This window comes from Lissotriton vulgaris, chromosome 9, assembly GCF_964263255.1.
Source record: "Lissotriton vulgaris chromosome 9, aLisVul1.2, whole genome shotgun sequence".
Classification (NCBI taxonomy): Eukaryota; Metazoa; Chordata; class Amphibia; order Caudata; family Salamandridae; genus Lissotriton; species Lissotriton vulgaris.
Genome location: NC_141697.1, coordinates 934,346,652 through 934,418,740, shown reverse-complemented (window position 1 = coordinate 934,418,740; position 72,089 = coordinate 934,346,652). Strand labels below are relative to the sequence as shown.

General features: G+C 48.6%; 1 pseudogene; it reads right to left on the bottom strand.

The window, feature by feature from the left end:
• Positions 1-28,914: 28,914 nt before the first annotated feature.
• Positions 28,915-30,722, bottom strand: LOC147692557 (uncharacterized; annotated as a pseudogene).
• Positions 30,723-72,089: the final 41,367 nt, after the last annotated feature.

Here is a 72,089-nt window from a genome sequence, read left to right as displayed (position 1 = left end):
TAACAAAGTAGAAAAAAACACAAAATATAGATGTACAAAAATAGAGCGATAGATGAGTAAAAAAGATTTTTAAAAAGTTCAAACAAACAAAGGATTACAAAGATTGAAGCAGGATAGAAAAGGCATGCCCAGAACCAAAGCAATGAATGAAAAACAAGATGGCCGCGCCCATTGCAACCACGTGGGTAAGTTTGCGCGATATTTTCCCCGCGAGCACGCAAAAACGGACACGAACACGCAATTGCGCCCCGCAACTGGAAATGCACAACGCCAGCATGGAACTAGCGCCCGGAAATGGAAATACGCAACGCGAACAGTGAAAACAGGATGGCCGCGCCCATATACGACCGCATGGGTAACTTCGCGGTAGCCGCGGTGAAAAAAAATCCAGCGAACTCGCAAAAATAAAAACATCCGCAATCTCGCGAAAGTTTGCGAATTTTGCAAACTGTGATTATGCTTTCACGCGAATTCGCGTACCGCAAATTCACAAAATTCGCCCATACCTAAAAGGTATCTAGCATCTATGCTACGTTTGCCTCGCGACCTGTAAATGACAATAGCACTCATTCTTCACAATCTGATGCAGAGATAGCAGAATTAAAGGACCCCAATGTTCTCCTAGTTTCCGATTTTCCTCAACTTTTAGATTTTCCATCTGTAGTTTATGAGCATGTCGCTAAACTTCTCCCGGTCACCAAAACCGGATTGCCACTGGATCCGTGTCCTCCTGAAATAGTGCACACAGTAGCGGAGACAGTTGCACGTCAACTCACAGATATATTCAATCTAGCCATTAAAACGGAGACAGGCAACTATCGTCCAATCTCCCGCCTGCCTTTACCAGCAAAACTTTTTGAAAATACATGAACCAAGAACTATCTACTTTCATTAACAATAACCACGTCCTTGACTCAATGCAGTATGACTTCCAGAGTGAGCACAGTACAGAGCTTGCATGGGTCACTGCGACAGAAGAAATTAGGGGTTCAGTAGATAATAGAGGCATGGCTGCCCTGATACGGCTGGATCTTTTGTCTGCGTTTGATACGGTAGATCATAGCCTCCTGATAAATCGTCTCCAAGAAATATGTATAGCAGGTGCAGCCCTCTCACTTTTCAAATCCTTCCTGACAAATTGTGAACAATTTTTCGAAGTGGACGGCTTTTGGTCCCATAGCTTGAAGCTCCTATGCGGGGTCCCACAGGGCTCGTCTTTGAGCCCAACCCTTTTTAATGTGTATGTGAGAAGTTGGCCTGATATATGATGCTCACTAGTTCTAGTGTTCACCTTGTATCAGTCCAAACAACCCTTATGGTGATTGGTTGTAAAGTCAACCTTATAGACCAGCTATCCTAATGGTAGCATGGACAAAGCAGTCTTAGGCTAAACTCTTTTGGCATGTGAAGCCAGCTGTTTTACCACATATAACCCCTTGAATACCAAGTGAAAGGACACCACACAGGTTGTTATGAAAAGAAACAATATATTTATTAACTAACATACACCTCTGAACTCTTTATGAGATCAGAGGGCTAAGCACATGACAATCTCTTAGGAAAAATACGTTTAAGTTGCACAAATTACAACGGTGCCCTAGGGGCACGACAAACCATATACTAAGTAAGTGGAATGTGAAAGTCGATAAAAGGAATGGCGCTGTCCAGAGGCTGTAGTATCGCTGGGACCACGCTACACTAACTCTAGGTAAGTAATAGGAGGCCTACGGAACGTGTGTGCAGAGTGTGAACTCACACGCGAGATGCGTAACAGTGTCTATGGACAGTACAGTTCAAGTAAAAGGTGAGTACGGACAATCCTGACTATGTAGGACTAAAACGACTGTGGAACTGGACACTATGAGAGTCAATGTACCCTTGAGCACCGAAATGCTTGTGTTACCTCACCCACAGGCTGCGGGTGCATAGGTGCGAAGTCGTGTCGGGTTCCGGCGTTGAAGTCTATGGAGCCTGGAAGAAAAGATACTGCAGGCGATCAGGAGGAAGATGTCCGGTGTGATCCAAGGGTGGATCAGTGAAGAGGAGAACCTGAAAGCAGAGGGGACTATGTTCAAAGTCACTAGCCAGTGACTGGAGTGGAACCAGGAGTGGAACCAGATGTCGTTGTCGCGATCAGGTGAGAGCGGACGCTTGTCTCTGCAGCCACGTGGACCAGGTGGTGTCTTCGACGACCAGGATGGAGGCACGAGCTGTCCCACGCAGGCTCTCGCTGTCGGCGGTGTCGGATCCGGATTTGGAGTCAACAGGCCTTGACAAAGGCAACCCACGCGGTGAGCAGAAACGGCGTCTGGAGTGGACCAGGAGGGTCCGGGGTGCTCCTCTTTTGGAAGGGAGCAAGAGCCAGTCTGGAGCAACCAGACCAGCAGTGAAGATTTCAAGGTTCGTCGTCTAGGAGGTCACTAGCCAGCCGGCAAGTGACCAGACAACGCATCGAGCAGCAAACAGGCAGAAGGGCCCCACGCAGATCTCGTGGATGCTGGAGTGCTGGTCTTCGGTGCAGGAGCTGCTCGGGGCTTCTCAGTCCCCAAAGCCCTTGGACGAGGTTACCTCAGAAGTCGTGCTGGAGCGAAGTGCTGCTTCTTTCAAGATGGCCGGTCCCACGTGTCTTGTTGCATCCACGGATCTCAGCTGTGCTGCTGATGTAGGTAGAGGTCGGAGAGGTCTGGGAATCCGGGTCTCGTCGGGCTCTGAAGTCTGGATCCTCGGGGGAAGACGACAAAGGGAAGCCGCTGGACGCTGATGGTGCCTGCTTGTGCAGGGTGGACACTCCTTGCCCACAAGGGAGATTTCTTCAGTCTTCTGTGGAGCAGAACGTCGAAGTCCAGAGTTTCTTCTTGTAAAGTTGTTCAGGATAATCTAATTTGGAATGGGACCAGCTCCTACCTTTATCCGGCTAAAGGGGGCTGTACTACGACTAGGTCCCTCCTCTGGGTGGGACCAGGAAGGGGGGTGTTACACCCCCTATCCTTTGTCCGGTCTTGCGCCAGAGCTGGGGCTGGAGAGCCCCAGGAACTGGTTTAGACCGGTGTATGCACAGGGACACCTTGTGTGCCCCAAGCATCTCTCATTCCTTTCAGCCCTGTCCTACCTAATACACAAAATCCTGTCTGGGGTGGTGCTAGCACCTCCCAAGGCAGGAAACCCTTTGTCCAAGCCTCCCTCGCTGGAAGGACTCCCAGCAGCAGGAGGTCAGACTTGTGTCTGTGGTGGCAGCATCCATTTTGTGATGCTGAGGCTCGAGTTAACTTTATCCGGGGTTCACAGTTACATACATGTCGTGTCCCTCTAGAAGGATTGTTAAGACCTGCCATAGGAGTGACTTATAGGAGTATATGTGTCCATTTTAGGGTTAGATATAGAGATACTATATCTAAAGCAAAGGGTGATTACACCACCTTGCCCCAGCTGATTGATCAGCCAGTTGTGTCAGATTTGGATGGCCAGCCAGGGGTGGCATAGTACATGCTGCAACCCCTGGTAGCGCCCTGGGTGCACCTATGCCCTGGGTACCTAAGGTACACTGTACAGGGGCTGATAAGGTGACTCAGTATCCAATTAGATATGTACCTAGAGTACATGGAATCCATTTTACAGAGAGAGCAGTGGGCCTGGGCTCCTGAATAGCAGGGCCCCAGGTCAACTAAGTCGAAAAACTAGCTAAACACCAGGCAAAAAGTTGGGGGCAACCATAGTCAGATAGCCACCTTCCTACAGTGTACGCTGCCCCTCTAGCCAGATTGATTAAATCCTATGGTTTTGCTATGGTATCATATGCGTACGATACTCAGATTGTCTCCATTTCAAATATTCAGGACACAGCCTACAACTTTCACGCCTGCTTGAGACATGCGATTAGATGGATGTCAGAGAACTGCCTCAAGTTAAACTCTAATAAGACAGTGTGATGCGGCGTCCTCGCATGCCCGTCTTGGTCCACGTTACTGCAGTCCTTCGCGTAAGACAGAGATCCCAGCCAGAGCGTCCATAGTAACAGCCCAACCCACCAAATGTCCAACCCTCTGTCCTCTGTTCCAGGACCGAATCCGGAATGGCGAACACTCGGAAGCACTACCTCCCGACCCCGGAAGTACCTCCCCCTCACGTGATCCGGACACTAGAAAGGCCGGAACCAGGAAACAGTCCAACGTCGGATTGAGCTTGTGGCAGGAGACCCCGACCGGAGCGACGAAGGAGAAGACGACCGAAGAGGAAGAAGACTGGTCCGAAGATTGGTGGAGTCCACCGGAGGTTGCTGGGGAGCGGCCGCAACTCAACTTGGAGAGTTGCGGCGGAGCGGGTGAGTGAAACGGAACCACCCTTGTAGCACGTTAGGTGCAGTGTAAATAACCCCTTCTGTATAGTTCAACCCCTTTAGGCCCACGTCGTCACCCGTAGCACTGTGTAAATATTGTGAAGCACTCATCCACTTTGTAAATAAACCCTCGAACCCTCACGTCCCACCACCCAACACCCCTACTACTTCTCGATACCCAGCTTGTGTCTGTACCTACCCCGACCCTACCGTCCCCTCCTCACTTTCGTCTTCATACCCCTCACAATCCCAGGTGCTGGTAACAGGGATCCGACGAGAGAAGTCCGGCAGGACTAACGGCTCCTTTCTTTTCTTTGTTTCCCCTCCCGGTACCTCCGAGGACATCCCCAAGACTTGAAGACCCGGAGAGCCCGCTGAAAACGTTACCGAACCCGGACCCTTCTTCCACCCGAGGAGCTGTGCCTTTATTTTGTGGAACATTGAAGCTCGATAAACACCCTGTTGTGACCAGAAGTATAGAAATAAATCAAACATTGCCCACTATATACGGCCTCCGCGCTTGGTATTCCGGTCCGCCACACCCCCACGCACACAGACAGAAATTCTACTTTTTGGCAGAGATCTGTCCTCGCCCACCGACTGGTGGCCTGTGGAACTGAGTCCCCCTCCCATTCCAGCCGCTAAGGCAAAAAACCTGGGCATCATCTTCAACGCAACCCTGTCTTTTTCGCATCACGTGAAGGCGCTCACATCATCTACTTTTTACACATTGAAAATTCTGAGAAAATGTTTTCCTTCCATATCTCCAGAACTACAAAAACAGTGGTCTCTGCACTAGTTTTGTCCAAGTTGGACTACTGTAACACCCTTCTGGTTGGTATAAACAAGGGACTCCTTGTTAAACTGCAGGTTCTCCAAAACTCTGCGGCTCGGCTGCTTTTTGACATTCCTAAACACTCTTCTCCCAATGCTGGCCCTTAATGCTTTACACCCTGCTACCCGTGGAAAAACGGATCAATTTCAAGGCCCTATGCATTGCCTTCAAGACCTTGCATAAACATGGCCCAGACTATTTAATTGTTTCCGCTAGTACACCCCATCCAGAAATCTTCTATCTTCTTCACACAAGTTTGTGTAGGTCTCCACACCTCGACTCTCGAACTGGGGTGGTAAGAGCTTCGTAAACATCACGGCCAGACTGTGGAATCGTCTGCCTATAAAGCTTAAAAACTCGCCCGACCTGCTTACCTTTAGGAAGGTTTGAAGACTTGGTTATTTACCTTATAGTTTTTTCATATTCAGACCAGAACCTTCAACGGAATCTCAGCCATGTCATGTGGTTGGATGCCAAGCGCCTAGACGCCTAAGGGTATGAGGTGCGCTATACAAATAAATAGAAATTGTCTTATTTTTCTCTGTCCTAGCTCTCACAGCACCTGAAAGTATTGAGCGCTGACCATTGAAAAGCTATTATAGGGGCACTTTTGGTAAGATTCTACCCTCTCTAATCCCCTTGTCTATTCTCAAACATGGTTACTTCTCATGCATTTACATTCTGCACTCTACCTTTGTGTACATGATGTCCTCTTTCAACAGTGCTGTTACGTTGACCAACTTGCCGGAACTTTCTGCGGCAAGCCGAGCATTAAAGGCAACAGTACAACACAGTACGGAAGTTACACATTGAAGCAGCACTGGGTACTGATACTTCATGAACCACAAGTCACAGGTGCAGGAGTAATTCAGATATGGTTGTTGATGCTGTGATGAAGACTCCAGGCGCCATCTTGCACCCTGCTATCCTCGGGCTCTGTGCGGTGCTACCAGTGAAGAGATCGGACTCTCCTGCAGTGTAGCCTGGCTAGTGTCCACTGCCATCTAAAATGTGCCCAACTCCATTACCACCTCCAAAGTTTAATCAAGACAACTGACTGCCCAGGAGCACAGAAGTGCTGGACCCAGAAATGTATGGACATCAGGACAGAGAAACCTGGCCCGTGTCCACTTCCATTTACAAGATGTTCTACTCCTCTGCCACCTCCAAAGTGCAAGCAAGAAGACTGCTCAGAGGAATAGAAGTGCTACACCCTATTGTGCAGTCAGGGATGCATAAACGTCAAGTGGGTATCCCCTCACAGCCTGAATCCAGCCTCACATGAAGCCCGTGCTCTACTGCTGGCACCAGAAGGGTTGGGGTTCCACGTCTTTACGTTCTTAGTTTGTATTGTGGACATTCCTGGGATATCGAGGCTGGCTCTACATTAATCACCACTTTCACTGCTTCATAACTAGCAACTCTGAAGGGATAATGCTTCATTTAGTATCAAATATGATCAATTGGCTCTCTGTATCAAATATATGTTGCAAACCTTTGAGGATAATTGCTACCTTTTATTCAAATACTCACTATTATTGATGACATATTATTAAATTCTATACAATCCTTATTCAAAATCAGGTTTTTTTTCAAATCAAGAAAAGTTCACTTTCTAGTGTCTTGTTTCCTTCTGAATATATGACTGAATGTAGGAGCTAAGCCTTTATGTAAGTGTCCACAGTCAAATAAATAGGATGAATATAAATATGGATCTTAAATAAATCTCCTAAAAGATACAAATGAACGTTGCTATTATTTGGGACCTGGCTCTGACACTCAAATGTTCGCTTGACCTTCGAGGGCCAGATGTATCAAAGGGTTTTGCCTATTCTGTGTCTATGGGGAAATGTGATGATACATATGGCCCTTACTTCTTTATCTTGGAATTTTTCTGTGTTAATGATAAACATTAGAATGTCTCCATGAATAGTCAAGAACATCTGTAAATGTGTGCATTTTCATGTTTAAAAAATATATATTTGTGGAGAATATGTGTCCGTAGATGGCAACTGTGAGGAAAGTGATTTATTATTTGGTGTGTTTGTGCAACCTTACAGTGTAACAAAGGCACAATTTAGTATATGGCCAGCCAGGTTGATTAGTAGAACCTTAGCTCAGTCCTGGGTAGCTTTAGTAGTGGCTTAGAGCAGTCAGGCTTTATCAAAAGAACAAGTGTAAAGCATTAAGAACTACTAACATAGTTGAATAGGAAGAAAACGCAACACAATAAAAATCAGACACCAATTTATAAAAATAGGTTGTATTTTTCTTTACTTAGACGCCTCAAATAAAAAAATACACCAGAGGGTTCCGGTGATAAGGATTTTTAAATAAACAATAAATCTCTGTTTTTCACTTGTCACAACAAATCATTGTAATCTACAAGAATCGCAGTTTAGGATTAGCCATTACAAGTAACTTGAAAATGGCTATATAGACTCTCTTGTGGCGACCAGCTCCTGCAAAGGAGCAAGTCGATTAAAATAATTTTTCATCTACAGAGTGGTCCTGATGCAAGCGATGCAGGAAGTTAAAGATGTTCAAGGAAGCTGAGCAGGTGTCTGGTCTTACTGGGGCCACCCCTTGGAGCACATACACAGTGGACTGACTTTGGCCACAAGGGTTGATGTCCCTCGAAGCCCATCTAAAAACCCATTTGGTACTGGTCTCCGGTTACACCTAAACCAGTGGTTCCCTTCAACTTGCAGTAACTTCTTGCTCGGCAACCAAACTGCACTCAGATGAATCTCCCAGGGCCAGTAGGCTTGGTTGCAACTTTTGAGGGTTGGACTCATTCTTCCAGGCTGCACTTCGGTGGTCAGGCTTTCTTGGCTACTGGCTTACGAAGGCAGGCTTTTTTAGCTTAAATGTCCCTGTAGCTGCAACAGGGAGTCAGCCATCGGACTCTCAGAGCCACCTTCCCTGTCTGGGGTGACTTTTCCTCGAGTGGAACACCACAGGCACAGTAATCTCTTAGCTTGCCCAAGGTGCAGTCCAGTCTTTGGTGTAGCTTCTCTTTGCTGGTTCCAGCAGGGAAGTCATCCTTCGGTCCTCTTTCCAGTAGAGGCTTGATCGCAAGTCTGGGTGCCACTTTTATGCCAACTTCTTGCCTCCACCCAGATGATGTGGTAACTACTAATTAATGGGCTACCAGTTCCCCTCTTCCCAAGTGATGACTGGAAGAGTGGCATCTTGCTAGTCCAGGATGCACCATTCTGGCCACTCCCAGTATGGCAGAACCCATCTCTTGCTGTGTGGAGCTCCAGTTACCCCATAGAAAAACTGGTTTGACCTCAGAGCGCATGGACACTCTCCCCATGTGGTCGGAACACTGTCTGGTAGTAGCAGGCTTGCTCAGGCCAGTCAGTTACCACACAAGAGATTAGTAGGTTTCGGGGGGCGTGGCTTGGTAAAATGGCCGACTAGACGTGTCCCAGAGTAGCTCCTGCCCCGAACGGTAAAAATCCTCCATAATCCTGGCGTTACGGAAGCCCTAAATGTGTGTACAGGCAGCTGAACCCCCCACCTGACCTGGCAAGCCATGGTGGTGGCAGACTGCTGAAGCGGACTTGTGCTACAGGCAGAGGTGTTCCCAGGAGAGTCCTAGTCCCAGTAATGGTGGCCGCCATTATCCTGTAAAGACGGGGAGAAATTTGCGGGCAGCAGCAAAGGAGCCTGTGGAATCTCCACCCAGTGACCAGTACAGCGGGCGGACCCGGAGGGGGGCTACCCGCTGGGCGACAGAGAGGGCCGGATCGGCTGATTTGGAGGGTCTCCACGGACTAGGGGTGAGCCCTAGGAGAGATTGCGGTGGCGAGGGCCTACTCCGGGGCCTGAGGCGGTGACGGCCCAGGTGGAGACCCGATCCTGGAGAAGGTGATCAGCCGGTGGTGCAGAGAGGCAGCAATCGGGGGTTTGCAGTGGCGTCCCGTGTCCCCGGAGAGTCAGGCCGCACAGACACATCAGGGGTATGGCCTTGAGAGAGGCGATTCGGACAGGGAGTGAGAAGTGGCGGCTGGCGGGCCCACGCAGGCCGGTGGCAGCAACTGCGCGAGGTCAAGGCGTTGCGGCCTGCTCCCATTCCAGTGGGCCATGCTGGAATCTGGAGAACAAATTACCTGGGGACATAAACGTGAGCCTGATCGTGGGGGGGCGCTTCCAGGCCCGGTGGTAGTGGCGAGCGGCCATATGCACCCAATGCATGAATTTCTCTCTGGCCTCTGGAAATGTAGGAGTCTGGAGGCCGCAGATTGACGGAACTGGCAGTTGGAGGGGCAAGGAGAGACCGACTACTCCCCGGCGAGTAGGTCAGGAGACCGAGACTGGGCGAAGGCCTGGGGGTGTTCCAGAAGGACGCAGTGCCGGGGGTAGCAACCCAGTTGACGAGGTGAGAGGGCCCCCCCCTGATTGGCGTGGCCCCCCTCGTGAGCGGGAAATGGGCCGGAGGTGTTCACCCCACGAGGGGGTGGCAGACCAGGCGCACAAGGATAAGAGTGGCGGAGGCCAGACAATTCCCAAGAAGTGACGAGTGGCCGGGTTCGAGGGGGCAGCACATGGTGACGGTCTGGTGCGACTGGTGGGGAGTGTAAAGAAGGACAGGTACCAACAAAGAGTGTCGGCCGCTAGGCCAGCCGGCTAAGAACACGGCTGCAACCCCCAAGGGGGGGGGGGGGGGGTGGACTGCTAAACGAAAACACTCCCTGAAAATTTTGAGGCACTACTGATTGTTGGTCGGGGGCCCGCCGGGGAGCAGCCTGGGATGACCGCGCTGAGTATGGGGAGAGACCGACCCCTGAGATGTGCCCATTCGTATAAAATAGTGCAATACACGGTCCCGGGGCCGACAGCAGCGGACCCCTCACATACAGATATGGAGCAATGAACTCATCAGGACACGGCTGCTCGGGACAAGGCAAATATCTTGGCCGCGATCCGAGAATCCAGGGTGGCTTTAGAGACCAATATGGATGGGATGGCCATGGACATTAACTATCTGCGACTGGACCTCAGGAAGGTGGCAGGCAGGGTCACAGTCATGGAAGGAGACATGAGTGCGCTGCAGACGGAGGTCAGGCTGCTGCGGGAGATGGTGAAGATGCTTCAGGATTGTACGGCTTGGCTGGAGGAAAGGACGGAAGACGCGGAGGGCCGCTCTCGAAGAAACAATCTCCGCTTTTTGGGATTTCCCGAGAAAGTGGAGGGGCCAGCAGCGGATCTATTTCTGGAGGAATAGATCAGCAGAGTGTTCCCCAACCTCAGGCTCTCCAAAATGTTTGCGGTGGAAAGGGCAAATAGATCCTTGGGGCCACCGCCGAGACCCGGATCCCCACCTAGAGCCTTGATTGCCCGGATGTTTAACTTCAGGGATCGGGACATGATCCTGCAACACATCCGTGCCAAATGCTCGCCCAGATATGAGAACCGCAACATTTCCAGCGGAGGCAGTAGACTGGATGGATGCACTGGGCCTGGCCGGCCCAGATCAATCAGGGATGGAAGGAGCAGCGGCGCCGTGGCAATCGGCAGAAGAGCCAACAACGTTGCATGGACGGCCAACGGGGGCGGGAACGAGAGCGGATCGACGGAGGACGTGTCTTGGTGGGACCGGATAGCACTCTTCGGGCGGAAGTAGAGATCATCCCGACAGAGAACCAGTTTTCTCCACTTTGTCTGATGCAGGAAACACAGTCTGACGGGGACGGGGCACGAGCCCGGCTGTAGAGAGCTCTGGAAACGAGTGAGTGAGGGCCCGGATGATGTGACTGGGGGGCTCATACCCATGGACACTGTAGGTACCAAGTTTGGCCCACAGGGCGTGAGACTTTCCATGTGACTCATATGTATGGGCTTAAGCCTATTGGACTTGAGGGAGGAGGGCTTGGCAAATGATTAATGTTAGAGGAGGGTATTCCATTGTCACGGGAAGGACAGGCGGGAGGAAGAACCTGTGAGAAGTTGGCCTGATATGTGATGTCCACTATTCTAGTGGGCACCCTGTATCAGTCCAAACAACCCTTATGGTGATGGTTGTAAAGTCAACCCTAGAGACCAGCTATCCTAGTGGTAGCATGAACAAAGCAGTCTTAGGCTAAAACTTCAGAGAGCATGAGAAGCCAGCTGTTTTACCATATGTAACCCCTTGAATACCAAATGAAAGGACACCACACAGGTTATATATAAAATATATATGTATTTATTACTAACACAACCCCTCTGAACTCTATGAGGTCAGAGGCACAAGCACATAGCAAGATACTTAATTATCATACAATAAGTTGCACAAAATACAGTCGAGCCCTAGGGGCGTTGCAAACCATATAATAAAATAATGGTATAAGAACCACGTCACGAACAAGGAATAGGCCTAGGGAATCGCTGGGACTACACTGAACTACCACAGGTTAGGAAGCAGGAGACCCACGGGAAGCATGTGCAGTGTCTAAACACACACGCGGGTTCTCATAGGAATACAATGGGAACGAAAGAATTAGAAACTAGTTGATTTAGGACATTTCCGGATGGACTAGGAGAAAGCTACTGAAAACTAGGACACTAGGATAGTCAATACCCACAGGAGCACCGGAGTACTCGCAGGCAGTGTCTCATTTCATTCAGTCCTCCCTGCCCCAAAACACTTTGGCCTGTCTGGGGTGGTGCTAGCACCTCCCAAGACAGGAAACCTATTGTCAAAGCCTCCCTCACTGGAAGGACTCCCAGCAGCAGGAGGTCAGACTTGTGCCAAACCAAAGTTAGCATTCAACCGCGAGGATGATAATGCACTTAAGAGTATATGGTATGGCTATATCATAGAACAGCTATAAGGGCATGGTTCCGAAAGCTGCAGACAGGCTCAGCTCATGCTAGAGCCTCATCTCACATAAAACCAAGCACTCTGCCTCCAGGATTGTTAAGGCCTGCTATAGGAGTGACTTATAGGTATATATGTGTCTATATGTAATGGTAGGTATAGGGATACTATACCTAAGCAAGGGGTGATTACACGACCTTGCCCCAGCTGAGTGATCAGCCAGTTGTGTCAATGTGGATGGCCAGCCAGGGGTGGCATAATACATGCTGCAGCCCCTGCTAGGCCTTGGATGCACCTATGCCCTGGGTACCTATGGTGCACTATACAGGGGCTCATAAGGTGACCCAATGTCCAATTGGAGATGTACCTAAAGTACATGGAGTCTATTTTACAGTGAGAGCAGATAGCCTGGGGCCCTGATTAGCAGGATCCCAGGCCAACTAAGTCAGAAACCAGCTAAACACTAGGCAAAAAGTTGGGGTAACCATATAGTCAGATATCCACCTTCCTACACAACCCCCCCGAACAAAAGGAGATAAGGCCTTGACCAGGTAAGCCTATATTGCCTACGTGGCCATATAAGGAAGTACCTGCACTAGCATGGTTACCCCCTGTCTCACGGTCCACTTAGCAACCCCTTACCCTAAGGGTATCATAGGGTTTCCCCCATAGGGAATCTCTACCTGTGGTGTGTTTTGGCAAAGTAAAAGGCTGGTGTTGAGATCGAGTACTGAAGTGAGGCTCCTCTAATGTAGGGCTCCGCTTCCTCCAATCATCTTCCACCATGTATGCCTTTCTTTCCAGGACTGAGTTGCTCTGTGCTCTCAGGGTCAACCTCTGGCTGCCTATAGCTGGAGGCTGGGTCCCTTTTGTTGGCTCACTTGAGGAACAGGTCAGGTTTGGGGCCCCTAGGTCCCAGGTTTGGCTGTGCCCAACAGAGTCCATCCGGGGGAGGTTGTCTAACTAAGAGTAAGGAAGATTCCTCTGGAGTTTTCGAAATGTTCACCTTGCTAGGGCTGCTAGCTTTGGCGCCCCTAATCTGCTGATGGGGGGGAGGTTCCTGTGGACAGGGGGCTCTTTGGGGTCCACTGGACTCCCTGACCTCTACAGCCCTGGGCTGACTGAGGCAGGGTAGAGAGGGACAGGTTACCTGCTCCAGACTGGGTCCCACCTTGGAAGGGTCCACTGACATCAGAGGCTCTGTCAGGCTAGGCCTCACTACCTCTGGGACGTGTTAGGGTCAGTTCCCTGAGGAGGCTGACTCTCACCTAATGTCTGGTGGGAGGGAGACTTTTCTTCCTCCCCAATACTCTCTGTCTGAATGGAGGGATCCATAGTTTCAGGCTTCACAACACTAAAATCTGTTTGAGTTTGGGCTGTGACCATCACAGCCCTACCAACCTTTTCAGGAAGGAACTCTGTTTGTGTGTGGGCTGTGACCATCACAGCCCTGCCAACCTTTTCAGGGCAGTCTGCTTGAGCTTGGGCTGTGACCATCACAGCCCTTCCAACCTCTTTAGGAAGGAATTCTGCTTGAGCCGGGACTGTGACCATCACAGCCCTTCTAACCTTTTCTGAAGGCCTACCGTTTTGGAATGGCTTACTTGTTCTACCCCAGCCCAGGCTGAGATCTCTAGATCATTTCCCAGTAGACAATCTACAGGCAAGTTTGTAGACACTGCCACTCTCTTGGGGCCAGTGACACCTCCCCAGCTGAGACTTACTACTCCCATGGGATGATTTGTCTGCACTCCATCAATGTTGACCACCTGATAGGTGACCCCAAGTAAAAGTTGTCCTGAGGGGACTAGACTGCTAGTCACCATAGTTATGCTAGCCCCTGTGTCTCTATAGCAGGGGTCTCCAACCTTTTGTGTAGTGAGAGCTACTTCTGGTCAGTGAAAATCGTCGTGAGCTACTGAACCCCAAGCAACTCGCGCATTTTTCCGAGAGACCTCCCCCGCCCAGTTTCATTGACGTCAAGCCTATTTCTTCAAAGCCCATACTGTGGTTTGAACACGATAACACTGAAAGAAAAGACTATGCATGTGTGCTGTTGGCAAACAGGTATACGACCTTTTAAATAATAATAGCTTCAAAATCAGGACCGTAAGGTGTCAGAACACTTTACATGACACAGAGACAATCAGTGAAATGTTACATAAGACAGAGGACAAGAAGGTATAGGAATCACAAGTCATCCATACTGGTAGGCAGGATAGTTTAAGAGTGCTTGGTCAGGAGAGACAGAAACATACAATGTTTTAAACCCCCCCTAACTTCTAACAACATGGTTGGGGGATTCTAATAGGAATTGATTTCTACCCAAATTAACCTATTTTGCAACAACTGGGGTAAAACATAATGGTTCAGCCCAGGCCTGCCAGCCTATACTTTGCAGTTTTTATGCAGCTCTTTGATAAGTTACTTGTCTACATTAGGATTTTTACTCAAAGAGCTAGCTAGCAACAATATGCATCTTCTTTGCAGCAGGCATATTGACCCTCTGTGCTACCTTACTGTGAGTAAAAACTTCCTTTGTATTGTAAGTTTACAAATTATGCACAGATCTCTCTCTGTTTCCAAGAAGTACATTCATCACCCAGTTTGACATTTTTATTGTTGGCAGAAACTTGTTGGAGGCCAGGAAAGCAGTAGCAGGTGTTTTCTATATTTATATTGGCGCCCCCACATGAAGTCAGCCTTAGAACCCGGTGGCATAGGTCGCGCTGCAGCACAGTACATGCAAGGACTTTTAATTTGAATGTCAGCTGCCACTGTGCTTTATCACTGTTAAGGCAAATGTTAAATCACGGTGCCAGCCGATGTTAAAATCAAAGGTCCTTGCATGCTCTGAACTGCGTTCACAGTCATGTAAAGACAAATATATAGCGCAGTGTAGTAATCAATGAAATCCTTTCAGTGATTACTTCACTGCGCTATATATTTGCATTTGCTTGACTGTGAAAGCAGTTCAGTGCAGGCAAGCACCTTGGATTTTTTGTTTTGGCTGTCACCGAAGATTTAAAGAGCGGTAGCAGCTCAGTGCATGCAAGGACTTTGAATTTCTACGTCGGTGCCACTGTGCTTTATTCCTGTGGGTTAAGGCAAATGTAAGCATGGTGGCAGCTGATGTTGATCAAAGGTCCGTGCATGCTAACTAGGCCTGCTAACAGCTGTCACAGTCATGCAAAGGCAAATATATAGCGCGGTGTAGTAATCAGTGAAAGGCTTTCACTGATTTCTACACTGCGCTATATATTTGCCTTTGCATGAATTTGAAGGTGTCCAGTGCAGGCGAGCACTTAAGTTGGCTGCCACAGTGGTAGCTTGCCTGCAAGGACCTTTGATGTTAACGTTGGCTGCCATATGTAAAGCACGGTGGCAGCCAATGTTTAAATCAAAGGTACTTGCATGCGCTTTCACAGAATAATCTGCTTTCACTGACTACTACGCAAAGGCAAATGAAAGCGTGGTAAAGTCAGTGAAAGCGGATTAATGCAGACACGAATCTTACACTTTTAACATCGACTCCCACCGCGATATCGGCCCAGTGCCTGAAAGGACTTTTCATTTTAACGTTGCCTGCCACTGCTCTTTATTACTGAAGGAGGCACGTCTAATTCTGAAGTGCCGTGGCAGACAATGCTAAAATCAAAAGGCCTTGCAAGTACTGAGTGTTTTTTTGCCAGCAACTCGGCTCATTCACCCTCAGAGCTACTCCGGGAGGCCCAAAAATGGAAGATGATCCGAAGGGCGGTGCCAGCCTGGAAAATGCAGGTGGCGCCTGACTGCGAGGAAAAACACTTTCTTCAGGCAACAAGAACCTTACATTTTATTAACACATCCTCTGCCACCGCAATATCGGCCCGGCCCCAGTGCCTGAAAGGACTTTTAATTTTAACATTGCCTGCCACTGCACTTTATTACTGAAGGCAGATCTAAAGTGCAGTGGCAGACAAAGCTAAAATCAAAAACCTTGAAAGCACGGAGTGCTTTTTAGCTGGCGACTCGGCTCATTCAGGGTCAGGGGCCCCTCTTACCTCAGAGCTGCTCCGGGAGGCCCAAGAGAATGGAAGACGATCCGAACTCGGTGCCAGCCTGGAAAAGGCAGGTGGCGCGTGACTACAAGGAGGAAAGACGTCACGTTCTTCAGCCCGCCCGCCCCAGCTAAGCTTACCACAGCCAATCAGAGCAGCTGGTTTGTGTGAGGGCGGGCAAGGGCAGATTAGTTGTGAAAAAGGGCTGATAGTACTTAAAGAAAACGACGGGAAACAAAATGAAATTGTAAATGACGTCGCAATAATTAAATAGCAGCGCGAGCTACTATCAGAGGGTCGGCAAGCTACCGGTAGCTCGCAATCGACCTGTTGGAGACCCCTGCTCTATAGGCTTCAACTTTCTGGCCATTGATGAGGGGCTCCTGTATGTACATTCACAAAGTGTGAAGTTGGAAAACCCCATGCCATTTTCACAGACAAGAGTAGCTATGGTAGGGGACCTGGTTAGGCCAGAGTCCACATGAGTTCCCAAAGTAAACCCAGCCAAATTCTTGGGGGCACTCCCACCACCTGGGGGATTACTGCTAATAGTAACAGGAGGTCTGAGAGTATTGCTTGGGGGAACATTTTCCTTATTGTTGGCTTTTGGGCAACTGCTGTCAGTTTTCTAGTGGCCAGGCTGTCTACAGACAGGGCAATAAGGTTTCTTAGGGTTTAAAGGAAGTGTTTTGGGACCCACACCCACCATTGGAGTTTTTGGGGCCCTGTAGGGGACTTGTCCTTGGATTTATCCCCACCTTTCTCTTAAGGCTTGGTAGAATCTTTCTTCTGGTCACCACCCTGATTTTTAGGCCTAATCCTGGTTCTGACCCATTTGTCTACCCTTTCACCCAATTCTTGTGGAGAGGTCAGATCAGAGTCCACCAGGTGCTGGTGTGGAAGCTGGTTTTGACAATTACTAAGGATCTGCTCCCTCATAATCAAATTATACAATCCTGTATAGTTGTGTACTTTGCTGCCCAATAACCACCCCTCCAGAGCCTTAGTAGCACAATCTAAAAAATCAGTCCAGTCCGAGTCTGTGTCTTCTGGGTATCCCTGAACAACAACCTATATTGCTCAGTGGTTAAGCCAAACCCATTAATCAGAGCACTCTTCAGGACTTTGTAGTTATTAGCATCATCATCACTAACCGTGAGGAGCTTATCTCTACCTTTTTCTGAAAGGGAGAGCCATAAGATTGCTGCCCACTGACTTTGGGGTACCTGCTGTACTTTGCAAGCCCTCTCCAAAGCAGTTATCCATTTGTGGATATCATCCCCATCTTTGTAGGGTGGGACAATCTTGCTTAGGTGTCTATTATCATAGGACCTATCTTTATCCTTAGGGATATTGCTACCACCAGTGGGTTCTGGCCCACTCAACTTCTGCTCTCTAGCAAAAGCAAGTCTCACTTTGCGAGGGCAAGTTCTTCCCTCTCAATCCTCAGATTGACTTCTTTCATCCTGGCCTGATGCTCTCTTCTCTGAAGAGAAGTCATTCCCCTCTGAGCAGAGGCATTATAGCGATGTGAAGCATTAAAGTGGAGAGATTCCCTAGAGTGGGATCATCGCCTCCTATGCCTCTGGTTAATTCCACTTAGGGATCTGTATGGGGCTATCCCATGCTCTGCCCCATGTAGGCTTAGGGTAGCCTTGCTAAGTCTCCTAACTAAAACCTGGCTGTCTACCTCTTCCACAGAATCTTCCTACTCCACCTCTTCCTCATCTTCTATGACAGTAGGGTCAGGGGCATCATCTGTAGAGGGTAGGCCCTCATCTGCATTACCTGAGGGGCCTGGGTTAGAGGCTTTCTGAGCATCATATTCCTCCATGAGCTCTATCAGGTGCTTGAGGGTAGGATTGGAATCCTGTTTTAACTTTCTAGTAGTGCACAAGTGCCTTAAATCATGGAAAGTTAGAGTATCATATCTGGAAGGTATCCTTAAAGGATCTACCTCCACTGGGAAAGAACCACTTGGTTCTACTCTCAGACACATGATCTAATGAGGTGTAGTGTGTGCACCTACCTACACTAAGTGTTACCTACTAAACCTCTCTAGGAGTTGTAGTCAGAGTGTGCTAAGCCTTTTAATCTACAACAGCTAAGTTCAGTAGAACTTAAGTATTATACGACTTGTTATATGTACCTATAGGTACCTAATGTGATCTTTCAAATGATATATTTAAGATTACAATTGGTAAAACAACAGCAAGCTCTTATCCCACAGCTGCCACCAATGTGAGAAGTTGGCCTGATATGTGATGTCCACTATTCTAGTGGGCACCCTGTATCCGTCCAAACAACCCTTATGGTGATGGTTGTAAAGTCAACCTTATAGACTAGCTATCCTAGTGGTAGCATTGACAAAGCAGTCTTAGGCTAAAACTTCAGAGAGAATGAGAAACCAGCTGTTTTACCATATGTAACCCCTTGAATACCAAATGAAAGGACACCACATAGGTTATATATCAAATATATATGTATTTATTACTAACATAACCCCTCTGAACTCTTTATGAGGTCAGAGGCACAAGCACATGACAAGATACATAATTATCATACAATAAGTTGCACAAAATACGGTTGAGCCCTAGGGGCGTTGCAAACCATATATTAAAATAGTGGTATAAGAACCATGTCACGAACAAGGAATAGGCCTAGGGCCTAGGGAATCGCTGGGACTACAATGAACTACCACAGGTTAGGAAGCAGGAGGCCCACGGGAAGCGTGTGCAGTGTCTAAACACACACGGGTTCTCGTAGGAATACAATGGGAACAAAAGAATTAGAAACTAGTTGATTTAGGACACTTCCGGATGGACTAGGAGAAAGCTATTGAAAACTAGGACACTAGGATAGTCAATACCCACAGGAGCACCGGAGTACTCGCGTTACCTCACCCACAGGAGCCGGGTGCATACGTGTCAAAGTGTGTCGGGTTTCGTCGCTGAATCCCATGGAGACCTGTGAAAAGATGCTGCAGGCGACCAGGAGAGAAGTATCCGGTTGGATCCAAGGGCGGATCGAGGATGAAGAGTACCTGTAAGCAGAGGGGACAGAGTCTGGGTCACTAGCCAGTGACCAGGAAGGAACCAGGCGATGTCGTGAAGCAATCAGGTGATGTCGTGAAGCTGGTCTCTGCAGCCACGTGGACCAGGGGATGTCGACGATGACCAGGAGCTGGATACGGACTGTCCCACGAAGGATCTAGCTGTTAGCGGTGTCGGCTTCCGGATTGGAGTCAACAAGCCTTGGCTAAGGCAACCCACGCAGGAATCGAAGATGGCTTCTGTTGCAGACCAGCAAGGTCTGGGGGGCTTTTGCTTTTCAGGGAAGCAGGGGCCAGCCTGGAGCACCAGGCCAGTGGTGTAGATTTAAAGGTTTGTCGTCAGAAAGGCCACTAGCCAACAGGCAAGTGACCGGACAGACGCGTCGAGAACAAAAACACATGCAGGCCCCACGTGGCACTCCTCGATTGTGGAGGGCTGTGCATCTGTGTAGAAGGTGCTCGGGGCTGGGGCTTCTCAATCCCCAATGCACAACTTCGAGGGTGCCTCAGTAGCTGCACAAGTAGCAATGAGCAGGTTTTTCAAGATGGCCGGTCCCATATCTCTCGTCGCCTCCACGGTTCTCAGCTTTGCTGTGGCTGTGGATCGGGCTCAAGGAAGTCTGGAAGTCTGGTTCTTGTTGGGCTCTGTGCTCGGGCTCCGGCGGGAGCGTCGACAAAGCAAACCGCAGATCGCTGGATGGTGCCTGTTTGCACAGGGTGGTCACTCCTTGACCACAAGGGAGATTCTTCAGTCTTCTAGTTGCAGTAGAATGTCGAAGGTCCAGAGTTTTGTTTCAAGTTTCTGTTCAGGATAAATCTAAAGTCTCTTGACTCAGCTCCTACCTATATACTAATCTAAGGGGCTGGATTACCTGCTAGGTCCCTCCTAAGGGTGGGACCAGGGAAGGGGGTGGTTACACCTTTTTCCCTTTGTCCAGTTTCGCGCCAGAGCTGGGGCTGGAGTGCCCCAGCAACTGGTTTCAACCGGACTATGCATGGAGCACCTTGTGTGCCCCAGGCAGTGTCTCATTTCATTCAGCCCTCCCTGCCCCAATACACTATGGCCTGTCTGGGGTGGTGCTAGCACCTCCCAAGACAGGAAACCTATTGTCCAAGCCTCCCTCGCTGGAAGGACTCCCAGCAGCAGGAGGTCAGACTTGTGTCTGTGGCAGCAGCATCCATTTTGTGATACTGAGGCTCTGGTTAACTTTAACCAGGATTAACAGGAACAACATGTCTTCTCCCTCTAGAAGGGTGGAATGCTACCCCCGTCGCCAGAACTGGTGAGGGGGTAGTATTCCAAAGCGTATGACAACTTACATGACCTGTTTTGATAAAGCCAAACCAAAGTTAGCATTCAACCGCGAGGATGATAATGCACTTAAGAGTATATGGTATGGCTATATCATAGAACAGCTATAAGGGCATGGTTCCGAAAGCTGCAGACAGGCTCAGCTCATGCTAGAGCCTTATCTCACATAAAACCAAGCACTCTGCCTCCAGGATTGTTAAGGCCTGCCATAGGAGTGACTTATAGGTATATATGTGTCTATATGTAATGGTAGGTATAGGGATACTATACCTAAGCAAGGGGTGATTACATGACCTTGCCCTAGCTGAGTGATCAGCCAGTTGTATCAATGTGGATGGCCAGCCAGGGGTGGCATAATACATGCTGCAGCCCCTGGTAGGCCTTGGATGCACCTATGCCCTGGGTACCTATGGTACACTATACAGGGGCTCATAAGGTTACCCAATGTCCAATTGGAGATGTACCTAAAATAAATGGAGTCCATTTTACAGTGAGAGCAGATAGCCTGGGGCCCTGATTAGCAGGATCCCAGGCCAACTAAGTCGAAAACCAGCTAAACACTAGGCAAAAGGTTGGGGTAACCATATAGTCCGATATCCACCTTCCTACAGAAACCTCCCCCTCTTGCGAATGGTGGGTCGCTGATTCTGCCTCCCCTCCTTCCCTCCAGAGGGACTGGACTTCGTATCCCTTGACAACCATGCCGGAGGAAGAATGCGATGAAGGCGCCTTTAACTGGGCCTTTGCCGAGGATGAAACCATGCCCCCACATGACGTCAGGACCACCGGATTGGTGAAAATCCAGGAAGACCAGAAGTCGGCGTGTGACGACACCCCGGAGGAGTTTGGCGAAGGAGTGTGGCGGACAGGAGAGGGAGACGGTGACGGGAGCGGAGTGCGGAATAGTGAGAGAAACGAGAAGGAAGCTGAGCCAGGAGGCCATCAACCCTGCGGAGCGCCGTGCCACACCCCAGAGGGAGGAGTGTGGCTGAAACAGGTACAGCAGCGATTTGCAGGCTGGGTGGGGAGGCGGGGAGACTCTCCTCCATAGCGCTGCAAACGCCTGACTACCGCCCTGTACATTTTCTGTAAATATACCCACCCGTTCCCCATACACCTTCTCCTCACTAGTGTCCTCCCCATAGCCCCCATATTGTATAAAGCACTTATCAGCGGTGACCCTTTCACTACCTGGTTCCTCTTGGGTGACTCAGTAGAGACCTTGAGCCCTGACGGCCTCTCCTCTGTTTGTTTGTTTTGCATACCCGACCGGTGGGGAGCCAACCTAGACCCAAGATGGAAAGAAGGCCCAAAGGAAACGGGAAACGAACACACCAGAAAACCCTGGGAGGGAAACCGCTACCACGGAGCCTGCCGACTTTGCCCGTGAGAGACTAACGTCATGCCAAAGAAAGACTTTGTCCAAAATAAAACCTTATTTAACCAGAAAGAGTCTCCGGTCCCTTCATACACCCACGTCAAATCCTTTTTGCCCAAAGGCGGGTTAGGTTCGCCGGCTGTGGAGTGCCGAGGCAGCCTGGCTAGATCTTGGTCAGGCGGGGCTGTGTGGTGCCAGGCAGTCGGCTGATTCATTGAGTCTAAGTGGGGAGGGAGATTTACACGGACCTGGGAGGGTCAGGTTGGTTGTAATAGTTCTTTTGTTACACTGAGAGGGGTATTCTAGGGGGGGTGCTTTGGGGCAGGGTTCAGAGTCCTCGGGCCAGTTGGTTGTGGGAATGAAGGGCTACTGCCTGTGGGTGGGGGGAGTTGGGGGTTCTAGTTGTGGGGTTGTTGGAGTTGCTGCCGGGTCTGGTCTATGTTGGTATGTTGTAAGCAAGCCTCAGCTAGGCCTACTTAGTGCAAGGGTTCGCCCTTCTCTGCACAGAGTCCTCGGACCTTAGGAAGAAGTTGGCAATGAAACTGGAAATACAAAGACAAAGTTTATTAAACCTCTAAAGGTGGCACTACAGTCCACACAACACTCTTCAGTATTGTATCGAGTAGTACAAAGAACTGAAGCACATGGCCCCTTTTATACACAATAAGGGGGCTCAAGAAAAGGCGGTACAAAAGAACAAGAGTAGATTTATGACCATACAAGGACATTTTAGAAGGCACAATTGATAAATGGGCGGAGCTAATAGTCTCCGGTCACATTCCTGTCTGGAACCAATTAAGTAATGGTCACTAATTCTACTGCGCATGTCTGGACATGTTGGAAACTAAGACTACTAAAAAATAGCCTGTTGCCGGGCAGACTCCAGGCACAATGAACAAGGCGGTAGGACCAAACGCATGGCGAGCACATGGTAATGTATGGCATACAAAATGGCCGCTACAAATTCAAGATGGAGTCGGTACATTTGCTACGATAATGGTTAAACGAAACATTTGAAACATATCTTCTGCTAATGCTTAACCTAATCGCTGTTAATTTACAACAGACGACCCTTTCAGCATTAGCTGAAGACATTCGATTTCCCAGGAAAGGCCAGATATTCATCTCTTATATCAATAGCCATCATACTAGCTATCTCCTTTTTCAGATCATTCTGCATTTTGATTTCCGTAATATTACTCTTCGTCGGTAAACAAACATTGACACACATAGAACAAATCATTGGGCTACATTGAATGCAAACACAACAAGAAAAAATTATCACAATAATTATACATAGGACTGTTAATACTTTCCAGCCCCAAGCAGAGATCAAAGTCCAAAACCACCCTGTAAAGGTCCATGTACCATTTTCTGTGTGAATTTCTGCAGCGATTTTATGAGGTTTATTAATCGCTTTATACACTGATGGGGTGTGGTCAGGAATAAACATGCAGCAACTACTACCAATGACACGGTATGCACCACCTCTATCTTCTAACATAACGTCCAGAACCATCCGGTTCTGCAAAGCTACAATTCTAGCAATTTGAAGTTCTTCAGTAATGTTTCCTAAGGCGGCAGCTGTCTGAATAGTAACAGCCTCTACTACTCTAGTCAATCGTCGTATTTTCCTGCTATTTAATGCAGCGCCTACGAAAAAGAACAATCCTAAATTGAAATCTACATATTGCTGTAGGCTAGTGTCAGTTTGATCAACATCATCAGTATTCAATGTCCTTTTATATCTGTTTACAGTAATATTATTGAACAATTTAAGATTTCGGTGATACATTGGAGGAGCCAGGAACACAGGAGGCAACAGAAAAGAGACATAACAAATTCCAGTCCAACCGGCTGGCAATCGATAATATCCTCTATTTCCGCACACAAAATACGTATTATGCGAAGCTAAAAAAGAACTATTATTCAAACCATCTATATTTAATACTGTAATACATTCGCTGATCCCTACAGGGATATGTCCGATACTCTGTACACAAAGTTCTGCTTGCGTTTGGGTGACAGAAATGACAAAACGTTCAGCCTCGAATGAGTCTCTTGTATTGGTGAAGATATATGGTGTTGAAACATTGTCCGGTCGATATTCTTCCCACTCCCATATAGTTCCATCGCCTGAGGAGACCCATCTTTGTCCTGATGACACTCTTTATTCAACCCGAAAAGTAGTCTGCCCACTGTAGGCTTCCTAGTTGCAAAGAGCAAAGTATACCAGGCTTGACAAGAACCATTGTGCGAAAAAGGGAGAGGAATAAACGGTGAACCACCTTTCTTTTGGTGTGCAGGCATCATCCCACAAATCCAACAGTTTGTCGCATTAGTAGCAATGTGGGTATGATGCAACATTTGAACAAATGTATTATTCAAGTAAGATTGTCGATGTTTCAATTCCTGATATGGGAGCGTAAAGAAATAATGCTCCTCTGGTGCAGGTGTAGTGACAACAAACAACTCACGACCAGGAGTCGTTTCCTCAACAGACCATGTTATTGCTGCCATCATTACCAAGGCAACAACAAACCCCACAACACAAAACATCTTCCTCTTCTTCTCCATTCTCAGTCTTGAATCAAAACAAATGTTCCTGAAACTAAAGTAGTCGTCAGAGCTCTTACCCCTTGGGCAGTCGTTGATTTCTTCACCATGGGCCAAGACGGGTGTCGCTACTCTAATGCAGGGCTGATCCCCTCCCTTGCCACATCGGCTCTCCGTTTCACTGACCCAGGGAATGCTCCGACAACTTTCACAATGCTGCAGATTTTTCTCTCTACCTCAAATTATATCTGGTTGCTCCAGGGACTGTCTGGTCCGGGAAGAACTCCTCAGATCCGTCAGGTGTCATAGCACAACCTCTTTCCGCAGTCAGAACCTCTCGGTGGTCGGTCAATACAGCAGGCTCCACAAAAGTCGGGAGTACTCGGCGACAATGGGTCCCATGAACCCAGTTCTTCCGATTCGTGACTCAAACTGCTGTGCTTGTAGCAAGTAGCACTTGCTCCGGCCCACGCCACCTCGGTTCCAAACTGCTCGACCTCTCAAAGGATTTTAGAAGGACGAAATCCCCAGGCCGGAGGTTGTGACCTTCTCCTTCGGATCTGTCAGGAAGTGCTTCTTGAACCTGTTGATGAATAGAAACCAAGTTATCAGTTAATTGTGCCAAATAGTTATTCATTAAGACACAAGGTACATCATACACAGAACTCGGTTTAGGAATTCCCCAGATATTCATGGGACAGCCAAAAAGAATCTCATAAGGTGTAAGGCCCGTCCGAGAATGAGGTACGGATCTAATTGACAACAATGCCAGTGGTAACGCATCTGGCCAAGTCAGAGAAGTAGAAACCTGTATTTTAGTTAATTTCAGTTTCAGTGTTGCGTTGTATCTTTCCACTAGACCTGCTGATTGTGGGTGGAATACTGCATGAAACTTTTGTTTAATCCCCAATCCTTTCAGGACATACTTTATAACGTCCCCTACAAAATGAGGTCCGTTATCGCTCCACAAAAATCTACAAACTCCATACCGAGGGAAAAATTCCTTCAAAAGCACCTTTGCTGTAGTAATTGCAGTGTTGTCTTTTGTGGGGTACGCCTCAAACCATTTGCTGAAGGCACATATCACCACCAAGACATACTTCAGATTATTGCAGCGTTCAGGCTGAATATAATCCATCTGCAAAACTTCAAACGGTGCAGTTGGTGTAACAAACCCTCCTGCTGGAGTTTGTGTCCCTTTTCCAGGGTTAAATCGTAAGCAAATCATACAGGACTGTACTATTCTCTTAGCTGTGCTAGCAATCTCTGGATGCTCCCAAACCTGCTGTTGTCGTGGGGTAGCGGCGGACCGGAATAACAGGCGTGGAGGCCGTATATAGTGAGCGATGTCTATTTATTAGGGGTGGTGCACAAAGTCAAAAGGTAGACCAGAGTCTGGGAGGGGTTGTCCACGTTGTGGAAGGTCTTTAGTCACAGGTCCCACAGATAGCTCCTGGCGGTGCTGGGATAGCACAGGTGAGGGTAGAGGTGCCGTCGTCTGGCAGGGGGGCTCTGGATCCCTCTCCGGATGGTGGTTCCTCGGAGGCGTGCAAGGAGAGATAAAGAAAGGACCGTTAGTCCGACCGTTCCAAACGGTATGGATGCCTAATGCCGACACCGGGAGTGCTTAAGAGAAGGCAGACAGTGAGGAAGGGGGTAGGGTAGAATACGGTCGGGAAGAAGAGGAGGGTGTCGGAAGATAGAGGTAGTGCCAGGAATATCATACAAGTGCCAGCTCGTGAGGAGGTGCTTTACTTAATATACAGTGGTCAGGGTGGCTTCAAGATAATATACAGTACTCGGTGATTCCAAGAGGGGGGTTTGTGAGGGCAATTTACACTAGGTTGACTCACACGCTATCTACACAGGAGAGGGGGAGAAGTTACTCACATGGTCCCGCCGTAGCTCTCCGTTGAGCTACGGCCGCTCTCCAGCGTCCTCCACAGGACTCCACCAGTCCTCCGTCCAGACCTCGTCTTCTTCTCCTTCTCCGTTCCGCGTTGCAGGGGTGCCGCCGTCCGTCTTCTGCCACGATCCGAACTCTCCGCACACCAGGCCGTCGTTGGTTTCTCCTTTTCTGTCGTCCGCCGTGGGGTAGGGGGTGGGACTTCCGGGGTCAGGCGGGAGTCCTTCCGGTTTCGGGTTGTTCCGGATTGGGTCCTGCAAGGAGGAAGAAAACAATGGTGTCCGGGGTGTCAGGGACGCCGTCTGATCGATCCGGCAGCTTCGGGAGCCCGAGGGAAGCATCGGGTTGTGTACGGTAGGGGCGGCCTTCTCTTCACATCCCCTTTCCCTAGCTGTCCTTCCTGTAGGGGGAGGGTATCTTGAAAGATAATCGGCGTTGCCCTGTTCCACGCCTTTTCTGTGTAGGGTTTTGAACCTGTAAGGTTGGAGGGACAAGAACCACCGTAACACCCGATCATTGTGTCCTTTATTGCGGGCCATCCATTCCAAGGGAGCGTGGTCTGTATACAGGATGAATTCCCGTCCCTCTAGATAGTAGCGTAGGCTATCTATCGCCCATTTTATGGCCAGTGCCTCTTTTTCTACGACCGCGTAGTTCATCTCCCTTGGAAACAATTTGCGGCTTAGAAATAGGATGGGTCGTTCGTCACCATTGTGGTCACGTTGGGACAGCACAGCCCCCAAACCTTGATCGGACGCATCGGTCTGGAGGATGAACGGCAGATTATAGTCCGGACTGATAAGGACAGGATCCGACAGCAAGGAATGTTTCAGGAGGCGGAAAGCTTTTAACATTCGGGTATCGGGGTGTTGTAGTGCCTCTTCGGCCTTTGTTGATTTTTTTAGGAGATCGGTTAGGGGAGCAGCCGTCTGGGAAAAGTCAGGGATAAATCTCCTGTAGTATCCCAATAGACCGAGAAATGCACGCAGCTCTTTTTTTGTTTTTGGGAAGGGGATGGCTTGGATGGCTGTGATTTTATTGTTCTGTGGCCGGATCAGTCCCTCACCTAACAGATAACCCAGGTATTTAACGGTTTGAGCCGCCAGGGTGGTTTTTGCTGGGTTAATGCTGAACCCGTATGAACCCAAGGACGATATGACTTTATGTAGGTGATGCATGTGTTGCTGCCAGTCATCACTGTAGATGATTATATCATCCAAATAGGCTCCCGCATATCGGGAATGTGGTTGCAGGACTAGGTTCATGGCTCTTTGAAAGGTCGCGGGAGCGCCGTGAAGACCGAAGGGCATCATTGTGAATTGATAGAGGCCGTCCGGAGTAGAAAAGGCTGTTTTCTTTTTATCTTCGTCCCTCAATGGGATCTGCCAGTACCCCTTGCAGAGGTCCAGCGTACTGATGTACTTCGCCCGTCCTATTCGTTCGATCATTTCATCGACACGAGGGAGTGGGTAAGTATCAAAGGAGGAGATTTTGTTTACTTCCCTGAAGTCAATACAGAATCGGATTGATCCATCTGGCTTAGGCACTAGAACAATGGGGGAATTCCAGCTACTGACTGACGGTTCTATGACGCCGAGGCGCATCATCTGTACTATCTCTTCTTGAATGACTGCTCTACGTGCTTCCGGGACCCGATAGGGTCTTTGACGAACCGTTTTCCCGGGCTCGGTTATGATGGAATGTTCAATTACCGAGGTGCGACCCGGGGAAGTAGAGAAGATCTTTTGCAGTGATTGTAGGGAAGCCCGTAGATCCTGTCTTTGGTTATCGGGGAGATCGGGATCAATGCATGACTCATAAGACAATTTTAGTTCTGGACTGGTACCCGTTAGAACAGGGAGAGGCCCGACCCAGGCCTTCAGCAGATTCACGTGGTAAATCTGGGTAACATGGCGGATGGGATCTGTTTCCACCTCGTAGGTGACCGGGGTTACTTGCCGCAAGACAGAAAACGGACCCTGCCATTGTCCCAGTAGTTTGTGGTCCGAGGATGGGATCAAGAGAAGGACCAGGTCACCCGGGGCAAAAGATCGGGGTTTGGTACCTTTGTCGTACTGTTGTTTCTGATGGGCTTGTGCACTCGTCATATTCTGCCTGACTATGTCCCGTATTTGACCCAAGTGTGTTTTAAGGTTCTCTACATACTCAGGGAGGGGTCTGGTCCGGTCGGGTTCGGCCTCCCAGGCTTCTTTAGCCATATCCAACAGGGTTCTTGGGGGTCGCCCATATAGGAGCTCATATGGCGAATAGCCAGTGCTGCTCTGCACCTTGCAGCGGATTGCAAATAGAGCCAGGGGTAGCATCTCTTCCCACCTTCTGCTCTCGAGGGCCAACAGTTTTTTTAGGGTACTCTTGAGAGTGGCGTTGTAGCGCTCCACCAACCCGTCGGTCTGCGGGTGGTAAGCGGAGGTCCTTATCTGCTTAATACCAAGTCGTGAACACACCTGCCTCATCAAGGTGGACACGAAGGGGGTTCCCTGGTCGGTTAATATCTCCCGAGGGAAGCCTACCCTAGAAAAAATGGAGATCAAGGCTTTAGCGATATTTTGAGTTGTCGGCTGTCTTAGGGGTACGGCTTCAGGGAAGTGGGTGGCGTAATCGACCAGTACTAATGCGTATCGACAACCAGTTCTGGAGGGTAACATAGGGCCTATAATGTCCATCCCTACTCTACTGAAGGGTACATCAATCAAGGGTAGAGGCTGTAGGGGTACCCTCGGTGGTCGGTACCGGCTGTTTTTTTGACAAACTGGGCATGCACGGCAATACAGTTTTATTTGCTGGTAGACCCCTGGCCAATAGAATTTCTCCAAGATAGCCTGTCCGGTCTTCTCGTCACTAAAGTGTCCCCCCAGCAGATGGCTATGAGCGAGAAACAACACCTTGTCTCGGAAGGGTCCCGGGATCAGTAGCTGGGATGGTTGGTGTGCCCCTCCCTTCCTGTACAGTAGGCCATTTTTTCGGAAGAAATAGGGACCTACTTGTAGAGGGTCTTCGTGGTCGAGAGCACGACTCCAGGCATCTTGGAGGACAGGATCCTCCTGTTGGGCGGCTCGGAACTCCCTGTCGGTTTCCCAGGGATGTTCCTCCACTCTGACGGGTAGAACAGCAACATGGTTCCTTTTCTCTTTCTTCTTTTGTGTTTTCGTTTTGTGTGCTTTGCCCGAAGCCTCTTGACTCGGCTGGTCGTGTGGAAACGGGGCCTCCAACCACCATTTTTCCAGGGAGTTGGTGGTCTCATGGAGAAGACGAGGTAGTCCAGAGTAATCACTGCCCAGTATTACCTGTTCCGGGAGGGATGGAATGAGGCCAACAGTGAGCGTGGTGCCCTGGTCAGTCGGGTGTTGTACACGTACCCTGGCGGTGGGGTACAGTTTTGTATCTCCGTGCACACATTGGATTGCTACCGTACCGGTCACTGGTCCCACAGGGTTTGGTAGCTCTTGTGGACGGAGTACACTTTGTCGGCAGCCTGTATCAGCCAGGGCTAGAACAGGGTGTCCCTCAATCCGTACTGGGCAATGAAATCTAGGAGGGCTAGGATCAGTGGGAAGACACACATAATTCCTGGCGAGACCCACCTCCATTGGCTCATCTTTCTGAGGACACACTCGCGCAATGTGTCCGTATCCTCCACAGTGATAGCACTGGGGACCGGGTGGTGGTGCCCGTGGTACAACAGGGTAAGGGAACAAAGGGGGCAGTTCCGGCTTCTTGGCTAGGGGAGGTCTCGGTGTTCGGGTCCCGGTGTGGGGCTGAGACCGATGTGGATGCTCTTCTTTGGGCCGCTGAAAGTCTTGGGCGCGGTTGTAAGCGCTGGCAATTTCAACCGCACTTTCAAGGGTCAGACGGGCATGTTGGCGAACCCATTTTTGAGTGGTAGGATGTAGGGAAGCCAGGAATTGTTCCAAATATATTTTGGTGAGTATTTCTTCTTTCGTGGAGGAGGCAGGACGCAACCAGCGATCCGCCAGGTCACGGATGCGAAAAGAGAGAGCCCTTGGTGTTTCTTGAGGTCCTTCTTTGGCTTGGCGGAGTCTCACCCTATAAGTCTCATCATCAATACCAAGCCTTTCCAAGATACAAGTTTTTATATCAGCATAGGGCGTTTGTCCTTGTACATTGGCCTGTTGATACGCCGCTTGTAGTTCACCGGTAAGTAGGGGCCCTAGATAATGTCCCCAGCGATCAGCGGGCCAGGCAGCAGCTTGGGCCAACCGCTCAAAGTTGGTAAAGAAGAAGTCCGGGTCCTCTCCCGGGACGTACTTTTGAAGGACCACCGAGGGGAGGGAAGCTATAGGTCTTTGTTGGCCAAGTACATCGGTGAGCTTTCCCATTGCTTGATCCTGGGATGCCCCCTGACCTTTCAACACGTCATGTAATTGACCTCGGTCATCTTCGGCGGTTTTTAGAAACTGTTCCATCATTTTCCCCAGTTGTTCCTGGGTCTCGGCGAGCTTCTTCACAGCGGCCTCCATGCTTCCGGGAAATCCCACTTCTGACACCACCTGTTGTCGTGGGGTAGCGGCGGACCGGAATAACAGGCGTGGAGGCCGTATATAGTGAGCGATGTCTATTTATTAGGGGTGGTGCACAAAGTCAAAAGGTAGACCAGAGTCTGGGAGGGGTTGTCCACGTTGTGGAAGGTCCGTAGTCACAGGTCCCACAGATAGCTCCTGGCGGTGCTGGGATAGCACAGGTGAGGGTAGAGGTGCCGTCGTCTGGCAGGGGGGCTCTGGATCCCTCTCCGGATGGTGGTTCCTCGGAGGCGTGCAAGGAGAGATAAAGAAAGGACCGTTAGTCCGACCGTTCCAAACGGTATGGATGCCTAATGCCGACACCGGGAGTGCTTAAGAGAAGGCAGACAGTGAGGAAGGGGGTAGGGTAGAATACGGTCGGGAAGAAGAGGAGGGTGTCGGAAGATAGAGGTAGTGCCAGGAATATCATACAAGTGCCAGCTCGTGAGGAGGTGCTTTACTTAATATACAGTGGTCAGGGTGGCTTCAAGATAATATACAGTACTCGGTGATTCCAAGAGGGGGGTTTGTGAGGGCAATTTACACTAGGTTGACTCACACGCTATCTACACAGGAGAGGAGGAGAAGTTACTCACATGGTCCCGCCGTAGCTCTCCGTTGAGCTACGGCCGCTCTCCAGCGTCCTCCACAGGACTCCACCAGTCCTCCGTCCAGACCTCGTCTTCTTCTCCTTCTCCGTTCCGCGTTGCAGGGGTGCCGCCGTCCGTCTTCTGCCACGATCCGAACTCTCCGCACACCAGGCCGTCGTTGGTTTCTCCTTTTCTGTCGTCCGCCGTGGGGTAGGGGGTGGGACTTCCGGGGTCAGGCGGGAGTCCTTCCGGTTTCGGGTTGTTCCGGATTGGGTCCTGCAAGGAGGAAGAAAACAATGGTGTCCGGGGTGTCAGGGACGCCGTCTGATCGATCCGGCAGCTTCGGGAGCCCGAGGGAAGCATCGGGTTGTGTACGGTAGGGGCGGCCTTCTCTTCACACCTGCGTAAGCAATTTCACTATTGCTGAAGCTCCAACATGTGCTAGCCCATGTGCCATCTGAACCATAGGTTGCACAAAAGCTATAGGTAACTTCCATCTGTCCATTTGCTTGTTTCTCCAACAACCTTCATCATCCAACTCTCCATCTAGGGACCATTGCTCTCGTTCTTTGTCAGAAGCGGTCCTCTGTATCTCTAATACTTCTTTCCTAGCATCGTGCCACCGCTCAGCTTGTGACTTCACTACATACATGGAAGTAGTGTCAGGCTGCATCGCAGTTTCACGTGCCACTCGATCTACAAAAGCATTTCCTTGTCCCACCTTGTCAGTCACTTTCTTATGCGCACTACTCTTTACTATAGCGATCTTCTTTGGGTATGTTAATGCGGGCAAAAGATTATGCACTAGTTCGCCGTGCATTATCTGCATGCCGTGTGATGTCAGAAAGCCTCTTTCCTTCCAGAGCAGGCCAAAATCTTGCGCTACTCCAAAAGCATAGCGGCTATCTGTATAAATGTTCACACACAATCCTTTACTAAGCTCACACGCTCGTGTCAAAGCTATCAATTCTGCTGCTTGAGCTGACTTCTGTGGTATGCGAGCTGTCTCCACTATCGTGTGAAGCGTAATAATTGCATATGCAGCTGAAGTTGTACCATCCGGTAACTTCAGGCAAGATCCATCCACCCACAATTCTCCATCCACATCTGGAAGGGGCGTATCCTGCAAATCAATACGACCCTTTGTCTGTTCCTCAGTCAGAAAAATACAATTGTGTGTTTCCTGCGCCTCAGGCTGAGTCGCTAGAAATGGCAACAATGTGGCTGGGTTAAGTGTAATGTGAGGAGCTAACAGCGTCAGTTCATATCCTGTCAAACGATCCCTAGTTAAATGCTGCGTTTTTGTCTGATTCATAAGGGCATCAACAGCATGAGGTACCAACACTAAAATTTTATGTGATAAAACTATCCCTTCACTCTGACGTATTGACACAGCTGTTGCTGCAACTGAGCGAAAACATCCAGGCAACGCACGAGCAACAGGGTCAAGTACTGCAGAAAAATATGCTCAAGGATGCTGCCTATCGCCATGTAACTGGACTAAAACTGACAATGCACACCCATCTTTCTCGTGTACATATAATGTAAAAAGCTTCGTGTAGTCTGGTGTGCCTAACACTGGTGCTGAACACAGGGCTTGTCGTAACTGTCGGAAAGCATTCTCACATTCATCTGTCCATGGGAGGGGTACTGGAGTATCTTTTGTCAATAGTGCTAGCAAAGGTTTAGCGATGTGTGAAAATCCTAATATCCATTGCCTACAAAATGAAGTAAGACCCAAAAATGCTCGAACCCCTTTCTGTGTAGTAGGTACTGGTGTATCTAGAATTGCTTGAATGCGATCTGATGTGAGTGCACGCCCCTCCTTAGACAAAAGGTGACCTAAGTAGGTTACCTTTGGTCTACAGTATTCCAACTTCTTTTTGGAGACTTTATGATGGTGCAAAGCAATTAAAAAAAAACAAAGACAGCGTGCATGTCTCACATTGTTCGGGGGTATCAGCTGCTAACAGAATATCATCAACATACTGAATGAGCGCCACACCCTCGGGTAAAACAAAAGAATCAAGTTGTCTCTTCAAAGCTTGGCTGTAAATACTAGGACTCCCAGTATAGCCTTGAGGAACTCTACAAAATCGATACGATTGATTATTCAAAGTGAAACCGAACAAATACCAGCTATCAGGATGCATAGGGATGGAAAAGAAAGTGTTCTTCAAGTCTATAAAAGAGAACGTAGTTGCAGTAGGTGGGACCAAAGTAAGAAGTGTCGTAATATCAGAAACCACCGGATCTTGCGGTACCACTATCTTATTTACCTCTCGCAAATCAATAATGAATCGATAGATCCTGGTATCGGTGTCTTTCTTTAAAATTGGGAGGATCGGACTGTTACAAATATTAAATGGCACTTCCTCCACAACTCCAACTTGAATAAGATCTTGTACAATTTGCGTAAGTGCTTCCTCGCCCTCCTGTGAAATTTGATATTGAGACAGGCTTGGCAACACAGCTCCCTCCTTTACACTAATATGCACTGGTGGAATAACCATCTGACCCACATCTGTATCTGAAGTGGCCCACAGGGTATCAGGCAAGGAGGCATATGCAATATCTTCTTGAACAATGCAAACTCTGTCCGTTATAGGGGGATTGTCATTCAAAATCACACGCACTCCTTCAGGGGAACATCTTATTGTGGCTCTGAAGTACTTGAGCATATCAAGACCCACAATATTATCTGGTGTATTCGGGGAAAGCAAAAACGGGCATGGGGCAGTAAACTTATCAACATGAAACGCAAGTGGTTGTGACAATGGGCTAAGGGAAGGAGTTCCATCGAACCCTATCGATGTAATCGTTAAGCCAGGCAGGGGAGCCCTTGGAACCAATTATTTAGACAAAGCGCTACGAGTAGCTCCTGTATCAACCAGAAACTGATCAGTAGAACCCAAAACATGTGCTGTAACATAAGGACCCCTCTGATCTACTGGAACTTCAACTGATTCCTTACCCCATCCTACGCAATCCTATGCAAAAGCAGAATCATGTGACTCAGGCTGCACATAATCAGACATTTGATATTGGTTACGCCTATCAAAAACATTAGACCCATTTTGTACCCGCACATTAGAATCAAACCTAGCGCGATCATTCATAGCACCTCTAAAACCTGAGTTCCCCAAGCGGTTCCTCATGGATCCTCGGCCGCGAACATAGCGCTGTGAGCGCAACAATGGGCACTCTTCTGCCCAGTGTCCACATTTCTTACAAAATGCGCATTGATCAATAGCCAATGAGTAACGATTAGAAGAGGAGTTAGAAAATCCTCGTCCGCCTCTATCATTACCTCGAAAGGGACCATAGGCCTGAGATAACATGACTTTTGTTTTTAATTCTTTAGATTTATTTTCCTCGTTACCCATTGCTTCTAATTCCTGACGCTCGTAATATTGAGCCATGGTCAGGAGGGATGCCGGAGAAGACGTGGTCCAAGAGCTTTCGCTCGGCTAGCCACTCCTGCAAATAAATTCGAAACATACTTATCTACAAATAAATGTCGGCCCGTATCGTCCGTTAGCGACTGGCCACTAAAATCATGAAAAGCTTCCTCAAAACGTGTGAAAAAATCCGAAACCGATTCACCTGTCTTTTGTTTGCAAGATGCTAAAACAGTCCAATCAATCTTTTTAGGGGGAATAATTGTTTTTAATTTAGCTAATATTGCACCGGGAAGATTTAAAATCAACTGACATGGCATTTGTGCTGGTTCCCTATCCGCATCTTCTCTCTCTATCTCTTTCCATACCGCCCCATATGCTGTGCCGTCATAGACTTTACGCACGGAGCGCCACATATCGGGCGGCAATATGAGCCCGAAAAATAAATCAATATCAGGCAGCGTCATGGTACAAGAATTTATAGCTCCCTCAACTTCTTCATAAAAGGCAGCAGGGTTTTTACGCGGGTCTGGCAATGCAGCTTTAAGCACCATAACGTCTGCTCTATTCCAGGGAGTATACACCCAATTATAAATGAAATACCCTTTAGCATCTACAGAATATTTATCGTCACTAGTACCCGCTCCTTTAGGAGGAACGTAGAGAGGCGCGGCCTCTCGCATAGGTTTTGCATGCACTATCACAGTCTTATCTGTTTCGAACATAGATGATTGTTTCCCGTCGACCGAACCCTGCCGTCCGTCTGCTCTAGCTTTCCGTTTCTCCTCTCATAGCCGAAGCGCCTCAGTTCAAAGTTTAAACAGCCGCCTGATCATATCAGTCACCTGAGGGAGAGTAAAAACACTGTTACGCAATTGCTTACAATCAGTTGCTATATCATCGGGTTCGAGAATGTCAGAAACTTTTCGAAACATCTCAACAACTTCATCAGCAAAAGACTCGGTAAAATATAATTGCTCTCTGTCCTGCCATCCCTTTAAAGTCTCTAAAATATTAGAAACCGTAACAGTGTCCTGAAGTGACTGGCGAGCAATCTTTCTAAGTTCAGCCACACGGTCGACTGACAGCATGGAGCGAGTACCCGGTTTCGCTTTTCCATCATCGGAATCCTCATCGTCGCCGGATGGGGCAGACGGGACGTTATACGGAGGCGGAGGGCGATCTAACAAAGAAAAATCATCTTGCAATTTATTAAGGACAGGATAAAGAGGTTGCCGAACAGCATATTGGCCAGATATCTGTAATCTGCGCTCCTTCTCCTGTCTCTCTTCCAATTCTTTCGCTTCTTTCTTCCTTAGTTCTTGCGCTTTTTCATACACATTCTTTCGTTGCTCTTTTTCAATCAGCGCTTGCTCACGTTTCTCGCGCTCACGTACTTCTTTCACCCACATTCGCACACTCTCAAACATATCTTGTCTAGATTTTCGCTTAAACATACACTGTTCCACATACTCAATTTTTCACATATCAAACGACCCATACTTTGGCCAACATAACTCAGGATCTTTTCGTGTGTATTTCCGCCACAATGTGCTGTACATTATAGAAGAAAGACCATATTTCACATACATTTCTCGATGAGGCGTCCCATCTGGGGGAGCCGGCTGCGATTCCTCAAGTTTTAACCGGTTATCTTCACAAAAGCAGCACAACCTACGAAGTGCGCTAAAAGCAGGCATGCCAAAAAATAGTGCAGAATATGCAATATTATAATCAAAGTAGCACTTAAAGTATCTGTAATACGTTGTGCAATTCAAATCAAAATCGTATCATGGAGAAAAATCTCCTCATTACCTACCTATATGTATTGCAACACATATATTTCACATACACATACACATACACATCAGGGACTAGTCCTTCCAAAATTGCCACAGCAAGCGTATCCTAAAACTGCCTTGCCACTCACAGGCTTCCAAAACCCACAGCAAGTACCGTATAACGGTTCTTACCACTTACAGGGTCTAGTCTCCAACTGTCAAGTTCTAAATTCGACCAAACGGCCACTGCACGGCAAGCCAACAGAAGAGATCTCAGTCGAGGACCGGCACCACCTGGATGGTCAGATCGGAAAGAAAGGAAAAACGCCTTGGATGCCAAGACTTGGGTCTCCTCTGGCATGCGTACGCCTCCGCAGAGAGATTCCGATCCTTCGTCACGACCGCTCCTTCGGGCATCCGAGTCGCCGATGAGCCCCACGTGTCTGGCACCAATTTGTTGTAAGCAAGCCTCAGCTAGGCCTACTTAGTGCTTAGTGCAAGGGTGCGCCCTTCTCTGCACAGAGTGCTCGGACCTTAGGAAGAAGTTGGCAATGAAACTGGAAATACAAAGACAAAGTTTATTAAACCTTTAAAGGTGGCACTACAGTCCACACAACACTCTTCAGTATTGTATCGAGTAGTACAAAGAACTGAAGCACATGGCCCCTTTTACACACAATAAGGGGGCTCAAGAAAAGGCGGCACTAAAGTTCAAGAGTAGATTTATGACCATACAAGGACATTTTAGAAGGCACAATCGATAAATGGGCGGAGCTAATAGTCTCCGGTCACATTCCTGTCTAGAACCAATTAAGTAATGGTCACTAATTCTACTGCGCATGTCTGGACATGTTGGAAACGGAGACTACTAAAAATAGCCTGTTGCCGGGCAGACTCCAGGCACAATGAACAAGGAGGTAGGACCAAATGCACGGCGAGCACATGGTAATGTATGGCATACAAAATGGCCGCTACAAATTCAAGATGGAGTCGGTACATTTGCTACGATAATGGTTAAACGAAACATTTGAAACATGTCTTCTGTTAATATTTAACCTAATCGCTGCGGGTGATTGATGGCGTCCTCCTCCGAGGGGGGCCAGGCAAGATGCTACTGGGGAGTCCCCACACAACAGGCGGGGGACGGAGAGGTTGACTATCTACTCATGCCAGTCGAGAACCAGAAGTATAATCTGATCATGTGGAACGTGTGGGGGCTCAGTAATAGGGTGAAAAGGATCCGGGTGGCATCATACCTTCGGCATTATGGGGTCAGTATAGACCTACTCCAGGAAACCCACCTATGGGGAGACTGTCTGAGATTCGTCAAACGTAGGTGGAGAGGTCAGTTTTTTGCTACATCCTACTCGGGGTTTGCTCGGGGAGCGCTTATTTGGGTGGCCCCAGGAGTCCCCTTTAAGGCTGTGCATATTAAACAAGATCCCGACGGGAGGTTTGTGGTGGTGGTGGGGACCCTAGATGGGTGCAATTTATGCCTGGTCAATGTTTCTGCCCCAAACAGCGATGATGGGGGTTTTTTGAGTGGAGTTATGGGGCAGCTGGATCTGGACCCGGATACAGAACTGGTAGTGGCAGGAGACTTTAATTGTGCCCAGGATGGGGAGCTTGACCGATTCCTTCAAAAGCTAGACGCCAAGCCTACAGTTCGGGAAGCATTGAGCCAAATGTCGTAGAGTGTACTCATGTCACACTCCTGAAGCCAATACTTACAGTAGGTTAGACTACTTCTTCATTCAAAGGTCGGTGGTATATCGGGTAGCAGAGATGCAATACCTAGCCCGATATTTATTGGACCATTCCCCGCTCCTAATTGCATACTCGATGGCCCGACCGAGGTCTAAGGTACCGCTCTGGAGGCTCAATATAGAAGCCTTTGGCGACCCGATCTATAAAGATGCCATATCAAAGGGACTGGATGATTATATGGAAGTCAACTTGGGCTCCGCTAGCACCAGGGCAACTGAGTGGGATGCCATGAAGGTGGTGGTACAGGAAAGATGTATGTCCACAGAGGTGGGGGTTAAAAAATTGTAGGAATGTGACTTAGCACCTTTGGAAAAAGAACTTCCCACGCGTAGTGAGAGGTCAGGGGAATGGGAGAATACGCGACGGCAGATAGGAGACATATGGGACACGCTGGGCAAATATGCTAGAACAGCGAGTAGGCGTCGCTGGTACACGGAAGGAGCTAAGGCAGGGCAGCTGTTAGCGCGCCTGCTTAGGGCAGAGACTCAGCCTTGCCCTATCCTGGCACTTAAAAACGACCTTGGACAGACGGTGTATACTCAACATGAAATAAATAATGTTTTCCTAGCCCATTTAAATAAAATATATTCTGAGAGTCAGTTACCCGCGACCCTGGAAGCGGTGGAGGCCTATTTGGCGGAAGTAGAGCTGTCTAGTATTGAAGCGGAAAGTCAGGAGGCCCTTGGGGGCCCTTTAGTGGGGAGGAGATTCGAGCAGCCATCGCCCACTTGAAAACGGCAAAGTCCCCGGGCATGGATGGTATGGCAGCTGAACTCTACAAAGAGTACGGTGGAGTGCTGATCACCAAACTACTAGACATCACAGTTGAGGCCGAGGAACGTGGTGTGCTCCCAGACTCCATGAGGGAAGCACTGATTGTGATGATCCCCAAACCTGGGAAGGACCCCCTACTCCCCGGCTCTTATAGGCCCATCTCCATGCTAAATGTCGATCTTAAAATTATTAGCCAGGTGTTGGAGTCTAGGCTCCTTCCCTATCTTCGGCGGCTGGTCTATTATGACCAGTCTGGGTTTATACCGGGCAGAAATACGTTGCAAAATATCCGCCGCCAGGAGAATATAATGCAATCTTTGGAGGGGCGGGCCCAACAGAGCACTTTGGTGTTCCTCGATATCGAACAGGCGTTCAACTCGATTAGTTGGGCTTACCTTTGGCAGGTATTGCTTAAGATGGGCCTAGGGGAGGGATTTGTCAACTGAATTAAGTTGCTATACGCGCGTCCGATGGCGATGTTCTGTACTGGGCGTTACGTGTCAGACGCATTCCCCATAGCAAAGGGGACGCGGCAAGGTTGCCTGCTTTCCCACTTGCTATTTGCTATGGCAATGGAGCCATTGGCGTGTCGTCTGAGACAATTACTGTTGGGACAGGGTAAACGCATGGGAAGTTCGGAGCATGTGGTGTCATTGTACGCCGATGATGCGCCAATATACCTAAAGAGGCCGTCCCAGTCATTGCCGACATTAGTAGCCACGCTGGCCCAGTTCGCAGAGACCTCTGGGCTTCACATTAATAGAACAAAGTCACAGCTCTACACGATAGGGCGGACAGTGACTGGGGAGGGGACCAACGTCCAGTGTTAGAGTTGCCATGGGTCGAGGACACGATCCGCTATCTGGGGATATGGGTTGGGAGGACAGAGGCAGTGTTCTATCAGCAAAATATGGGGAGGATAATTCGAGGGCTGCAGGGTAGTATTACTTTTTGGAACACTCTTAACCTCTCCCTGATGGGAAAGATTGCGTTAATAAAGATGGGGGTCCTGCCCCGATGTCTCTATACCATGCAAGGCTCCTTCTTTGAAATCCCACACCTGGTATTTAGGGAGCTCGATAAAATGCTGGTCCAATTGCTGTGGAATGGGAAGCGATGCAGGGTTAGTTTGGCGGTCATGAAGTGCAGCTGGGGTAAAGGGGGGTTGGAAATCCCTGACTTGGAACTCTATTATTTTGCATCGCAATTGCAGCATGCTATTGCTTAGCTGGACACGAAACCCTCCTGGGAGAGGTCCTTGTTGGCAGGTACGTTCGGAGACCGGCAGCTGGGTGCATTGTTCTGGCGGGACGGGGGCTCACGGAGCGCGGTCCCCCTTTGGTGCGGCTCGGAGCTGCAATTTGGAATGAGTGGTCCGGAAAATAATTCGGGATAGACCCTTTGCCCCGACTTCTGGATGAGGCCGCCCTTTGCTCGGATTGACCAGGTGATGTCGGTAGAGGCCTGAAAGGCCGGGGGATGCTTAATGTTGTCGGACCTCTACCCAGATGATAAATTTATCACCTATCAGGAGGCGGTGGCCACCTTTGAGTTGAGAAGAGGGCAATTTCTGCAGTACGCCAAACTGGCGGCAACGGCACGGCAACTGTGGCCTGCATTTCCGGACACCCCGGGGCACTCCCACACCCTAGTCACCATGATTGCTATGGCGGGAGGGAGAAAGTGTGTTACCCACCTCTACAGAGCGTTGAAGGACGACAAAAGGAACAACCCTCTACCCATAGAAGATGAATTACAGCAGCAGGTGTGTCCACAGGAGGTCACAACGCGAGACTGGGAAAAAATACACAGGAGTGTGCGGAAGGTGGCGGTGAGCAATCGCTTTAAGCAGATCCAGTACAACATAATACATTTGACGTACCTCTAGACCAGAAGGCTGCATGCCATTGATGGCGCCAGGGACCCTCACTGCCCCAGGTGTCACTATGACCTGGCAGATTTTCTGCATATGGTATGGACATGCCCGAAGATCCAGACCAACTGGGGGGAGGTTATTGGGGATCTGACCCGAATTACGGGATGGACCATAGAACAAGACCCGCATGCTTGTTTACTGGGCTTGATTCCTAAGGACCCGAAACGTAAGATTAGCAGGCGGTTCCTGGTTCTGGGTCTAGTCATAGCCTAGAGGCGTATTGCGATCCACTGGTTGTCGCAAAAGGGACCACTACTGGCAAAATGGAGGGCGGATCTACGTGAATGGGCCCTGGCAGAGGAGGGGCATATACGAAAAACCAGGAGGGATCCCAAGTTACCCGAGGTGTTACTGGCATGGGGAGCAATGATGCAGGAGATAGGGGGACAGGCTTCCCAAGTGTGATGGAACCGTGCTCCAGAAAGGGGAGGACCCCAGGACAAGAGGGAGAGACGCACGACGAGCCCGCATGAATTACTAAGTTACATGTACCTGGAGCTACATAGACCCGGGGTGGGATAGGGAGGGGGACTGATGGGGGGGGGGGGGGGTAGAGGGGTTGGAAAGGGCAGAGTTTTTTTTTTTTTTTACTACAGTGGGGTAAGTTTTGGGGTGGAACATCTCCTGAGACGGCTAACTGAAGATAACGTTGAGGGGGGAGGAGGGGATTTTCAACGATGGCAAATATAGTCATTATTGATGATGTATATTCTTGCAGTGTCGTTCTTTCACCTCAGTTGACGTGGATGAAATGTAACCATGTTGTTGTGAATGTGCACTGCCGATTTGGAGAAAACCCAATAAAGAAAGTTAAAGAAAAGAGATTGGTAGGTTTCAGGGGACCCCTCCAAGGGTCCCTCTGTGTGCCATGTTGAATAAATCTGACACTGGAATCAGTGCAGGTTTATTAGGTCTCGCCTGTCGATGCGCATGCGCATCGAGCAAGCGAGACTATGGGGGCTTATCCACTCTTTGTCCAACTTGCAAGGAATCGTGGCGATTCCTTGCAGTGCCCGTGACTTTTAAGCTCAATGCGCATGCGCATTGAGCTTAAAAGCGCGTGCACATGCCCCCAGCCGTATTTTCCCTCAAGGCGCACTCCTCTCACACCCCCGCTCCGCCCCCCCCCCCTGCCCGCCGTGTCGCATTTCTCCTCCCCCTCCCCTTCCCCTTCTCTGCCTTCCCTCCGTCTTGTCTCTTCACTTCGCCGTGCCTACCCTACTCTCCTCCCCCCTCCTCCTCCTACTCTCCTCCCCCCTCCTCCTCCTACTCTCCTCCCCACTCTCTCTCTCTCCCAGCACTCTTCTACAGTCTTTCCGCTGCAACCTTCCATCGAATCTCTTCCTCCTACTGCTCCCAATACTACCTTAACTGTTCTTCTCTTCACTCCTAACACCGTCCTTCTTATGTTCGTAAACCACCCGCTCCTCAGGTTGCCCCGTCCGCCTTGATCTCGGAGCCGATCCTTCTCCTTCCCTCCCCCGATTATGTTTCTCCTTCGTGTCGCCCCGGTGTTTACCTTCTTAGGCTCGCCGTCACCGGTCAGTCTTGTTTTTATTTATTGTTGAAATGCTTTGAGATGTGTGACTACATTCGTTTCCCTTCACTAGATGTCCAGCTTGCCTAAGTGGCCGTGATGGGGCGGTTTCTGCTTTGCTGTGCAGACATGGCCCCCCGTTTTGAGTGGGTCCATGTGAGCGCTGCTACTCACCCGTCCCCTTCTTATGTCTGTAGGACAGTACCCTCAAGGTCACCTTTATTTAGAGTGCAGGGTCGCCCCGTACTGAGGAGCCCCGGACGACACCGGAAACAGTATTCTGCGATGTGGTGGTGCACACGGACCTCTTCCGGGTCACCGGGTGCCCAATATCAATGCCCTGAGTACATGCTGAAAGCAAACCTACGTAGCTCTTCCGTGTGCCTTTTAAAACCCGTTTAAGACTTGAAAACCCAGAGAGAGCTTGCTTAGCAGGGGGATTGATTTATCGACACAAACCAGAAAGTCCTGCGCTATCTTCTGATCCTGCCTGCGGGCGGGATTAGATTTTACTTGGAGATTTAAGGTGCGCCTTTAATGAAGCCGGCGCAGACATAGCTGCTGGCTACGTGCAGCAATTGCCTTCGTCTTCTGGATGACACTGTGAAATTACCTGCGGAAGGAATTCATTGTGTCCGGAGACAGCAGTATAAGCAGCTCCCGTTTTTAAGCGCCCCCCCTCCACCCCCAACAAATCACTTCGGTGCCTTTTCAGTAAATCGTCTGCAGTTTTAATTTCCTCTGCCTCTGAGACTGTCGGTGACTCACGCCTGCTACTTTAAACCCCTACTGTTTGTAGGAAGCCACAATGCTGGAGGCAGACGGGGCTGGAACATGTAGTTTACTAGTTTCTGTGAGACTGAGCTATTTGGGAGGCAAGATGGCGAAAGCTGGTCCCTACGCGTCTCGGTCAGAATCATGCAGATTTTTTTCTAAAGATGTCCGGATCTGGCAGAATCAAGACAACCCTCTTGAATTTGTGTGTCTTTAGACTGCTGCATAGTTTAAGCAGTCCAACGTTCTCACTGCTTTTTAAAGTCACTGCAGTCACAAAGTAACCCCACGCTGTTGAGCTCTGTCAAAGGTTTCGTGCAAATGAGAACGCACTGCAGCAAAATGTGCCTGTCTCTTGATTTGGGTAGACTCCTGTTTGGTTTGCTTACTGGACCCCTGTGCTGATTTGCAACTCAGTTTCTGGTGGATGGAGAGAGCAAGCAGTCACCTCAGCTGGACACAGACCAACTGGTTATGTTCGAAGGGTAACTAACTCAAGTCCTTTATATGCAAAATTGGCACACCCTTCTTTACATACGTCCTCAAATAGCATTCTTGGAAAGTTTAGCTCATCCCGCCTTGACTGCGGCTTGTCTGGCTAGGCTACCTGCATAGTGCAAACAATGCAAACTGCATCAACAGTGTTGGCCGGTGGAACAAAGAGGACATTCTCTAGCTCGCTGATCCTGGCACCTATTCATCAGCCGCTGATGCATTAGTGTACAAAGTCTACAGAGACCTTTACACAGCACATGCACCATATCATAGCCCATCTTTAGCTTTTGCTAAATTCCTTAATTTAACTAGTAACTCGGTGACATCCCGCGGGGGCCGAGGAGCCACACTTAGTGGCAAAGACTCACCCTCACTCACCCTCACCCTCACTCACCCTCACCCTCACTCACCCTCACCCACCCTCAACACCTCATCCTCACTCACCCTCACCCTCACTCACCCTCAACCCCTCACCCTCACTCACCCTCACCCTCACTCACCCTCACCCTCACTCACCCTCACCCTCACTCACCCCCAATCCCTCACCCTCACTCACCATCACCCTCACCCTCACTCACCCTCAACCCCTCACCCTCACTCACCCTCAACCCCTCACCCTCACTCACCCTCACTCACCCTCACCCTCACTCACCCTCACTCACCCTCACTCACCCTCACTCACCCTCACCCACCCTCACTCACCCTCAACCCCTCACCCACCCTCACTCACCCTCAACCCCTCACCCTCACTCACCCTCAACCCCTCACTCACCCTCACTCACCCTCACCCTCACTCACCCTCACTCAGCGCAACCACAGCATCTTCACTAAATATATTTAATAAGCTTTAAGCTATTGGCAATATAAAATAAAATCCATTTTATTTACATATTAATTATTAATTGTTTTTTAAAGCCATTGATTTTTTTTATATCAATACATATAAGTCACATATAAGTCCCGTTAATACAAAACATGTTGCTTTACAAATGCTAGAGGTGTCACATTTACAAAAATTATAACTATTGGCTTTGTAAAGAAGAAAGCTATTAATTTAGCTATTTAGAAAAAACAACACATAAATAAAAAACAAAAAAATAAATAACACCTATAGCTCAAACTTTACTACTGCGAGACCTATTGCATTTCCAATGCTTGTTATGCTGAGATGTTTGATACCAAACATACATTTTTCAGTGAAGTCAACATGGAGCTGGGGAACTCGAAATGATCAGTGTCTAGCCCATGTACTCACTATGGCTTCCCTGGTCACTCACAATATCCAGGAATCGACAAGGATAGTACAGGAGCATATCTGCTCATGCAGATATGCCCTCACAGGAGATATCGTGCACCCTGCCTTAGGGATAAGGTCTTTTAGAGGGGTGTCTTACCTATGTCTCATGCAGTGTCTATTGGCGCGGCACACAGGGATGTGTGCACTGTCAACTCTTGTTTTGTCTGCACCAAGGTACTCAGGCTGCAGTGGCACTGTGCATGTGCTTGGTGAGGGTCCTTTACGGTGGCCCAATAAATGCTGCAGCCCTTCTGGACACTCTTTTGAATTTCCCAGGCGTCAGACTGGATCTGGAAACCTTTGCGTGAGCAATACATCTGCACGCTGTTGGGAGGATCAGTTCAGCTCAGCGTGGCATAGTTGGCGCCAGATGTGACATTGTGGTCACCTATATAGGTGCCACCCAGGTGCACAGACGTCAGTTATTTTCGTGCCAGTTAGCACTGATCAGAGAAGAGCTACCCCTCTTTTTCTTGTGTGTTGAGGGAATGTCCTCTAGAGAGGTAGGGTTCAAGCCATATGGTGTCTGTTCCTACGCCATGTCGGTTAACAATCTGCACCTTGTGTGCTTATGGTTTCTTGAGTGGGGCCACTACTTGAAATCGTGCTTGGACTGCCGGGCCATAGTGCTAAAGATTTTAAGGGAGCAGTTCCTAAAGCTGCTTGCGGCCTGACAGTCTACGCCATCTAGCACGATTTCTAGAAGGTGGCGGTCCCTATCCAGGATGAGGTTGCTGGACCACTCCAGGAGCCCCAAGTCGTCTTCGTTGCACTCGAGGTCCATGGGACACTCGGGGAAGAAGCATAAGAAGAAGTCTAGATGGATTTCAACTTCACCTCATCTGTTGAGGATTGACAAGTGAGGGACATAGAGATTTTCAGGAATGGTTCTGCTGAGTTTTAATAGACCATGCACTGAGTGTTTGAGTGGGCTGAACCCTCCGGGGCGACTTCAGGCCCCGTGGGGTTGTAGGAGGCCCCATCAGGTTCCGCGCCGATGATTCCAGATCGGCACGAGTCATGCCAACGTGACCTTCTCCGGCACCGGTCCCGGCGGCAAAGGTCCCGGCGCAACAGGCCCATTCTTATCCCTGATGCCTTGGAGTCAGAACGGCATCGATCGACACCAATTCCGGTGCCGACGAAGCCCAGAGGCTCTAGATCATTACCTGAGCATTTTCAGTAGCATACAGGCATAGGTGAGGAGTGGGAGGGGTCATGTCACTAGGCCCTTTAGAACACAAGTTAGACACCCCTGGTGAGAATGTGGACTGGAATGAAGAACTAGCAGGGGCCTGTGGACGGTACACATCGACAGATACTGGGATACTCTCTCAACCTACTGTGGCTATGGAGAAGGAAGCGTCTTATGCAATGGTCGTGAAAAGGGCAGCAGAGGTCCTAGACCCGGAGCTGCCCTCAGTTGCGGTCAAGACTAACCTCATGACCGAAGTGCTTCAGCCTGGGGCTTCCTTATCCAAACCCCTTTTGTCCTTCAATGAAGCACTGACGGATATCCTTCTTGGCACTTGGTCCAAGCCTAGCAAAGGGGCTCCTGTGAATAGGACAATAGCACACCACCATCGCCCTACATCAGGTGATCCTAATTTCTTCAGCCAACACCCCAACCCTGAGAGCTTGGTGGTCCAAGCTTTAATATTCCATGGCACGTTCTCTTCCGCTCCCCCAGACAGGGAATCTAAGAGGCTAGACACACATGGGAAGATTATGTTTTTTCCACCAACCTAGCATTGCAGTCTGTGAACACTGCATGCCTTTTGGGCCTGTTCTCCCATACACTATGAGAGACAGTTGTGCAAGTATTGCCACAGGTCCCTAAAGAAGCCCGGGCCAACCTCTCCCAAGCAGTGAGATGGGAGTGATGCAGCAAAGTTCACCATAGGTGTGGTCTGGATACGACTGACTTGCTGGGCAGAGCAATTTGGTCAACGGTGGGCCTTGCGGCACCACGCCTTGCTGAGAACATCTGGCTTTTCGAGGGATGTTCAAGTGAACCTCATGGACATACCATACGATGGGAATAGTCTCTTTGGAGAGAAGGCCGACTCAGGGCTGGACCGCTTCAAGGACTCACGAGCTACAGTCATGTCCGTGGGCCTCTTGGTAAATAGTACCGAAAGGGGACCCCCTCTTAAAATTAATTTCAGGTCAGGGAGTAGAGGGGAGAAGAAATACCAAAATAACTGAAAGAGCTCCCTCTTGACCTATAAATACCTTTACCACGGGAGTTACCTCTCAAACACAGGGCATACACCAACAATGTCTACGCAAAATGTGAATTTTTACTCATTTTATTTCATTTTTCTGTAAAAAAGTATTTTTTTTGTATTATATCATATTTTTCAAATGCAACAATTATAAAAATATACATTTTTTAAAGGAACTCCAGTGGAGATTCTATCAACACAATGGAGCTATAAATATATATTTTTAGTTATTCAAATTCATATAAAAAACAGAATCAATTAAATGTGCACAACCAGGTAAAGAGCCACACACACATATTCATACATACTTCCTAAACATACATTCCATCACAAAGACAACCACAAAAATATCCTATAACGTTGAATCTGTTGTCCAGTTAGTGACCAAAGTCATTAGATTTACAAAGAAGGGAGTTGGTCGACGCGTTTCGGTGGAAAAACAGCAGTTAGGACCACCTTCATCAGGACCATTCAGAGACAATGCGGTATAGGATCTCTAAACCTGGAAAACGAATCTGAAAAAATATGCACAGAAATTAATAATTTACTAGTATGCCCTATAGTACATAGTGTAATCTACTTTACATTTGAGACAACGACATGGACCAACACACACACTCAAATTCACAAAACCTTACACCACCAAGTGAGACCTTATAACCCTCAGGACAAAATGTGATGACCCAGTAACCAAGAAAGAAAAAACATTTCTATATAAAAAATGGTCCTACGGTCCAATCGCAAGCTAAAAGGCCTATAAATAAGTACCTTTCTAGAAAACGTGGATACATGTCTCATGGAAGTATTCCTACTGGATTACAGCCCACAGCAACACGATCTGATGTGGGAAGGACATAGACATTACTAATGCTCGCTACGTTTGGTATTGACCTAAACAAGAAAGGATGTTTTTTTGAGGAAACATAGTCACCAATGGTTACCTGAAGGTTTTCAATAGGTGTGCCAATAGTCAGGGGAACTCGATTCGTACTTCTTATATTAAGGAGGTTTAAAGCAGTTGTTTGCTAAAAAGTATAATAATGACGAACGCTGTTCAACCCTGAAGAATATGATGACTACGATAGATATTAACCCAAAAGAAAAACCCTTTACCTGTAAGGTTTACAAAAGGGCAGAACAAGGCAGAGGCCGACTTTTCACAATCTTTAAATCTGGCTTATTCTTCGTGCGGGCTGTGGAGGGGACGCCACATCTATAATATAATAGTAGGAAGTCCATAACATATAAATCCTTTCAAAAATAGTGGCAAGACCCATTTTTTAAAAACACACATAGGCCTACTTACATTTGAGCAATGATTGTTGAAGCACTATGTCACCAAAATACGGTGTCTCTTTAAGATGCAGATGCCTGAAAGAGAACATTCATACATTGTAAAAAAGGGAGCTAACTCTACCGAAACAGCGGCACCTTCTATAAACAGAGATGTGATAGTCCCGCGTTTAACGAACGACTGCAGCTTAGATGTAATTATTTTTAAAAGTATATTACTTTTGTAAAACGAACATGTAGCGTGAGTATCGTGATACGAGTAAGCCAGCCAATGTTTGAACATGCACGCTAGAGCAAAAGGATGGTTACACCCTCACCTTAACTTTTACTCATCCCCCCACTACACCACCACACAGAGTTTACACAGACATATTGCGTGGGTAACATTCTACAATTATGCCGACCAGCATTTAAGGCCGTACGCTCAAACATAAGGATGATTGCACCCTCGCCTTGATCATTATTTCTCACCCCTCTACAAAACAACACAAACGTGAACGCCTTCGATAGAAGTCCGACACCTATCCAAAACACATCAACATTCGACTTACGTTTCCAAAAAGCTGTCGTGGGCCTCTTGGTGACACCACGCACTCAGTCTGTCTTTTGCCCCTTTCGTGGCTATGAAAGGGGCCTTCAACCACACCAGTCATACCCCAGCCACCATCCTGTGACGGCTTCCCAATTTGTGCGAAGACATGGCCGCAGTGCATTCCTTTCATGTGAGAATGGTAGCCAGAAGTCATCCGAAGTCATCCGCCACCAACTCCTCTGCAGCCTCCAAGCCTTCATAGTTTGGTTCTGGAAGACCACGGGAGCCCAGTTGGTGGGAGAATCCAACATCATCTTCTTCACTGGCAGTCCATAACATCGGAGAAATTGGATTTGCAGATCATTCGGAGGGGTTACACCCTCCCTTTCCAATCTTTCCCTACCCCTTTACCGCCATCTCTCGAATGGCTGTCAGTGGATAATTTTATCTTGCTCCGAAAGGAAGTCACAGCTCTCCTGGTACATGGGGCTATATAAAGTGTTCTGATATCAGAAGTAGGCAGTGGTTGTCATTCCTGCTAGTTTTTGATACCCAAAAAGAACAAAGGTCTTCATCGTATTCTAGACCTCAAAACCATCAATCTCTTCCTCAAAAAGGAGAAATTCAAGATGCTCACTTTGGCTCAGGTATTGACTGCCCTAGACCAAGAAGGCTGACTGGTAGCACTGGACTTACAAGATGCGTATTTTCACATCCCCATCCTGACAGCACACAGGCGTTACCTGAGGTTCAAGGTAAGCCATGAGCACTCTCAGTTCATGGTGCTCCCCTTTGGTCTCACCAGCACCTCTCGGGTGTTCACCGAGGTGATGGAGATGGTGGCAACTCATCTGCGCAGGTTGAGGCTTTCTGTCTTCCCCATCCTCGACAATTGGCTGTTGAAGGTGGCCTTACCCCAGACTGTTATTCCTCACCTCTATACTACGGTGGACCTTCTGCATTTGCTGGTGTTCATTATAACCGTGCCAAAGTTACACCTGACTCCTTCTCAAACACTGCCTTTCATCGGAGCTGTTCTGGACATAGTGCCATTTCGGGCTAATCCTCCCAAGCAGCGAGTACAGGATATTCAGGTTATTATACCGATGTTTCAGCCTCTATCCTGGATTTCGGTGAGAATGACTCTGAGGCTGCTGGGCCTCATGCCCTCCTACATCCAATCTTGGTCAATCTTGCCAGATGGCATATGTGGGCTGTGCAGTAGGACCTAAAGTTCCAGTGGGCACATCATCAGGGTAATCTCAACGATGTGGTCCAGATCCCGGAGGGAATTTCAAAGGACCTGCAGTGGTGGCTGACGAACCGCGATTGGTTCAGAGGCAGACCCCTCACGCTTCCCCAACCAGATCGCACAGTAGTGGCAAATGCGTCACTCCTGGGATGGAGTGGTTTGGAGAGGTGAAGATCTGAAGACTCTGGTCTCCGGTGGAATCTGAACTCCACATCCACCTGTTGGAATGCCAGGCGATCCTACTAGCATTGAAAGCATTTTTTTTTTTTTTTTTTGCGTAAGACCTTTATTAACATAAAGCAAAGTACACAGCATGAGCCTACAACCCTGGGGCCGGCTCGCCACGTGATGGTGATAATTCAATAAACAATAAGTGAGTGATGAAATGCAGAATAAAAACTTCTGGCTGAGCCGCCGTACCTAACCTCCGTAGGGCTCTGAGCAGACAATCGAAATGAGTCTCACATTTTGTCTTTTTTTTCTTTTTAAAAACTGAAAGTTCAACTTTCCCCAACTTAAGACCTTACATTGCCCTCATGCACAACCTATACAGTATGTGAAGCAGTGGAACGGCATTTCCTTAGTGCAACCCCCAACTGACCCCCATTCACACCTCACTTATCCCTCCCGATAGTATAACCAAAGTCGAGCTATTCCTCCTCATCTTCCTGCAATGTGGCTAGGTAGTCTGATAAGAAGCACCATACGTCCTTTGGTCTGGATTTCGCTGGCAAGTCCTCCTCATACGTCTGCAATTTGTCCCGGCATACGGACATGTCATGTAGCCATATTTTTGTGGTCGGTACCCTACGGCTGTGCCAACACTGTGCCACCTGTCTCTTGGCCAGCAACAGGGCTATTGCGCAGAATTTACGTTTCAGCGCTCTCAATTGGGGTATAATTCCTAGCAAACAGGTCTGTGGCGTACAGTGCACTACATCCTCTAACTTGATCGTGAGTGTGGCTGTAATCTCCTCCCAATAATCCACTACCTTCTCGCAAGCCCATGCCAGATGCACAAAGTCCGCCCCCTCTCTGCCACAGCGCTTGCATTTGTCTTCCTCCTGTAACCCAAATTTACGCAATTTTGTCGGTGTGTAGTAGGCCTGGTGGATGAACTTGAAGTGAATGATTCTCAGGTTCCCGTTCGGTGTCAATATCTGTGTGAGCGCGCATGAGCTGTGCTACTCCTCCTCTGTCAGTGGTGTGTCTAGCAGCGCATCCCACCGCCCTTTAGCTTTAAGTGTGTGGCCCGCAATTTCTGATTGTGCAGCAGAGTACAGTCTGGACACTAAGTGTGATAGATCCCTAGTAGTGATCAGCATTTGCAGAGGTGTTAGGCTTTCCGGTTCCGCAGGGAAGGATGGGTAATGTTCCCTCAGCGCCCTTGTTAACCTATAGTATGTGAATCGGAACATAGGAGTCTGGTTTTGAATATAACCCAATTGATCAATGCCCACAAATGTGCCTCCCTGGAATACGTCGCTCATCCTGTCGATACCCGCTTTAGTCAGCAAGGACATCCCCACTTTTTCATTAGTAACTGACAGAGCCTGATGATACTGCAATGGCATGTTCGGTGCGTATAACGGGGTTTTGTGAGCCAATTGTCCTAATTTGTTCCATGCTTTAATCGTGGTGTCAACAGTGTTAATGTCCTTTGCGTGTAGTGGTGGCCTGGTGTGCGACAGTATCGCCGACAGGGGAATCGGATGGGCACCTCCCTCTTCAATTGCCGTATGAGTGAGATAGGGGACCTCATGGTACCAGTATGCTGCATATTGTGCCTGTGCACAAAGGTAGTATAGGAGGAATTCAGGGACTCCGAATCCGCCCTGCGCAATCGGGAGCGTCAGTGTCTGCAGATCAATACGAGCTTGTTTACCCGCCCAAATCAGGGTTAGTATCAGGGACTTTATGCGTCGGAAGACTTCCTGAGTTGGCGTGATGGGTATGTTATTAAATAGATATAATAACTTGGGCAAAATGTTCATTTTGACGATCGCTATTCGATCAGCCAGTGACAGAGGTAAGTGTATCCAGCGGCGGACTTTGTCGTCCAGTCTGGAGAGTACCACCCCATAGTTTGCCCGCATGACTTCGTCCGGATCTCTGTGGAACATGACCCCTAGGTAGCGAATCGGTTCTTGCTGCCATTCCAGCGGGTAGTCAATCACAAATGCATTTGTGGCGTCGGTGAGAGGTATGAGCGAGGATTTGGACCAATTAATCGCTAACCCCGAGTGCCCCCCAAATCTGATGTATTCTCTAAGAAGCGGGTTTAGATGCACCTCCGGGTCGCGAACGTACAGCAGCATATCATCTGCATAGAGTGATATGTGCAGCGGCCTAGCCGCGAACTGCAACGCCGAATCCTTGTAGTTTTGCCGCACTATGCACGCTAGGGGTTCTAACGCTAGTGCGAAGAGGAGGGGTGAAAGGGGGCAGCCCTGCCGAGTCCCCCTCCCAATATCAAACGGAGCCGATACATAGCCATTGATCCGGACCCTTGCGCATGGTTTAGTATACAGCAGGGAGATCCATTGAACAAACCTTTTAGGGAAACCCATCCTATTGAGGACCGTTATCATATAACGCCATTCGATAGAATCGAAAGCTTTCGCGGCGTCTAACATGACGGCTACCGCCTTGACCGAGGGTTCCAGGTAGTGCGCCATTGCAAACAGGGATCTGGTGTTGTGCGAGGTGGATCTAGTGGGAACAAACCCCGCCTGGTCCGGTAGGACCAGTCGAGTCATCAGGGGGGACAATCTAACAGCCAGCAATTTAGCGAGTATCTTCGAATCTACGTTTATCAGGGACAAGGGTCTGTAGGAGTCGCAATGTTCCGGATCCTTGGACGGCTTCAGGAGTGCAATGATCATTGCTTCTCGCAATGTAGGGGGTAGCAACGCTTTCTCAAATGAGGTCCCATACATATCTACCAGGTAGGGGGCGATGATATCTACAAACTTCTTATAGAATTCGGATGTGTACCCGTCAGGACCCGGTGCCTTTCCATTCGGAAGTGAAGCGATCACCTCAGTGACCTCCTCCACCGTTATTGGCTGAGCTAAGTATTCCCTTTGGGCGTCAGATAACCAGCCGATTGCCACGTCGTGCAAGTAATCGTATGTTTCGTCCGCTGTCGCTGTTGGCTGAGATTGATATAATGTGCTATAGGATTCCACAAAGCTTTTCAAAATGTCAGTCGAGTGCGTTTGTAACACCCCCTCACCTGATTTAACTCTGAGTATTGCTGATTGCCCCCGCCCTTCACATATTTTCCGCGCCAGTACACTCCCCGGTCTGCCCCCCTCTCCAAAGGCCCTGGCCACATGTTTGCGATCCAAATATTTAATTTCTGAAGTTAAGCAGTCCGCATGTTCGGTGTGCAACTCGCGCAATCTGGGTAACAGTGTTACGTCCTGTGACGCTTCATATTGCAGTTCCAGGTCCCTCATTTGACTTTCCCAGCGGCAAATCTTACCCCTTATGTCCTTGAGAATTCCTACGGTAGTCCCAATGCATACACCTCTGATCGTGGCCTTGAAGGCTTCCCAAAGGAGACATGGGTCCTCAGTAGTTAGGGAGTTATTAGCAAAATAGTCTTTGATCGCTTTCGTCAGGGTGTCTACATATATCGGGTCTGTGAGGGCCTGGGAGTTAAATCGTCATTGAAATGGGGGGGGTTCGTAATGCGGGATGTCTATCTGCAACAGGACTGGGTTGTGGTCTGATAGTGTGCGTGGTAGGACCTGTATATCACGAACCCACAGTGCCATATCTTTGGAGCCCAGCCAGTAATCCAGTCTGGACCAACTGTTGTGAGACGCAGTAATGTGTGTGGCGCCTGATGCGTCAGTGTGTCGTAGTCTCCATAGATCTGTTAAAGCTAGATCCCCCATCATGTGCCCCACCATTATTCTCGACTGTTTATGTTGTTCCACGGACTGTGAGGATCGATCCAGTCCATCCTGCAATGTCACATTCCAATCCCCCCCACATAACATATGTGTGTTAGTATGCTTCTGCATGTGTCCCCACACTTCCCGATAAAATTCGGGTGCGTCCGTATTTGGGCCATATACGTTAAGGAGTGTCATATGTTGGCCTCTAAGTGTACCTGTCACCAGCACATATCTGCCAGCAGGGTCCTGTGTCACCTGCTTCTCCTCAAAGTTGATCCCTTTCTTAATCAGTATAAGCACCCCCCGTGAGTAAGATGAATATGAAGCCCTGTAGGAAGCCCCCGCCCACCGTGATCCCAATGTGGTGTGTGTGTGAGGTGCAAGGTGTGATTCCTGCAGGAATGCTATATCAACGTTCCATCTGGTAAGGCTAGCAAAAACCTGCCTAATTTTCTGAGGTCGGGCGAACCCCCGTATGTTCCAAGTAACCACGTTTAAGCCAATTCCACTTCCAGTCCTAGAACCCATTGTACATCAAGATCATGAGAAGACAATTCTCTGCACCCTCAGGTGCCATGCCCGGATCCCGGCCGCCCGTAGCCCACTGTGCACCAGTTACAATTACAGACTCGCTCCCTTGAGCATCCAGTAAGGTGTACATTAGCAATGTCTTTGGTCTTAGCAAACAGTCAAACATCCCCCCTTCCCAAGTCCCGCCCACTCCAGCATCCCCAACCTGCCGAAGCCTTACCCCTTCAGAGCACAACTCTCCCAAACGCATAACTAACAACTCAGTGCCCATTTCAAGAACTTGTGTTGGGTTATACCCTCATGGAGGACCGCCAGGAGCACAACCCCCACCCAGTGAATGGGTGCGGGCGATTCTAGAAAATATTTACATAACCGCAAGATATGTGTCCATTAATCCGCAATCCCCACCCCCCCACTGCCACTCCCAACATGGGGGAAAGTAGTGGCGCCATCATAACAGAAATGCATCTCCGCCCCACACTGATCAAATGTTATGACAGTAATTGGACCCAGGTCATCCAGGTTTCAGTCTGTTCTGCATACCGTCACCACCCGGTCCCAAGTAATTAGGTAAACAGAGGCAGGTAGTGCCGAACACAACTTGGTTAGTCCATACCCTGCAGTATGATATGTATCGCAGTGTTCAGTGGCCAATTGTCTCTATCCCCACCGTACAGCACATCATAGGGCCTGTGAGGGCTTGCATTTGAAAAGGGTCTGGCCCATCCCTCGCAGCATCAATAGCAGGCACAGTTTAGCGCAGCTGCGGGACTAGCCTTCCAGTGGGGAGAGCGCCTTAGCAAGTGCCAGTCATGGATATCAGCTGCACTTCAGGACATGAGTGTGATGCAGCCCTTGTTCCAGTCCCCTCCACCTCCACGTGTCCCCACCTTCACATTACCCAGTTTCGCAGTAGTGACCGTTTATCTCACCTCTATGAGTCTCGTATCAGTCAGCTCTGCTCAGTGCGGCTGTGGGTGGCCAAGTAGCAATACATCGTAACTATCCGCTCAACAGTACTCGTCGCTGTTCAATGACGAATAGCACCACTGTCATCATTCCGAGTCTCCGTTCTGATTGTTCTGGGACTCCGCTCTCGCTTCACGCTGTATTTTCTTGACTAGTTCAAGTGCCGCTTTGGGTGTCGACAACACCATCGTCTGTTCCTTCCACACCACGCGAAGTCGGGCAGGATATAACATAGAGTAGGCGACGTTCAATTCTCGCAGTTTGGCCTTCACCGTGGTGTATTCCTTCCGCGCCTGCTGCACTGCTACCGTGTGATCAGGATAAAACTCCAGTGTGTTACCCTGATGAGTGATTTTTCCCTTTTCTCTCGCGAGCCTGAGGATCATGTCTCTGTCACGGTAGTTGAGAATACGCGCCACAATCGGCCTGGGTGTAGCGCCGGGTGGCGGCTTGGGGCCTAACGATCTGTGGGCCCTTTCCACAATGAAGATCTGCGACAAGGCCTCCACACCAAATATATCCTTGCATAGACCCTCGATGTAATGCTCCATGCGCCCTGTGTTGGTCGATTCTGGCAGGCCCGCAATTCGCACGTTATTGCGCCTCGAGCGCGCTTCCAAATCCTCCTCCTTCGCTTTTATTACCTCCAGAATACGTTCCATTCCTGCGCACTTAGAGGTGGACGCACGTGCTTCATCCTCAACGGCTGAGATTCTTGTTTCCGCTTCGTCCAAACGCTCGCCATGCTGTTCTTGCCGAGCAGCCATGCCATCCATCCTGCACGTTAGATTGTCCAGCTTGCCGTTTATGTCTTGCAGGTTCGACTGAATTGCCAACAGAATCTTCTCTATGTTACCAGGTTGTGGTGAATCTGAAGAACCGCCCGTCTCCGCCGTGTCTTCCGCAGTCTTTGTCGCTTTCTTGTTTTCAAAGGAGAGTTTCGGTTGCTGCTTATCAGGCTTCCCCATTGTGGCGGCCGGTGTATGCACTTTCCGCAGTGTGGGACCGGATGCCCTCGTTATTCTGTGTGTCGTCGCCGTGTTTCCTCGGCAGTGGTAGCCAGCCGCTTTCCGTGTCGAATCTCCGTGTTTGATGTGGCCCACGCCCTTAGATTCCCGCCAGAGTATATGTGTTATGGGTGGGATGGATACTGTGTATGCCAACAGTGTCCAGCGGCAATATGGAGGTACAGGATCGTTCCCACCGGGGGGTCCCCTCTCAACCAGCCGGTTAAAGGAAGCGCTGCAGCTTCGTGAGGTTTCCCGCTTTTGAGTTGCAGCCCATGATCACACTGCGCAGCTTGTTAGCTTGTTCGGCGCTACTCCGCCAGCGACAGGCCGCCTCCAGTCACACCTGCCCCACGATGATGTTTTCAGCGCACACATTCGCCGATCCGGCGGTCAGCCAGCCTCATCAGCCGAGTCCTAGTTACGGGTGCAGGTCCGAAGCGCCGTCCGTCTCGCAAACCGGCGCCGCCATTTTGTCAGGCATTCAGCCGTGGGAGCCCACCCACTCAGCCGACCGCGCTCGTGGGATGAAAGTAGCGCTATTCCGCCTCGCAGTGCCAGGCAGCAGGAACTCACCGCTGGACCTTGCGTGTTGCGGTATCTGGGCAAGTCAACGCCGAGTCAGCCGAGATCGTGCAATTTACATCAGTTGCCGCCGGCCATTTTGTCAGGCAATCCGACTCTCGCAGCGGTCACCGCTGCATTTCTCCGTTCAACGGGGTCGGAGATCTCCACAGCCCGGTGTCGCTCACGCCCCTTATCTTCCCCCATCCGAATTTGGTCGTGAAGTTAGGGTAGGCGAGGATCCAGGGACAACGGATCACATTGTGTGTGATCGCCCGGCGGAGCTGCGGATCAGGCAGCCATTCCGCTGTGCGCCCCCTAGCGCCTCCCATTGAAAGCATTTCTTCCTTCAGTCAAGGGGACTTTAGTGCCAGTGTTCACGGACAACACCACTGCTATGTGGTACTGCAACAAGCAGGGAGGGTTAGGGCCATGGACCCTTTATCAACATGCTCTGTGTCTCTGTACATGACTGCAACAGCACGGCATAACTCTGGTGGTTCAACATCTGCCAGGTTCTTTGAATGCCAGGGCAGATAAACTCAGCAATCGATGCCTAGCGTATCATGAATGGTGTCGGAAGTGGCGCAAGGTATCTTTCAGCAGTGGGGACACCTTTGGTTAGAACTGTTTGCCTCTGAATAGAACGCACAATGTCAACAGTCTGTGTGTTAGAGTTTTCAAGGCAGCTATCGCTCGGCGACACTTCATCACGAGTGGAGCTCAGGCCTCATGTACACCTTTTCGCCCAAACTACTACTGCCCAGAGTTCTCAAGAAGATCAGAAACAACAGTGCTCACGTCATTCTTGTGGCTCCAGACTGGGCACAGAGAGTTTGGTATTCTGGGCTTCTGAAGATGAGCATTGATCCTCCGATCAGGGTGCCCCTTCAGTGTCCTCCACTTGAACCTGTCAAGTCTCTGCTTCCTTGTGTGGAGATTGAGTGTCGACAGTTGATAGCTTTTGACCTTCCTCCCGAAGTTGGTACAGTTAGTTATTCTGGGGGCCAGGCGGCGCTCCACCAAAACAGTATACACCAACCATTGGCAAACATTTTTGTAATATTGTACAGAAAAGTCTATTGTCCCTCTTTCTGCCTCTCTTTCTGACATTCTTCACTTTATTTTTACCCTTGCCCAGTACGACTCTGCTCTGGGTACTCTCAAGGGTTATCTTTCTGCTTTGTCTGCTTTCCTGTGGCTGCCTGACAAACCTTCTTTATTTAAGTCCCCTATTGGAAACAGGTTTCTGAACGGGCTTGTACATGTTTCCCCTTCGCCCTTCATCATGCCTCAGTGGGATCTGAATCTGGTTCTCACTTACCTCATGTGTGCTCCCATTGAGCCGTTACACAATTGTCCCTTCTGTCTGCTTACCATCAATACAGCCTTTCAAGTGGCGATAACATCTGCCCAGAGGTTGACTGAGCTGCAGACTTTATCATCCAATCCTCCCTATTTCATGGTATTACCGGACAAGGTGGTGCTTCACAACTGGGCCTCTTTCCTACCTAAGATGGTGACCCCATTCCATTTGGGTCAATCTGTCACCCGGCCCACTTTTTATGCTCCTCCACAACCCTCTAAAGAGGAAGAACAACTCCACTGTCTTGACCCAAAAAGAGAGTTGTCGTTTTACCTTGACCACACAAAAGAATTCTGGATGGATGACCAACTCTTTGTGGGCTATCTTGTGGCTAAAAAAGGCTGGGCAGATCAGAAACAAACCATTTCTCGCTGGGGTCGTTCTCTGTTTTAAGATTTGCTATGCCCTAGCTAAAAAGCAGCCTCCTGAGGCCTGACAAGCCCATTCCCCCAGGGGAAAAGCTGCGACCACAGTGTTGGCTCATGGAATTTCAGTCCTGGACATTTGCCAGGCAGCTTCGTGGGTGTCCCTGCACACATTTGCTAAACACTACTGCCTGGACAGTCAGGTCCATAGGGATGGGCACTTTGTCCGTTCGGTCCTGCAGGACTTCTTAGTTTAGTCAATCTGTCCGCTGCCCACCACCTGGATGCTATGGCTTGAGTATCTATTCAAAGGTAAGGAATCTTCGGCTAGAAGTCTCTATCAGATAAACAAGTTACTTACCTTCGGAAGTGAATTATCTGGTAGAGACAATATCTTGTTGCAGATTCCTTGCAAACCCACCCTAGCCTCCCCGCTCTGCGGACATGTTTATAGTGTTGAGGTTGCTCCCTTTTCAGGGCCCTAGTTTGGAGACACACTACTCAGTTCACTTCATGGCTCTGTACTTCTGGTGTGGAAAGCTTGAAGAGTAACTGACGTCTGCCTGCTTGGGAAGTGCCTATAAAGGTGACCGCAACATCACATCCGGCGCCAAGAAAAGTGTGCAGGGGTATTGCTCAAGCAAAAGTTTCCAGGTCCAGTCTGATGCCTGCAAAATTTAAAGGTAAAGAATGTGTTGTAAAACACACAAGGTGATGGATGGAATGTTGCACACTGGCAAAACACTCACCCCCAGTCACAGATCTGGGTTTAATCCATTGTTATTTTGCTCACTAAGCCACCCTAGTTCAGACATGGCCATATGCAAATCAGTCTTGACCCTGTGCCTCATGGGAACAGTCCAGCCCGAACTGCCAAGCCATGTCTTCCCTGGACCGGAATCAAGCATCCTAGGACCGGTTTCTGGCTATCAGCCGTCTTCAGCCAGGATAGCTTGACTCCAGTGGTGTAGTGAGCACGGGACCCACGTCTGGGCATACCCTTCCCACATAGGGTGAACAGCAAAACACACAATATAACGATGGATTAATAAACTCAGATCTGTTACTGGGGGTGAATGTTTTGCCATCGTGCAACATTCCGCCCATCATCTTGTGTGTTTCATTGTTTATTTTAAGCCATGTCGCTATCTTAGGTTCCGAAGCTAGCAAAACATCAGGTGAGAAGCTGCGGAAAGTCCCAGTTGGCCCCAAATCCTACTCTTAGCCCATCTCGTTCATCTAGATGACAGATGCATCCTGTTATTGCTACATCTTCTTGATGTTCAGAAAATGTACACGCAGAGGACAGGGCTTGAAGACTTGTTCATCAGAAAGACAGTGACCTGAAGTTATTGGCCTTCATAGGAGAGATACATCTGAGGTTACAGTAGGGCATGGGGCCTACTGCCTCTGTAGACGCTCAAGGCAGTGTGTAGACTTTTAGCACAACCCTGCATATGCCCTGGAAGGGACATTTGAGACTCTCATGCTTCAGATGTGGATAGAATGGGCCTGGGGCTCTATATGGAAAAACTAAATCCTGCTTCACACCTCTCCTCGGCGACATAAGCACAATGCACAGCAGTCAAGACCACCTAATATTCGCTGGTGCACTGGCCCCCAATGTATGCCCTCCAATATACTCCGGGAGAACCCTGCAGGATCAAAACTGTGACTCTGCCCTGTGGCATTGATCTCCCTCCTCTTCCTTCGCAATCCCCGTAGGAACAGCCTCATGAGAAGTTTGTGGGCCAAAATGTATGATGCATTGTTTCCTCTTCTCGGTCATATATGCGTGCTGAATATTCCTTGCCAATGCGGGTGGGGTGGGAAAGTCTACGTGCAGTCCTTAGTTTGTTTTCTTTTGTTCTGTATACAAACTGTACCCATTGATATTGTCATTGCTGCTAACTCTTTGATATTTTGTTATCAAGTGGATTATGTTGGGCTCTTGCCCAAGTGGTATTTTAAAAATTTAATAAAATCCGTTAAAGAGGAGCCTAGCGACGAACGAAGATGGCCGCATAAGCTCTCGGCTCCGTCGACCTCCGCCTGTCGCTTGAAGATCCTGACATATATCCTGCTTTTGCGCCTCACCCCCGTGCGGGGTAATCTTTGCTGACACTGGCGGTGTGGTCCCGAGAACTTTCCCACCCGGATTGGCGGAGTTGTGCCGTGTGAAAGATCTTGGCCCAGAGTCGCCTGTAAGCCGGGACCTCGATTACTGACCCAGCTGGGTTACAGGGCAGCGGCGGCGGCTGGGTGCCCCAGACGCGGTCCGGATGATTAACCTGGAGTGTTTCCCAACCCTATATTGGCGAGGTGCCTGTGGTCCTGTACACACTGTGGAGGTGTACGTATCCTGAAAGAGGCTGAGAGGTCGGGGATCCCCTTCCCGGCGGCTGGCCCCCTCGCCGGGCTGGTGCCCCCGCCCGAGAGGCCCCGTCACTGCTCGGAAGTGCGCCTCCAATCCCCGCCTGCCCGACCCGCACTTCGGTCCCCGGGAGAATCGGGTGCTCCGAAGGGCATTCAAATGTCTGTAGCTGACCGTGTGGAGGCGGTGCGGGGTACTAAAGAGCCGTCTTTGAGGACCGTGATGGCCGCCATTAGGGAGCTGCGATCCTTCATGGCCTTTACCCTCCAGAAGACGATCGCGGATGTCACCGAAACTGCCCGATCGTGCAAGGACCCTGACCTGCCTGGTGCCCCTGAGCTGGCTGTTTTGTCTACGCTATTCCCGGTACCTACGAATCGAGACTCCCTTCATGTCGAAGCCTCGCAATTATCGCCTGGAACACTATTTGCTAGTGGACCTGTTGTCTCAGAGAGGCGCCCGCCATTATCGGCGCATCCGTCCACCGACGTGTCCGTGGTCTTCTCTTCTCCTGAGCCTACGGCTAATACGACCCGGCGGATGCTGCGAACATTACTCGATCGTTTTGACTTTGCCCTGAGTTTGAGATCGACATGGTCGTACTTTGGCTGGACGACGGCAAGTGTCATGGCGGCTGTGGATCATGACGGACTGAGGTGCTTGATCGGACTCCTTACGCAAGTCCACAGACTTGCTGGAACTTTGATTTTTCCGGGATACGTGCTGGTGCAATTGGCTGAACTCATTGTGAACATTCGGAGGGGTCAAGGGTGAGACTGCTGTAGATCTCGACTTTAGGGGTGCGTGAAGTTCGGGGGATCCGCCATTTTGTTGCTTACGGGTGGTGGGGCGGTGTCGGACGCCTTCCCTGGGTTTTATTTTCAATAACTTGCTTATATACTCGCTAGACTTAGGACTGGGGCTGTGCGTCGCAGGGGGGGGTAAGGGGACCGAGGGCAAATGTGATTTTTCTCCTCCTCCGTCTTTCTTCCTTTTCTTATTTTTTCCTTTTTCTATCTTTATATATTTCCCTTTTCTTGCTATATTTCGGGTTTTTGGAAGCTGGGCGATAGGCACGCTGCTAGGGGGGTAGGCCGTAGCCATCTGCAGGGGTGTGTGGGGGGGGGATGGGGTATTATTGTTTCTCTGTTTCTTGTTTCTATGGCCTTCTTTTTCTTCATTAGTTTAAGTGGATTGTCTGTTCTTTTTCCTTCTTTCTGGGTTCTGGGATCGGTTCAGTAAATTACCTGATTTTGAATTCTCGACGTTGGGCCGTGGGTTTCGCCTATAAGTGTTCCTCATTATGCCTCTCCATGTACGGGCGATAGCCGGGTGTGCTTAGTGTTTGATTGCATGCGTATACTGATTGCCCCCCTTAAAGATGCCGATAGATATGTTGAACTTGCTTGCTCACGCGCCCGATTGTTTTATATGATCTAGATTCTATGACTGATCCCTCCTTTCTTTCTCGTTTTCTGCTCTTTTTTGTTATTATATTGAAATTCATTCCTTCTAACGGTAAATATCCTGTGTTAAATTTTTTTAAATTAACCTCATTCATCCTGTGCAAAGATTCGTGTGTGCTGCAACAGTTCTGGTCTCTAATCCTGCTGCCGTGCCTCCGGGATGTTCGGCTGAATAGCTGTGTGCACCTTGTTTATAAATAAAGGTTTTCAAAAATTTAAAAAAAAAAAAAAAATGTTTAAAAAAAAACCTGTAACTCTGCTGCCTCCAACCACTGCAACTGCCCGCTCCGTCACTTCTGTGATCCTGTGCACCTGCTTTGTCACGTCCAAACAAACTCCCAGATGAGAACCAAATCACTGCCTGCAGGCTGCCCAGAAGACACTCTCAGGCCAGTAACCAACCAGCCTCGGCAGAACTCAGCCTGAACCCCCTCACACAGTAGTATACCCCCTGTAGCTGAGCCTCCTGTGCCCCAGCCCACCTAGCTACTCTCTTCTCCCCCCCCCGCACACCGCAGTACACTCCCAACTCACCACGCCTACACAATGAGAAAGGAGGGCGCCACCAATGGACCAGGAGGTGGAGGGAGCACAACTTAATGCAGCACTGACTGCCCATGGAAGAAGGAAGAGGAGAGGACGCCACGCTGGTCCTGGTACCCGGGACCGCCCGCAGCTGCTGCAGCTGCAGCTACAGCTACAAGTGAGACCTCTTATTAAGTGGTACTAGTGGCTATCTGCTTCAGCGTTGTTCTGTGTTCAGTGGCAGGCAGCTACTGTCTCGCCGAGGACCCTACCTCCATGTCACTTGCTCCTCGCTCAGCTCCGCGTCTGGCGAATCAGCGCACTCCAATGATACTATAAATCCTCTCTCTTCTAAATGACATGACATAATACTGTAACATCATGACAAAAAACTGACATCACTGGACAACTCCCAGTATTGACATGGATGAGGGGAGAAAATTGGTTCAGGTCCATTGAACTGGTCGGGTTTTTTTTTCCCCCCCCGGTCCGATGATTACACAGCTGTGGTTTACCCAACCCGTAAAGCCCCTTTCCGGCTGGAGATTCAGAAACGAATGGCTGTACGTAACTTTTATATTTCGATCTTCCTGGTTTCATTGGTGTTAGTCCCTGCGGAAACGTCATATCTGAGGGATATTGGTTATCCATCTTACCTAATCCCTGCCAGTTTTATTACTGTGACAGTTCTGTTGTGTCGCGACAGCGGCTATACTGGAAACCATGGTGGTAAATGAGGACCAAAAAAAAATGGATGAGGGGAGAAAATTATGCACTGAGACAGCAATACATCAAGAATGAGAATGCTTTAATAAGCTCTCTAGGAATCCTCATTCTGAAAACGCAGCATCTGAAGGTGACATCACCTCATTCAGTCTGTAACCACTCAGAAACCTGGAAAAGTTATATTATTACAACAGGATCCTGAGATCAGACTTCCACATTAGTCCAAGTACATGACACAAACTGCAACATCACTACAGGAAATTGTTATCACATTGTGACAAACTGACATAAGTGCATCAAATACTTTCAACTAACATCAGACTCTAATTTTACAGCTACAATAGGACATCAGACATTTACACCACCACATGAGAATTGATGTGAGACTAACATCAGTCCAAGAAGCCGACATTCCTGTGGAAATGAAGTTCAGAGATTTAGTATAGATTTACCTAATATGGATTCTACCCATTGCTATTTATATAGTGCTTTCCTACCTTCTAGCCCCTTACAAGACCCAAAGCTGTGTGTTCTATCCCCTCCTGAGTCGGAAGCTGGGAGGTTGCTTGACTACGAAGCTTTAAAAACTGTATTTCTATTTCATGTGATCTCCCCCGCTTGACTAAAAAGTGGTGGTCATATCCCCCTCGCTCCCCGCTTGATTTAATAAGTGTTACCTCCGTCCCCACTGACTCTTCCCCGCACCTCTCCGCCACCTGGACCAACATCAGCCGACTTTGGCGCAGAGTTAGCGGTGTCTTGGGCGGGCGGAATAATTCTCGCGGTCATCTTAGTTTGGGAAGCCTTGGCAGGCACTCGATTGGCCTTTATAAAAGGGCACCCCAGGTCAGGCTCTTTGACTCGCTGTGTGTTCTATCCCCTCCTGAGGCGGAAGCCGGGAGGTTGCGGTGTTATTTTGCTTAGACTCAGTGTTATTTTTGGCACGTTTTTACCTGCTGCATTATTTCAGCTTTTAACATTGCCTGTATTTCGCTTGACTACGAAGCTTTAAAAACTATATTTTTATTTCATGTGATCTCCCCCGCTTGACTAAAAAGTGGTGGTCATATCCCCCCCGCTCCCCGCTTGATTTAATAAGCGTTACCTCCGTCCCCACTAACTCTTCCCTGCACCTCTCCGCCACCTGGACCAACATCAGCCGTCTTTGGCGCTGAGTTAGCGGTGTCCTGGGCGGGCAGAATAATTCTCGCGGCCATCTTAGTTTGGGGAAGCCTTCGCAGGCACTCGATTGGCCAGTATAAAAAGGGAAGGGCATGCCTCCGTGCAGCGGACGCGATCAGTGGAAGCACCGGATCTGCGCCGGAGTCGTGCCAGAGTCCTGCCCGTCTGCGCCCGTCCGCGACCATGACGCGGCCTCGACGACCGGCGAACCTCTTGGCCCCGGCACCACCACCATTTCCTACGGTAGGAAGTTCTTATTGAATCTCAACCCTAATCACTGCAACTTCACGCACATCATACCTCCCGACCCCATTTCCTACCCTCACCCCTATACTCACTGCTACCTTGGAAAGAGAGTATGTAACCTCTCGAAACAATGTTCCCTTCAACAGGTACCTACCCAACACCCCCCTGTCAGTTACAACATTAGCATTAAAGAGGGCTTAATCAACTGCCGCCCTCTAGTTAAACATTCTTTAGATATAGCGCAAACCTTGGAAGATAACAAGTGGGATCTCCTTTTTCTAACTGAGACCTGGCTGGGGGATGAATCCAATCCCGCCCTGAGTTTAGCCGTTCCCCCTGATTATAACATACTGTGCGCCAGTAGACAGAGTCCTAATCCGGGTGGAGGTGTTGCTATAATCTATCGATCACAATGGTCTATTTCCTCCTTCCCTTATGCCCAAATAGATTCCATCAAGGCATTACCATTTTGTATTAAACTCGCTGCCAACATTACCTGCTCAGGTCTATTGGTCTATCGTCCTCCCAAATCCAAGCCTACTCATCTCCCTGCCCTCTTAGACTATGTCCTTCAGGCGAGCTCCCGCTACGCCAATTTCACTCTGCTCGGGGATTTTAACCTCCATGTGGATAAAGTTCATGATTCCACCAATTTAAACTTTCTGTCCACCCTCTCTGATGGTGGTTTAAATCAATTGGTCTCTAATCCGACCCATAAGGCCGGACACACCCTTGACCTGATCTGCTCCAATTTGGCAGATATCTGCATCAGTGAACGCTTTCCAGTGTTCTGGTCAGATCATTTCTTCATCCCTTTCTCCATCTGCCTACATCACCAAGACAGGCCTAGACTCCCGGCCAAAACAGTAGGTCGCAACTGGAGTAAGATTACCCTCGACAGCCTAGCAGCTCATCTCACCCCGGCCGTCCCAACAGAAGCCACAGACCTAGATTCTAGGCTAACCGATTTTAATAACAATCTCTTCTGCCATGAACATAATCGCTCCTATTAAACCCATCAAAACCTTTCGAGCAGCTCCCACTGCACCTTGGTACTCTGACGATCTGCGTAAATGCAAATCAGCCTGCAGAATTTTGGAGAGACGCTGGAGACAATCATACTCCCCTGACAGTAAACTTAATTATAAATCAGCCCTTAAAGATTATAGGAAGAGGATAATTGACCACAAGAGAACATACTTGGAGGAGAAAATTAACCGGGCACAAGGCTCCTCAAGGGAAATTTTTAATACTGTTAGAGCCTTTACCGATCCTATGGCCCTTAAACGACAATCCCCAGTGTCCCAATCTCTTTGCAACCATCTCTCGGACTACTTTGAAGACAAAGTTGCTGCCATATATTATTCCTTCCCAAGCAACAACAACTTAGGTTCCACAGATAACTATTCAAACAACTCAGACTCCGCCCCTGTCTTCACTAACTTTGCGGAAATCACTCTTGAACGCGCTTTGGCAGAATTATCAAAATGCAGATCAGGGTCACCCACAGACCCCTGGCCGGCCAAACAATACAAATCTTTGGCCCCTCTTCTTAACCCAATTCTGAATAAGATCTGGAATGACTCCTTTCGGACAGGCATTTTCCCTGATTCCTGGAAGCACGCCCGACTGGTCCCCATCCTTAAAAAACCCAATGCTGACCCCAATGAACCATCTAACTAAAAGCCAATCTCGCTATTACCCGCCCCTGCAAAAGTGCTTGAAAAACTAGCCCATAAGCAACTTGCCAACTTTTTCGAATACAACGGCGCTTTTCATGACTCACAACATGGGTTTAGAACCGGTTATAGTACCGAGTCGGCTTTAATAGAAATGGCCGACTCTGTGAGATGGAGACTGGATGAGGGGTCCAGAGCGGTGTTAGTGCTGCTCGACCTGTCGGCAGCATTCAACACCGTCTCCCACACAGTCCTTCTTGACCGGCTCCGATCTAAGGGCATCCAAGGTAAGGCATTGGAATGGCTTGCTTCCTTTTTAAAAAACGGGACTCAGGTGGTATTCACCCCTCCCTTCACCTCGGACAGCCGCCCGCTTAAGTGGGGAGTCCCACAGGGCTCCTCACTAAGCCCCCTCTTATTCAATGTTTACTTCTCTCCTCTGGCCGAGATCATTGCCCAATCGGGTATAAAAGCTACCTCTTACGCTGACGACATTCAGCTTTTGTTTGCTTATAATAACCCTACTCAGTCCACCTTCGACCCCCTAAAGAACTGCCTCAATAACATAGCCCGTTGGATGGACGACAACTTCCTCCGGCTCAATGCCGGAAAAACCGAGGTTCCTCTTCTTCCACCAGCCCTCCCCTCTTGACTCCAATCTTTGGTGGCCCCATGAATTAAGTATACCCCCTTACCCAAGGAATCAGTGAAAAACCTTGGGGTTAGATAGGACACCAGCCTCTCATTTCATAAACAAGTCCAGACAGTGTCCGCTGCATGTTTCTCCAAAATTAGGATGCTCAAAAAATTTATTAATTTTTTACCTAATAACACCAGAAGAACAATTGTCCAGGCACTGATTACGTCCCACCTGGATTACGCTAACGGCCTCTATATTGGACTTGCTTCTGGCCTCTGCCATCGACTTCAGATGGTTCAAAATGCTGCAGTCCGGCTGGTCTGTGGCATCTCTTTGCGTGAACACATTTCCTCTCATAGACGACGACTTCACTGGCTTCCAATCCAAAAAAGAGCAGAATTCAAGGCCCTAACCTTGGCCCATCGGGCAGTTAAGGGAAAGGGTTCTGCATACCTTTCCTCCTGCCTTCGTCCCTACAGTAACACCAGACTTCTCCACTCCAGTTCAAAAAAATTTCTCGTCACCCCCAGATTAAAAAAAGTACGCTCTGGAGGTAAAACGTTCCAAGTATGTGCTACCTCCCTCTGGAACAAACTCCCCCACTCCATCCGAATGATCCAAGAAGAGCTTCCATTCCGAAAAGCCCTGAAATCATTTCTATACTGCTAATTCCATCTGAGTCAGAACCAGTATATATTCACACAGGAGCCCCGGGACATTCCGTTGGGGTAGCCGTGCGCTATACAAAATACACGAAATAAATAAAAATAAATAAAAATAAAGCACTTTTGCATGATCAGGTATTACAATCCGGTTGCTGAGCATGATTGACAGAATGTTTCTTTTTAGTGGGGTATGCGTGGGAGCTTGTAGCTGGGCTGAAGCTTGTGGGATTGGCACAGACACAATGTTTGTGTACTCACCATCACTTTGCCAAGTCTAATATTGTCACAGACCGCATAATTTAATATAAAAATCAGCAGTCCTTCAACAGTAGACCGTGGAACGCTACAGGAGATAGTGGTTAATACCACACTTCTGTTACTTCACAAGATGCTAATAAAAACTATTACTCAAAATACAATTGTGCGGAGGGTCAAATGGGGAAATAATTTTACGACCTGTCCACTCATGCCCCTTACAACAACTTGAAAAACAAAGAGAGAAGACCAGGTCAGGGGTGGTGTCATGTCCTGAGTAGTGTGTGGCAATCACACGGGCACATATGTGAAAAAGGGAAAAGAGTCTTACTGGGCTAAAAAAGTCCCATCAGACCACCCATATGGCGGCGTTTCATCATATGGGGATTAGCAGTCGCTCCACGCATTCGCCTGTACCATATCATGGCAATGCATAAGTGGAGAGCGGCAAATATAGCCACAGTAATGCTCAAAAAATAATAATATGAAACTTGTGAAGGGTGGTGCAGTGCTGTTGAAAATGTGCTAACTAAAAATGACTACCTAGATTGAAGACATTGCTAAACTGAATAGTCTAGGTGTCATGATTAAAAACGCCTGGTAGTGGGTGAGTAAGACTACTTTTAGGCGATGTGCAAGTGGCCTCCATTTCCCCACACAAAGCTGGGAAGAAGATGTTTTCCTGTGAACAGTGGACAATGTTGGTCCAAGTTAGCGGGGCCTCCATTTCCCGAGCAGTTGCCGGGAGAGGTGAGCTCTTCACCCACACAAAGCTGGGAAGAAGATTTTTTCCTGTGAACAGTGGACAATGTTGGTCCAAGTTGTGAGGGGGAGACATGACTTTCTTGAGTATACTACATGTTATTGCTACAATTAATTCTTTTTTACATGTGTATGCACCCCTCTATCTGTGTTGCAGTAGCTTACCTTATACAATATTTTAGGTCCTGACGAAAGCTGGAGTAATACTCCTGTAAGCTGAAACTAGTTGACCACTTGCACATCGCCTAAAAGTAGTCTTACTCACCCACTACCAGGCGTTTTTAATCATGACACCTAGACTATTCAGTTTAGCAATGTCTTCAATCTAGGTAGTCATTTTTAGTTAGCACATTTTCAACAGCACTGCACCACCCTTCACAAGTTTCATATTATTATTTTTTGAGCATTACTGTGGCTATATTTGCCGCTCTCCACTTATGCATTGCCATGATATGGTACAGGCGAATGCGTGGAGCGACTGCTAATCCCCATATGATGAAACGCCGCCATATGGGTGGTCTGATGGGACTTTTTTAGCCCAGTAAGACTCTTTTCTCTTTTTCACATATGTGCCCGTGTGATTGCCACACACTACTCAGGACATGACACCACCCCTGACCTGGTCTTCTCTCTTTGTTTTTCAATAAAAACTATTACCCATTTTAATTGTACTCAAAAGAATGGAAGGCTAAATTGGACATAGTAGGCAGATCACATCAAATCTCACAAGTAAGGTTTACCTCACTGAGCTTCACCAGATTCTGATCTTTGAGCCACAAGCTGCAGTATTCAGGAGCACACTGAAGCACCAGCCCAGCTCTGCTGTTCCTTAGTGACACTTGCCCAAAGCACTTCTCACCTGTGCCTAACTGAGGCATACAAAAGCTCCAGAGGAAGGCAAATCAATATTGTTGCCAAGCATGTAACATCTCAGAACCCCTGAAAAACAAACTTTACAAAGTCATAGGAATATCTGTAAATCCGCGTGCTAAAATCTGGCAAGGCTTGAGATCTAAGGAGGTACTGGCTGGCTTGGAGCGTGCAGACACTGAATGCTTCGGAAACTCTGTTGAGTGTCACATCAATGCGTTCACAGTCCGTGTGTCATGTGCATAACATCTCACTGCTCCTTTTGAGTGTCACCGCCTGCCAGTTTAGCAGGATCCGCATGAAAAACTACACACTATTTAAGACATTTTAAGTCACCTAGATAGCTTTCCCTGAAGATGTGACTACACCTATAAATTGGCCTATAAGGAGCACCTACACAATGCTAATGAAATATTGTTTTATTTTTCATATTATGTTCTAAAACTTTTTCCTCATGTGAAGTGAAGATGAGCCTTCACCAGTATTTTTACCACTATCTGAAAATGTAAGGACATAACTAAGAAGAAGCACTGTTCTTCCCTGGAAAATCTTTACACCAACAACCTATCTGAAATACAGAATGCCCAATGCCTGAACACTGACCACGGCAAAAAATAAGGATTCAGATGGCTGCATATCAACACATGCAAATAAAACTCTCCCAGGTCAGCAGGGCTCCTGTATCTGCTACTTGACAAGAGAAGGAGTCCAGGATTGAATAAACATAATGAGACAATGAAGTAACTACTTTAACTAATGCATAATTTAACACAGACAATATATAGGTCCCAGTTCACAAAGATAAGGGGTATTAAATGCACCATGTATTCTGTGAGAATGGAACAATATGAAGGAAAAAAAAGACCAATAAAGATATTTTAAAAATAAAAAAGGGGTATTAAATGCATATTTATGACCAAATGTATTTTTTTATTTTACACCAGTCAGAAATTCACAATGGGACCCCGGCAGGTATTAGCCCTTTTATGTTTATGGAGATGTACACCACAGGTGCAGTTTTCCATACACATAAATCCCACTGGACGCATGGGGAGTGGTCTTCCAAGGGATGTTTTGCCCACAAACATGGCACGTTGACAACATTCTCAAAATCATTGTCTTCCCCTTTCTACCCCGTAAAAGGTTGTAAAGTTACTGCAACAGAGTGCTTGTGTAAGTCATGGTCCAGGTTAGAAAGGGAATGGATCACCCCTAGATTTACTGGCAGGTGTAATAAAAGGACTTGCTCCACAGAAAGAAATATGTTCCTTACAGTGAAAAAAGTATTTAAAAAACAGAAAGAAAATATACTGTGTTTGCACATGGGATCCTATTTTCCCTGTGTGGACATGTCCACTACGGAGATCTCAACACAGCAGGTATAGGATCCCACTGAGAATTTCACACAACCTATCCATGATTAATCTAGGAAACTTGTGCCTGGTGCAGCCTTTCCATTTTACGCATGTTTGTGAATTCCCCCAAAAAATGTAATCTGCACTTCTACACAGGAGCAAATCTGCAGATGCAGGTTAGCCATTTTCTTTGTGATTAGGGCACAATGTTTT